The 72,089-nt window shown below is 40.4% G+C and overlaps 2 protein-coding genes and 1 pseudogene across 2 annotated transcripts in view; all 3 read left to right on the top strand.

Annotated features, from left to right (window-relative positions):
• Positions 1 to 15,925, top strand: part of Ms4a13 (membrane spanning 4-domains A13) — a 16,420-nt gene extending 495 nt beyond the window's left edge. Inside the window, exons 2-6 of the mRNA XM_075974989.1 lie at positions 869 to 1,009; positions 4,129 to 4,188; positions 5,016 to 5,135; positions 10,033 to 10,128; positions 15,423 to 15,925. Coding sequence (XP_075831104.1) covers positions 869 to 1,009; positions 4,129 to 4,188; positions 5,016 to 5,135; positions 10,033 to 10,128; positions 15,423 to 15,482 — 477 coding nt within the window. The 3' untranslated portion in view covers positions 15,483 to 15,925. The remainder of the gene's footprint in view (positions 1 to 868; positions 1,010 to 4,128; positions 4,189 to 5,015; positions 5,136 to 10,032; positions 10,129 to 15,422) is intronic.
• Positions 15,926 to 26,021: 10,096 nt separating this feature from the next.
• LOC142850668 (membrane-spanning 4-domains subfamily A member 12-like) lies at positions 26,022 to 38,802 on the top strand (annotated as a pseudogene).
• A 3,387-nt stretch (positions 38,803 to 42,189) lies between these two features.
• On the top strand, positions 42,190 to 59,829 carry LOC142850667 (uncharacterized). The gene is made up of 8 exons (XM_075974597.1): positions 42,190 to 42,373; positions 48,081 to 48,247; positions 48,636 to 48,723; positions 49,716 to 49,792; positions 51,273 to 51,422; positions 52,455 to 52,511; positions 55,072 to 55,188; positions 59,719 to 59,829. The coding sequence occupies exons 1-8, from the start codon at positions 42,190 to 42,192 to the stop codon at positions 59,827 to 59,829; spliced, it is 951 nt and encodes a 316-aa protein (XP_075830712.1).
• Positions 59,830 to 72,089: the final 12,260 nt, after the last annotated feature.

Raw genomic sequence — 72,089 nt, 5'->3', positions numbered from 1 at the left:
GGATGCATTTAAATAACTACGCAGCAAAAACTTTTTGCAAAGCATGCTGGTTGTCTTCTGTAGCTTTTGCTTAGTCTCCTGGGCCTTCATAAGCAGGGATGTGCTGAAATATGAGCACATGGGCTGAATTACCACTCCCAAGGAAAGCCAGCAGCATGAATAACTACCAGATTAAAAAGTGTGGGTGTGTTTGCAAGTTTAAAATAGATCTATCGGGGATCTCGTTATCACTGCACTTATGTTTGTACAGTAGGGTGAACACACATTTCTGTTCAGTGACAAACCTGAGAGCTTAAAGCTTACCTAGTTCTGTCAACAAACACTAAGAAGTTAGAGAAATCACACTTTAATAACTACCTAGTGGGAGAAAACTGTTCTGTAGGTTTCAGCTTTTCCTTTGAGTTTTTAGACCATGAAGACCAGCTCTCCAAACTGCTGCACAGGAGCTCTTGGCCCTGTGGTGACAGACCGCCATGAGAGCAGCGGAAAATGTCTTAATCTGCTCTCCCGATACATGTACATGCTGCCAGCCTCGCAGTTGGCTGGCTGGCTGGCTGGCTGGCTGGCTGGCTGGCTGGCTGGCTGGCTGGTTGACTGGTTAGTGGGATGGTGTGAGTGAGACCTCCTGGAATCCAGTGACAAACTCTGAATTTAAGAACCATTTTTCAATTAAAAAAAAAAACTTTAGCTTATCCCCCATGCACCAGCAGAGTTCTTCTTGGACAGACACTGTGTCTGGTACAACCAGTGAGAACCCCATAGTTAACGCATGACTAGCTTACTTCCATCTTTCATAAAGCTGTTAAAGTTTATTGAGATTGTCTTTTCCATGACATCATTCGGTACTAACAGCCGTCTCTTCCCCCAGGTTATCCAGATTATGCTTGGCGTCTATCATGTTCTGATGTGGTATTTCCTATTGCTGTTGTATATGGGACAAATTAAAGGAGTATTTGGGACTTATGAACCTCTGACTTACAAAATGGGAACTGGTTTGTGGGGACTTACTGTGAGTAGAATACATTTGTGTTGATTTTATTAATTCAGTAAATAATATTGATTAGTATTAGTAGATGGTAGGGGCCCATTTCTAAACGAGGTTTTCAGGAGAATCTTATAACTCAATGCCATTTACTGACTTGTTCAAAAATCCAATTTCTTCTATCAATAAATATGCATTGATCATTTAACCTACAAGCGCTATAAAAGAAATGTGGATATGAAAGCCAAAGAAAACCACAATATGGACTATAGCGTAACCCTAGCTGTGTCAAAGACAAAGACACTTTCTTAACCATCAAATCCATTGTAGTGGTTAATTTTTAATGTTTGCCATTACCTGCATTCTGGTGTGGTTTCTAGACAGCTGTCGGGCAGAAGGAAAGCTCGAGAGTGTGCGGGATCCCTGGAAGTCAAAGAAAGAATGCATCACAAGACATAAAGAAGATTAGGTCTATCATCCTCTGTTGGTTTGTCAGTATGATAAAGGTTGAAAACTGACTACTGGGCTTATGAATAGGGTAACCAGTCATAAACATGACAAGTAGTTTCAGTACAACGATGATATGAAATCTGATTGGATTTGGTTTAGGGAAATGGAATAAGAGCTCAGGGAATTTTTTAATTTTTTTTTTTTTTTGGTTTTTCGAGACAGGGTTTCTCTGTGGCTTTGGAGCCTGTCCTGGAACTAGCTCTGTAGACCAGGCTGGTCTCGAACTCACAGAGATCCGCCTGCCTCTGCCTCCCGAGTGCTGGGATTAAAGGCGTGCGCCACCACCGCCCGGCTCACACACACCTTTTTTGTGTGTATTTCGAGTCAGGGTCTCACTCTATAGCCTTAGCTGGCCTGGAACTATCTAAGAGCTGAGAGCATAGATAGGGTGGGGAAAGCTTTGCTAGAGCACAATGCCAGAGGGCATCCTCCACAGCAAGCAGTGGCAAGAATGAATGCGTAACCCTGAGATTTAAAAGGACCAACAAAAGCAAGAGAATAAGTTTGGAGATCAAGTAATCTTTATACAGGATTTGGGGGGGGGGGGATTCAAAGAATCATATACCCAGAGCAAGTAGAAGGACACACACATATAAATCACTGAAGATTTAGGAGAGTCTTCAGAGGGTCAAAACTTCAAATCACCTAGAAAGGAGTGAATGATGAAGCAGTCAGTGAGTGGCCTCAAGCACAGGGATGGTGGATGATGGAACTGAAACAAAAATCTAGAAGGGAAAAACAAGTGGTGGAAATAGACAATGGGACAATAACAAAAAAAAAAGAAGAAGAAGAAAACTGTTGTCCTTGTGCCGAAACAAAGATGCTCCCTCAGCTGTCTCGGAGGAGGTTAGGTGGTCAGTAAAAGAAACGGTCACCTTGAAGACATCTGCCTTTATCCAGGAGCTGCTGCATGCTGTCAAGGACAAAATCCAAACCAGCCCTGTTGATAAGCAATCCACTGCCTCACCAATAAGAAAAAGTGCACTTGGCTCATAAATATAAAGCATATGGAAGAAAGAAAAAATAAAAAATGTGAGAAAAAACAGAATTTTCAGACAAAACTCAGAGAAATTATTTGTGTTCATTGTGTTTCATTTTATATTATAAAAATAACTTTCGGGGTATAGAGAGGCAGCTCTGTCAGTGAAGTCACTGTACAAACATGAAAACCCAAGTTTCACCCCCAAGGCCATGTTTTCTTTGTGCTTTTACCATGACGCTTTGGGTACAGTGTTTTGTTTTATTTTGTTTGTCTTTTTGTTGTGGGGTATGGTTATGGCTTGTTTAGTTGCTTGCTTATTTGTTTTGAGAGGAAAACAACATCAATTTGGATAAAGAACTTGGGGGAGGAGAAGACTATAACAAAATATACTGTATGAAAAAAATAATATAATTTTTAAAAGTATGGAACATGACTGCTACTTTTCAAAAAAACTAACTTTTGCTAAAGTCACTAAAATAGAAGAGACAAAGGTCGGAGAGATGGTTCAGTCATTTAGAGCACTTACTGCTCCTACAGGGGACCAAGGTTTGGTCCCCGCACCCACACCAGGGGACTCACAACTTCTTGCAGCTTCAGCTCCACTTTTGAGCTCCGCAGGAACTGGAAGCACACACATATATAATCATAAGAAAAAATAAGTAAGACTGAAGACAGACAAAGACTATTTCAGGGAAGTTGTATAGCCTGCTTTTAAATAGCACAGTGGTGCTTTATACTTCCTGGAAAATAGAAATCCTAAAAGGAAATAGTGGAATGTCTTCTCAAATAATTTTTATAAAAAGCAAGGTGGTTGGGAAGATGACTCAGCAAATAAGAGTGCATGCTTCATGATGCATGCAATCATGAAGACCTGAGTTCAAATCTCCAACATCCACATAAAAAGCCAAGCATGGCTGCACATCCAGCAACAGAGGCAATGAGGGGCAGAGACGGCCAAATTCCAAGCGCTCAGTGGTCAGCCAGCCTAGCTGAAACAGCAAACTTCCAGTTCACTGAGAAACCCTGTTTCGAAGCAACAAGATGGGGAAAAATAAAGGAGGACACGTATGTATGATTAGATGTTTGTACCTGCACACTCACGTGCACGTTACACACATGCACCTGACATGCATGCATACATAAGTAGATAAACAAAGTGAAAGCCTGGGGATCCTGTGGCCTTAAAGGTGACTATTGCCTCTCAGGGAAGAGACTGTTTTTACAGTCATGATGTCTAATGGATATATGAACCACTTCTCCACATCCGGATGGACATTATAGTCCCAGGTATCTCACTAGGAACAAAAGAAGTTGGAGTAACACCTAAATAGGTTATAGAAGAGATATCATATAACCTAACATGGCCCCTGGTTCAGGAAGTCTTAAGAGGACTTGCTATATACTACAACCTAAATCCTGCCCATTGTCCCCTGCTGGTACCTGTTGTGACCTCCTGTTACTTTCAATATCTGTCATCTTTTGAAACCATGATTATCTCATAATGGAAGCTTGTCCCAACCCTGTCTACTAAAACTTCTCTCTTTGCTGCTATTAGTATTCTGAAAATCTTGTTCTGAAAGATAGTTGTTTTAAAGTATACTTAAATTACAGAGCATTATCAATGAGTATTTATCAATACATGTTTTGTCTCTAGTTTATCATTTCAGGAGCCTTCACAGTAAAAACAGCAAAGCATCAAAATAATAAATATTTGGTAAGTTGAAATGTTTGGGATATGTCTATTATGGACTTTCACAAAACAGAGAAAGTGTTTAAAAGAAAATTAGTGTTGGGGCTGGAGAGATGGCTCCGCAGTTAAGAGCACTGGCTGCTCTTACAGAAGTCCAGAGTTCCGTTCCCAGTGCCCATGTTGACTTGCAATTTCCAGTAGCTCCAACTCCAAGAGATCTGGCTCCCTCTGCTGGACTCTGGAGGCAACTGCACTCACAGGCATACACACATGCATGTGCACACACATGCATGCACTCACACACAAATATACACAAATCTTTAAAATAAAGAAAAATAGCCTCTAAACAATAAAGAAATCTATTACCCTTATAAAATAAGTGAGACTAATTACTTAATGTAGACCAGATGTATTAGTAAACAATCATGGTTGTTAACTTCGCTAAAACATGTAAATTTAAATAATAATTTTGTTTGGATATTTTACCCTTAACTTTGCATGAATACTGTGACAAAAATTATTTACAGGATCTAAAGTCTGTGATTTTAAAGTCTGTTATTACTGTGATTTACTACTTCATTGTCTGTTGTACTCACTTTGGGAAAACGGTTGTACCTTGTATGAAAGTACGGAGTTTTCAAAAAAAAAAAAAACCTGTCCATGGTGTAGGTGGAAAATGTTTAGAAATAAAAATATTAGAATTTTATAAATCAATTCATCTAATCTTAAATGTTTATACATCAAGAAATCTGGGACTAGATAGATGGCTTGTGAGTTAAGAGCACTTGCCACAAAAACAATGCAAAGTACTTCTCCTGACTGTTGCACGTTTCCTCCTTGTCTCCTTCCAGCTCCTCTGCGCCCTGTCCCTGAACATACTCTGCATAATGGTTACGATCATTGCAGCCAGCCTGACCATCGTGGAATTGGCTCATTTTCGGTCTGTGTCATACAGGAATTATGGACAAGCAGTGAGTAACTGACTTCATAGAAACACTTTCTTTTTATGTTTGGAATGGTATTTGAGAGTTCCCTACCATATACTTTGATCATATCACCACCCCCATTTCTCTAGCCCGCTTTCATCTCTGTGTTCTATTTATTTCAATAACCAGAGAAGCCTATTTTGTGCCGCCCGACCATCCCCTGGAGTGTGATTTATCTAGCTAGGGCTCTACCCTTAAGAAAACTGATTCTCTTTGCCCAGAAGCTGTCAGCTGTCAATAACTCCTCAGTTAGGGATGGAGACTCCTGAGTTGCCTCTCCCCAGCCTCTTCCATGCTGGAATGTTGACTGGTTTGCTCTTGTGTGGATTTTGTGCAGGAAAGGACAGGTGCTGTGAGCTTCTGAGTCCAGAAGACACAAGGACACTATTTCATACTGGTCCTCTGTGATTTATGGCTCTTAACAAGCTCTTTGCCTGCTCTTCTAAGGTGATCCCTGAGCAGCACGTGTGTGTGCACGTGTGTGTGTGTGTGTGTGCATGTGTGTGTGTGTGCATGTGTGTGTGTGTGTGCGCGCACACGTGTGTGTGTGCGCGTGTGTGTGTGTGCACGTGTGTGTGCTGCATGTGTGTGTGTGTGTGCGCGCGCACACGTGTGTGTGTGCATGTGTGTGTGTGCATGTGTGTGCGTGCTGCATGTATATATGCAAAGGCCAGAGAATAACTTCAGGTGTCATTGCCCATGCACTGTCTGTCTTTGACCTTGTGATGGTGCCATTAGCCCCAATCTCCCCAAGTAGGCTAGGTTAACTGGCCAGTGAGCCACAGACATCAACCTGTCTCTGTCTCCCCAGCACAGAGTGTGCACCCTCAATCCCTCCCCCCCCCCGCAACATCCCCACATCTCTCTCGGGTTCTGGAAGTGGAAATTGAGCTCAATTTCTGTGCCTACAAGGCAAGCACTTTGTTGACTGAGCCATCTTCCAGTCTCTCCACAGACAACATCTTAATGCAAAAAGGGTGCATTCCTGGACCACTAAGCCATTCAACAAACCACGAAGAGAGCTTTGTTGTTGCTCTAATATGTTTAAACAGTGAATACCTAGTCATTTCCAGTCTCACGTATGACTTTCATAACAGCCTGCTTTTGCATATTATGCAGATTTTGTTTTAGCTCTCACTACTAAATGTAAGTCAGCATCAGTCTTGTTTCTTTGTACCCAGACATAATTACATAGACGTGCAACACATCATACTATAGTAATGTGAACAGCCTTGTTGACAATACAAGAGATTTCCTTGAGTTGTGCTGACTTGGTATTCTATTTCTTTACACCTTAAGGAAGTATTATTATGGTATAATTTAATTCTGTTTGGATATGGAGATGCTAAATTGATTAGGGTCATGGACACTTTATTTTTATTATTCCCATGAAATGCAAATTAAATTCCCCTAACTAATTTTTTTTAGAAATACTTGTTCATTTGTTGGACACCTTCTATATGATTGCTTTTAGAATGCAAAAGGTCAGCAGAAACTATCCTATCCCTAGAAGCAAACATGGAGAGAAGACCTAGGGGAAGCCCAGCCTTCATTCCAAGGGGTCTCTCCCTGCAAGACTCAGGAAGGAGCCCAGATGATGTAATGTAGATCTCAAGATGGTGAACTTCTCCATCCCACACATATGCAAACATCAGAGAAATTCAAAGAGAGGGATATCCACTCAAAAAAATGCTGTAAGAACATTTCTTAACATAGTACCTCCCATGATCAGTTTAAATGGTGGACTCAGATTGAGGTTATTTGGTGAGACAAATACAGTTTTACTTTTGCTGCTTCCTCAAATTGCCTAGTAAATAAAATCAGGAGCTCTGAAATTAAGCTGTCTGCATTGAAGACATTGATATACAGTTCATGGGATCATTCCCCCAGTAAGTCATAGCTCTTTTCCAAGGCTTGGTTTCCTCATCGAACCAGAAATGAAGAAATTAGTACCACCACCAAGTGGCTCAACAATGCCAAAGTCCCTGTGTTCAATGCACATTCATCATAAATAGTACATTGCCATATGGTCAGCTCACTATGGAAGGCATGGCAATCATATGAGATGATTTACACGGTGTTCCAAAGAAAGCCACATAACCTACATCCTGAAAACCATGTTGGAATTGATGAGAGGTGAACTTTGTAGGAACAGGTGTCTAACTGTGTAGGCAAAGTGGAAGATACAGCACAGTTGAAGACCACAATGGGTGGAACCAGCTCACAGAAAGCTTCCTGAACAGGGAAACCCAGATTCTGTAGGATGTGCAGGGATGAGGAAGGATGAGAGGGGACATAGAGGGCCTGTTAGAGTTGATGCTGCTAGATGTTGCACATCTGGGAAAGCTCTCAGACTAGAACAAATAGCAATGGGCTTCCCAATTGATGGATCTGAGCTAAAGTCAATAAAGTCAACCCTTATCAGAAAAAAATCAGAATCACAAATATTAGTATTGGAAAAGAAGTATTCCCACACTTAAGCTAGCATGTTGGTGTCTGACTGCCACCAAAGCACTGTAGTAAGCAAGGCCGCAAGATCAAGAGTTTCAGGTCCTCCTGAGATGCATGGAAAGTTCTAGGCCAGCCTGGGCTACATAAAACCCTGTCTCAAAAGGAAAAACTATTTATCATGGCTAAAAAGATGGCTCAGTGGTTAAGAGCACCCCAAGTTTGGTTCCCAGCATCTATGTTGGGTGACTACAACCAGGATATTATGAGCTTCCCTTCAGCTCCAAGGAATCTGAAGTCCTCCTCTGATCTCAGAAGGAACCTGAACATGTGTTTACACACACACACACACACACACACACACACACACACACACAAATAAAAATAAATCTTTTAAAACATATTTTAATTAAAATAGAATTTGAATATTTCCCTCTTTCCCTTTTCTCCCTCCTACCCCTGACTCCCCAACTCCCTCTCAATTTGATGGCCTCTTTTTCTTTGATTATTACTGTTACATGGAGATAAAGAGAGCACAAATATATAAATACAACCTAATGAGTCCATGTTTTGTTATTTGTGTATATATTATTTCATGGCTAGCCATTTTGTATTGGATAACTAATATAGGGGCTCATCTCTGAAAGATGCTAATTCTCTTTATCTCTCTCTCTCAACCATAATTAGCTGTCTGTTCTTTGTCTTGGGGTGGGAACCTGTGAGATTTCATCTTTCTATATTAGCATGTCTATTGTCATTGCTACTCTTCAGGTCTTGTTTAGGCAGCCATTTCTGGGAGACACACTGTATTACCAGGATTCCTGGCCCTCTGGCCCTTACAAATCTTTCCACTCCCTCTTCCTCGGCCTCAGGTACAGAACTTGTGTTTTAGATGTACCCACTGGCATTGAATTTCCCATGATTCATTGATCTCTGCATTGTAGCCAGCTCCATTTGCTATAAAGAGAAGCGCTTTGATGAAGGGTTATGGTTACACTTAGGGTGGGCATGAGGATGAATTTTAGAATGTAAGGGACTCTGCTGGCCTAGTAACGCGATGGCAGTAGCTTCTCTTGTAAAATCCACAATCTCATTAGTCCTGGCCAAGCTGACCAGGGTTCAGGTGCCAGGCACCATTTCCATGCTGTTAAATAGGCTTAAGGCCAATGAGAGAGCTGGTGGTGCCAACATGTAAGTGCCACTATTGCGCCTTTAAGGATGTCTTGCCATGTTGGTCACCATTGTTGTTCATAGTTATCACGGCTGGACAAGAAAATTCATAGTGTTTTCACCCACTCCCGTGGCAGCTCACATAGGACTTTCTGGTGCTAGACTACAAGAAGAAGGCTTTCAGGTTAGCCTAACTTAAATAACCTGAGTCCTCATGTGTGACCTTATGAGTGCTAAATGTGTGGTACCCTAATGGAGGTAAGCGACAGAGGCTCACCTCCAACCTCTGAGGGGCAACCAGGGGCTGGGAGCTGGGAAGATAACCTGGTGCTTAAAGGGCTGCTGTGCAAGTCTATGGATAAGAGGTCGGATCCCTAGAACCCACAGGAAGGCCAGGCAGGCCTAGTGGTAATTCCTACCTGTAATTCCAGCCTGAGAAGGCAGAGTCAAGGAATGCCCAGAGTAAACTGGCTAGCAAAACCAGCCATAGCAGACTTGTGAGTTTGATTGAAAGGCCCTGCCTCATTTAATAAGGTGGAAAAACCATCAACAGTGTTTCCTAACTTCGGTCTCAGAAGAGCACCCACACATATGCATGTACACATAATACACACACAAGCACCCACACATACGCACATTTGCATAATATACACACACAACACACACAAGCACCCACACATACGCACATTTGCATAATATACACACACAACACACACAAGCACCCACACATATGCACGTTTGCATAATATACACACACAACACACACACACAAGAAAATAGAGCAAAAACTAATTAATTTTTTTTTAAGCTGGGCTTTCCTTACAACCTGATGACCTAAATTCAATCCTGGAACCCATAGTGGAAGGAGTGAAACTAACTCCTGGAAGTTGTCCTCTGACCTCCAGATGAGCACTGTGCCATGCATGGACCCATAGACATACACATGGGCACAAATAATAATAATAACACCAGATTAACTGAAAAGTTTAGACAGTAGATGCACCGTGAGACTAGACAGTTGCTTGAAGAGTGACCGCAAAGCCAAGTGAGAATGGTGAAGGGCAGAGCGGCAGCCACTGGGCTGGGAAGAAGGAAAAGATGACAAATGAAGCTGACAGCTGACAGCTAGACAAGCCCGGGGAAATCAAGCAGGGGAAATCAAGCCCCATGTTGCTCCTTCCCTTAACTCTTACTCTAGGGACCGCCTGGGGAGGGGCACGCTCTACAGATAATGATACCTCACCTCCCCGTTTCCTGGTTACAGAAGCTGGGGAGGGAAGTGTCCCGTGTTTTGTTGTTCTCCTACCCCCTGGAATTCGGGATCGCCCTCACGTACTCAATCTGCAGCTGTTCACATTTGGTAAGTGTTTCTTCGGGGAATTCAGGGGCTATCAGCTTCTAGTAAGCAAATGTAAGAAGTGGCATTCTACAACTGTCTGGAACTAATATCAATGTAATGTATGAGGTTTCCTTTACCTTTTGTTTTCTTTTGCCATAAAATATGGGTGTAAAACAAGATGACAAGAGTAATATATGAAACTGTAAATTTAAAAATTAAAAACATATATATACATATACACACACATATATATACATACACATACATACACACACCATATATATATATATATATATATATATATATATATATATGCTGATTCTTCCCTTAACATTGTTAACACATTCAGATCAAACACACACACAAAGCTACAGAACACACGTTGCCTCCCCAGTAGGACGTAGAGAGAGGTGAATGCTGATGCTCAGCTGGCTAGCTTGCTTCCTTACATAGGATCCAGGACCTCAGCCAGCAGCACGCTGCCAGCCACATTCAGGGTGGATCTTTCCTCTGCTGACCCTCTCTGAAAACACCAGTTTCACAAAAATGTCGAACAGTGTGCCTCCTAGATGATTCTAAATTCCATCATTGCAAATTAGGATTAACCATCGCATTTCCATGTCTCCAGCCCTTACGTTCAATTGTAAAGAACTTTACCTTGGTAAGCAAGACTCGAAGGACTGCGGTATCCTTACTGCTTGAGAGCTGATTTTACTTGAGGTATAATATGGAAAGTTTCCTCAGGGAGGGTTAATGAAGCAGCAGAGAGCACAGCAGCAGACAGGCAGGTAAGACCAGGACACTCGTCCTAGCTAAGACCACAGGAGACCATATTACTGCCGGAATACGAAATTGACAGGAACTCAATAGAGACATTCAGAGAAGAGAGAAACCGCTGTGGACTGTGCTGAACTGTGCTGATAGCCTGGTCATTCCTGTATCTGAAAGAATGAAAACATGTTCATGGCTTTGCATGCGCTAGGAAACTAGAGTTACCCACCTGGGCTCATTAAAAAAATAAATAATAATAATAATAAACCCTCCAAAAATAAGGGGAAAGCTGGAGTATACATAAATGACCCAAACTTTGCAAAAATTTCTCAAGTGCACTAAGAAGCCTTTATTGACTGAAGATGTGTCTTATTTTTCTACTTCTACCACAGCAAAGCAGCAAAGATTATGTGGTTTAAACATGAAAGTGTATTTTCTCACAGATCTCGTCCGGAAGTTCAAGACCAAAGTGGTGCAGGATTAGTGACCTCCACAGCCCCTCCCTTTCTCGTTACTTTCAGTATCTTCCCGTGGCCTCCCCTTGGATGAGTCTGTGTCTTGATCTTTTCTACATACACCAGTCCTGTAAAACAACAGCCCAGCCAAATGACACTTTTATAGTTCCATTGCCCCTTTAAAGATCTTATTTCAAAGATTTTCACATTCTAATTTGCCAGTGGTCAGGATTTTGAATTACATGTTTTAAGGACTATAATTCAGACCACAACAAAGCGTTTTTAGTATCACCTCTGTCTAATGACAAGCTGAGCTATTGTTCTAGCCCTGGGGAGTAGACTAGAAAATCTGCCTACAAAGAAGAACTAGAAATCGGAAAACAATGAAAATGTGCAGATATATCAGAGGCAAGCTCCAAAGGAAACAGACTCCATGTAATTAGCATAAACAAATCTCTAGAAAGAAAGCAGCATCCACCATTCACAGGGAAAGATGAAACTATTTAAATCAGTGGTTCTCAGCCTGTGGATCTTGGCCCTTCCACAGGACTGTCTAAGGCCATCAATACCAGAAAACACGGGTATTTCCATTGTGATTCAAACAGTATCAAAATTACAATTATGAGGTACCAATAAAAATAATTTTATGGTTGGGGTCACCACAACATGAGGAACTGTATTAGGTCACAGCATAGGAAGACTGAGCACCACTGATTTAAATTGTCTAACTTTTAACTAAAGTATATAACAATTATCTAAGATGCCCAGTTTCAAAAACTACAGAAATACAGGGAAAAACTACCACATGGGTGGTAGTTTGGATGAAAATAGCCCCCATAGGCTCATAGGGAGTGGCACTATTAGGTGTAGCCTTGTTAGAGTAGGTGTGGCCTTGTTGGAGTAGATATGGGCTTGTTGGACAAAGTGTGTCACTGGGGATGGGCTTTGAGGTTTCAAATGCTCAGGCCAGGCCCAGTGGTACTCTCTTTTCCTTTGACTTCTGATCCTGATGTAGAACTCTCAGCACCTTCTCCAGTACCTCATCTGTGTGTGTGCCATCCTTCCTTCCATGATGATAATAAACTAAACCAAGCCATCCCCAATTATATGTTTTCCTTTATAAGTGTTGTTGTGGTCACGGTGTCTCTTCACAGCAATAGAAATTCTAAGACAACATAAAACTTGAAAAGAACTCTCACGACCTGTAGTCTTGGTGGGAGGAAAGAACAAAGGTGAAAAAGACAAAAACTTCAAAAAGCTAAAATAACATGAGTGACAGCAGTGACTCATTAAATAAGGTGATCAGACAAGGGGCCTTAGCTTGTCTTAGCCTGACTGCCCTTGGACAGTGAGTGTCTGGGTTCTTGACTGGAGGACCCAACTCTCTGGACCCTAGTCCCTGGAGACACATCTCATTTCCCACCCCCACCTAGTGAAGCCTCGGAGACCTGGGAGCAGCCTTCCCTCCCCCACAACTATCCTCTACCGCATCTCTGAGCACCTGGCTCTGACTGCCCTTGGAGAGGTGAGTGTCTGGGTTCACAGGTGAATGGTTCTACTCTACAAGACCTATCACAAGGAGGCACATCCCATGCCCCACCCCAGCCACTAAACCCCAGAGTCTGCAGAGCAGTCTCCCCATACCTACAACCATCCCCCACTACACCTAAGACCACTGGAGCCTTGGCCCTGACTGCACCAAGAGTCATATCAGCGACTCACAGAGGTATGGCCCTGCCTACACCAGGAGTTAGAGTGACCACATAAGCCAGAGGCCCCACCTACACCAAATGAAGGAAGAGATGGGTAGGCAATCATGGAAGAGTACATTCAACAACCTCAAAAACAATATGGCAACACCTGAACCTAGGGGTTCTACAAAAGGAAGACCCGAACATCCTAACCAAGAAGCAGCAGAAGAAAATGACCTTAAATAAAACGTTATGAAGAAGATAGAGATCCTTAAAGATGAAATGAGGAAAAGAAACAGAGGAAAAGACAAACAAAAAATGGAAGACATCAATAAATCTCTTACAGAAAACAACGAAAAAAATCAAACAGGTGAAGCAAACAGTTCAAGACTTGAAAACTAAAATAGAGTCAATTAAAAAAAAAACACCCACACACAAAAAGAGGAAATTCTGGAAATGGAAAAATCTGGGTAAACAAACAGGAACTACAGATACAAGCATAACCAATAGATTACAAGAGATGGAAGAGAGAATCTCAGGAGTTGACAATACAGTAGAGTAAATAGGGAATCAATCTATCTCAAGACCCAGCTATATCACCCTTGGACATAAACCCAAAGGATGCAGACCCATATCACAAGTACATTTGCACAACTATGTTCATAGCAGCATTATTCATAATAGCCAGAACTTAGATGCCCCTCAACTGAAGAATGGATAAAGAGAATGTGGTACATTTACACAATGTAATACTACTCAGTGGTTAAAAAAAAAAAAAACCAATGACATCTTGAAAGTTGTATGCAAATGGTAGAACTTGAAAAAAAAAAACATTATGAGTGAGGTAACTCAGATCCAGAAAGACAAACATGGTATGTACTGAGTCATAAGTTGATATTAGATGTAAAGCAAAGAATAACCAGTCTATAGTCCATGACCCCAGAGAAGCTGAGTAACAAGGAGAACCCTAAGAGAGAAATACATGAATTTCCCCAGGGATGGGAAAATAGACAAGAGCTCCTGAGAAAAATTGGGAGCATGGGAGTGGGGGGAGAAGGGAGGGCAGAAGAAAAGAGGGAGGGGAAAAGGGGTAGGAAAAAGGAGAATATAAGGGAATGGGACAGTCAAGATAAGGGAAGGACAGAGCGAGAGAGCAAGGAAAGCGATATATTGATTGAGGGAGCCATCATGGGGCGAGTGTGAAACCTGGCACCAGGGAAATTTTCAGGAATTCACAAGGATGACCCCAGCTAAGACCATAAGCAATAGTGGAGAAGATGCCTGAATTGGCCTTCCTTGTAATCAGATTGGTGACTACCTTAATTGCCATCATAGAACCTTCATCGAACAACTGATGGAAGCAGATGCAGAGATCCACAGCTAAGCACTGAGCATCCAGAGGCCAGTTGAAGAGAGGGAGGAGTGATAACATGAGCAAAGGGGTGAAGACCATGATGTGGAAACCCACAGAAACACCTGACCTGAGCTAGTGGGAGTCAACTGACTCTGGGCTGACAGAGGGGGAACCTGCATAGGACCAAACTAGGCCCTCTGAATGTGGGTGACAGATGTGTGGTTGGGGCAGACTAGGACCACTGGTAGTGGGACCAGGATTTATCCCTAGTGCTTGAACTGACTTTTTGGAGCCCATACTTTGATTAGCCTAAATATAGAGGAAAGGGCCTTGGTCCTGCCTCAAAGTGATGTGTCAGACTTTGTTGACTTCGCATAGGAAGCCTTACCCTCTCTGAGGAGTGAATGGGGTGGGGGTAGGGAGTAGGTGGGAGGAGCAGAAGGGAAGGGAGAGAGTGGGAGTGGGCTAAGTATGTAAAATGAGTAAGATCGTTTTAAAAATAAATTAATTAATTTATTTAAAAAGATGATTAGACAAAAACAGAATTTATAAAAGTGTAATCATGCATTAACAGAAATGTAGGTAAGTACACTTGTATCCGTCCACAATGTCAGAATCTATTGCCTAACAATAAATTCACAAGGAATGGTGATTTCATTAACAGCACTAGGTGCTTTTACAGATGTCCCAGGTTCAATTCCCAGTACCCACATGGCAGCTCACAATCATCTGTAACTCCTGTTCCAGGGATCTAACACCCTCTTCCAGCCTCCTCAGGCATCAGGCATGCAAGTGGTAAACAAACACACATGCAGGCAAAACAACCACACGCGTAAGAAAATATCAGAAAGTATGTCAAAAGTTATAATACAGAGCCTTTAAAAGAAGGTAGATTGGATTGAGAAGGAGACAGAAAAAGAACAAATGGCACTCTGGAGTAAGTACCAATGCAGCCTGTATTCTTATTATTATATTTATTCTCTACCGCTCACATGATTCGAAACACTGGATGTCATCTGAAAGTAGCTGCTTTTTCTTTTCCAGGGACGAGGACAAGAGGATAGTTTAGAAAGTGTTACTGAAGTCATGGAGAGCACATTCTGAATGCTGGCGACATAAACAACGTTCCCGACTGCACACACCTGATGTATGTGCCCAGGATATTTCTATATATCAAGGCTGCTGCGCAATGCATGCATTTTGTGCAAAAGGAAATTCTCAACAGGTTAAACGTTACCCCTTGCTATTTAAGGAATGTCTACACACATATCTGCTAGGTTCCAGAGGGGAACACTTTTCCTATGTAAACGGGAGACTATCACAAGGAAGTGTTTGCTAGCTAGCCACTCTGAAAAGCCATTAGCTCTCCACAGCAGATCTTCTGCGGTAGATCATAGAAATTGCCTGTAGCCTGTTGAGTGCAGGCTAGGAAAGTTGGAGCATAGTCTGTAACTCAGAGGAAAACTTGAATTTCTGTCCCTGCGAGTGAAAAGCACATTCCACGTTCTGCATTCTTCTCCTCAAGCTAGCTTCCACCTCCACAAAGCAGGGATCCAAAGCTCATCAAGTCAGTGCCTTTATTGTCCCATGGCTTTCCCTGTCCTCATTAAAGTTCCTTTCCACCCTGTATGTCCCTGCTGCCTTTTTTCCCTCTTATTTCCCTGCTTCCTTCTCATTATTTGAGTCGAGGTTCAATCCATGGCAAAGCAAACTGCTTTCCATGTTAAGGTCCATCTCTCAGGAAGCTATTCTGTGTGTAGTTTTCCTGTTCTTCTAATGTGAGCATGGCATCAGAGAAGTTTCCTCAGCAATGCAAGCAATGCTAAGCTAAAGAAAACAGGTATTTTCACACCCACAGTGGACCGTTTGTTTCCTCCTTTGTCTCACAAGGCGTTACACTGATTGTTCTCCATGACAGTCAATTAAGATTTCTTGAGCCTACAAATTTCAGTGCGTAGCTCATTTCTGAATGTCTTCTGTGTGCAATGAAAGTATTAAGCCCTGGGGAGTCAGAGATTGGTGAGGCATCGTGTGGCCATTCTTATTTTAGGAGAGGAACAAGCAGCTGAGAAATCACAACCGTGAGGGATTCTCATATTAAGAGGCATATGAAAAATGATAGTATGGCAGAGTAGAGAGTGCTCTTTCTGGTGTAAAGATGTTGATATTTTGTGAAAACTCCAAACAGGAGATTAATATTGGGTGGGGGCTTGAAAGGTGAAGGTGGACATTTCAAATGAAAGAATTAGGGTGGCTATTTTTCTACAGAAGACGAGAAGGAAGAAAAGAGGAGAGAAAGGGGGGAAGTGGGAAGAGAAAGAAGAAGAGAGAAAAGAAGCAAGAGGAGGAAATGGTATAGAGGAAAGAAGAGGGAAGAAGAGGAGAAAGAAAGAAAGAAAGAAAGAAAGAAAGAAAGAAAGAAAGAAAGAAAGAAAGGAAGGAAGGAAGGAAGGAAGGAAGGAAGGAGGAAGAGGAGGAGAAAGAAGAGGAGGACGAATAGCAAATAGGGCCTGAGAAGGTCATACATGACTAGAATACAGTTTGATCATGTTACCCCTTGATCTTTTCTGACTCCAACTCTTCCAGGATTGTCTCCCTTACATCCCTCTCTCAAATTCATATCCTCTGTTTTTAAAAATGTATAAGCTACTGAGTTCAGTTAGTGTAGCCCAGATGTTCCTGAGTGTAGAGCTGACCACTGGAGCATGAGCAGCCTACCAGTGTCCCCATCCCTCAATAAGACTCTCTCTCTCCCCAGACAGATGTTGGCTACCTGTATCTCCTCAGGTAGGAGCAGAGCCTGGGACCCTTTCAGCCATTCATTCTGAAACAGGCTTGGGTTTGTGAGTCTTCTGCAGGTTCTGGGTGCAACACAGCTGTCATGTGTAAAAGCCACTGCTTTGCAGCAATCCTCCTGATCCTGTGTTGTCAAGGGAAAGTCCAGGAGGCGTCAACCCTACACAAAGAACTACAAGCAGCTAAGAAATACCAAGAGTGAAGCCGGGTGATGGTGGCCCACGCCTTTAATCCCAGCACTCGGGAGGCAGAGGCAGGCGGATCTCTGTGAGTTCGAGACCAGCCTGGTCTACAGAGCTAGTTCCAGGACAGGAACCAAAGCCACAGAGAAACCCTGTCTCGAAAAACCAAAAAAAAAAAAAAAAAAAAAAAAAAAAAAGAAATGCCAAGAGTGGAGAAAATGGCCTTCCCTAGGGAAGAGCACAAAAATTTGCTGTCTAGACACACAAATTCTACTTCCAAAAACAATAAGAATATCTGGCGTAAACAACCACTGGTCATTAATATCACTTAATATTAATGGTCTCAATTCACCTATAAAAAGGCACAGGCTAAGAGATTGGATACGAAAACAGGATCCAACATTCTGCTGTTTGCAAGAAACACATCTCAACCACAAAGACAGGCATCTACTCAGAGTAAAGGGCTGGGAAAAGATCTTTCAAGCAAATGGTCCTAAGAAAAAAGCAGGTGTGGCCATATTAATTTCTAACAAAACTGACTTCAAACTAAAATCAATCCGAAGAGATCGAGATGGACACTTTATACTCATAACAGGAACAATTTGTCAGGATGAAGTCTCAATCCTGAATATTTACGCCCCTAATATAAAAGCACCCACATATGTAAAAGAAATATTACTAAAACTCAAGGCAGACATCAAACCACACACACTAGTAGTAGGAGACTTCAATACACCTCTCTCAGCAATGGACAGGTCAATCAGACAGAAACCTAATAGAGAAGTAAGAGAACTACTGGAGGTAATGAAGCAAATGGACTTAACAGACATCTATAGAACATTCCACCCAAATAGGAAAGAATATACCTTCTTCTCTGCAGCCCATGGAACCTTCTCGAAAATTGACCACATACTCGGAAACAAAGGAAACCTCCACAGATACAAAAAAATATCAGTGTCCACCTGTGTCTTATCAGATCACCACGGATTAAAGTTAGAATTCAACAACAATCCTACCTCCAGAAAGCCGACAAACTCATGGAAACTGAACAGTCAACTACTGAACCACACCTGGGTCAAGGAAGAAATCAAGAAAGAAATTAAAGTCTTCCTTGAATTTAATGAAAATAAAGGGACAACATACTCAAACCTATGGGACACTATGAAATCAGTGCTAAGAGGAAAGTTCATAGCACTAAGTGCCCACTTAAAGAAAACAGAGAAAGCATACATCGGAGACTTAACAGCACACCTGAAAGCTTTAGAAAAAAAAGAAGCAGATGCGCCCAGGAGGAGTAGAAGACTGGAAATAATCAAACTGAGGGCAGAAATCAACAAAATAGAAACGCAGAAAACAGTCCAAAGAATCAATGAAACAAAAAGTTGGTTCTTGGAGAAAATCAACAAGATCGACAAACCCCTATCCAAACTAATTAAACGACAGAGAGAGAACACGCAAATAAATAAGATCAGAAATGAAAAGGGGGACATAACCACAGACACAGAGGAAATTCAGAGACTCATTAGATCTTACTACAAAAGCCTGTATGCCACAAAACTAGAAAATGCAAAAGAAATGGACATTTTTTTAGATAAGTACCACATACCAAAGCTAAACCAAGACCAGGTGAACGATCTAAATAGACCTGTTAGTCGCGAAGAGCTAGAAACCGTTATCAAAAATCTACCTTCCAAAAAAAGCCCAGGACCAGATGGTTTCAATGCAGAATTCTACCAGAACTTCCAAGAAGAGCTAATACCTATACTCCTTAATGTATTTCACAATATAGAAACAGAAGAGTCATTGCCAAATTCCTTTTATGAAGCTACAGTTACCCTGATACCAAAACCACACAAAGACCCAACCAAGAAAGAAAATTACAGGCCGATCTCACTCATGAATATCGATGCAAAAATTCTCAATAAAATACTGGCAAACCGAATCCAAGAACACATTAGAAAAATTATCCATTATGATCAAGTAGGCTTCATCCCAGAGATGCAGGGCTGGTTCAACATACGCAAATCTATCAATGTAATCCACCATATAAATAAACTGAAAGAAAAAAACCATATGATCATTTCATTAGATGCTGAAAAAGCATTTGACAAAATTCAACACCCCTTTATGATAAAAGTCTTGGAGAGATTAGGGATACAAGGGTCATACCTAAATATAATAAAAGCTATTTACAGCAAGCCGTCAGCTAACATTAAATTAAATGGAGAAAAACTCAAAGCCATCCCACTAAAATCAGGAACACGACAAGGCTGTCCACTCTCTCCATACCTCTTCAATATAGTGCTTGAAGTTCTAGCAATAGCAATAAGACAACATAAAGGGATCAAGGGGATTCGTATCGGAAAAGAAGAAGTTAAGCTCTCGTTATTTGCAGATGATATGATAGTATACATAAGCGACCCCAAAAACTCTACCAAAGAACTCCTACAGCTGATAAACACCTTTAGTAATGTGGCAGGATACAAGATCAACTCCAAAAAATCAGTGGCCTTCCTATACACTAAGGATAAGGAAACAGAGAGGGAAATTAAAGAAGCATCACCTTTCACGATAGCCACAAATAGCATAAAATATCTTGGGGTAACTCTGACCAAGGATGTGAAAGATCTATTTGACAAGAACTTTAAGTCTTTGAAGAAAGAAATTGAAGAGGACACCAGAAAATGGAAAGATCTTCCTTGCTCCTGGATTGGGAGAATCAACATAGTAAAAATGGCAATTCTACCAAAAGCAATCTATAGATTCAATGCAATCCCCATCAAAATCCCATCAAAATTCTTCACAGATCTGGAGAAGACAATAATCAACTTTATATGGAAAAACAAAAAACCCAGGATAGCCAAAACAATCTTATACAACAAAGGATCGTCTGGAGGCATTACCATCCCTGACTTCAAACTCTACTACAGAGCTACAGTATTGAAAACAGCTTGGTATTGGCATAAAAACAGAGAAGTCGACCAATGGAATCGAATAGAAGACCCTGACATTAACCCACAAACCTATGAACACCTGATTTTCGATAAAGGAGCTAAAAGTATACAATGGAAAAAAGAGAGCATCTTCAACAAATTGTGCTGGCAAAACTGGATGTCAACCTGTAGAAGAATGAAAATAGATCCATATCTATCACCATGCACAAAACTCAAGTCCAAATGGATTAAAGACCTCAATATCAGTCCGAACACACTGAACCTGATAGAAGAGAAAGTGGGAAGTACTCTACAACACATGGGCACAGGAGACCACTTCTTACGTATAACCCCAGCAGCACAGACATTAAGGACCTCATTGAATAAATGGGACCTCCTGAGACTGAGAAGCTTCTGTAAAGCAAAGGACACTGTCACTAAGACACAAAGGCAACCCACCAACTGGGAGAAGATCTTCACCAACCCCGCAACTGACAAAGGTCTGATCTCCAAAATATATAAAGAACTCAAGAAACTAGACCGTAAAAGGCTAATCAACCCAATTATAAAATGGGGCATTGAGCTGAACAGAGAATTCTCAACAGAAGAACTTCAAATGGCCAAAAGACACTTAAGGTCATGCTCAACTTCCTTAGCGATCAGGGAAATGCAAATCAAGACAACTTTAAGATACCATCTTACACCTGTCAGAATGGCTAAAATCAAAAATACCAATGATAGCCTTTGTTGGAGAGGTTGTGGAGAAAGGGGTACACTCATCCATTGCTGGTGGGAATGCAAACTTGTGCAACCACTTTGGAAGGCAGTATGGCGGTTTCTCAGGAAATTCGGGATCAACTTACCCCTGGACCCAGCAATACCACTCTTGGGAATATACCCAAGAAAGGCCTTATCATACAACAAAAGTATATGCTCTACAATGTTCATAGCAGCATTGTTTGTGATAGCCAGAACCTGGAAACAACCTAGATGCCCTTCAATGGAAGAATGGATGAAGAAAGTATGGAATTTATACATATTAGAGTACTACTCAGCAATAAAAAACAAGGACTTCATGAATTTTGCATACAAATGGATGGAAATAGAAAACACTATCCTGAGTGAGGTAAGCCAGACCCAAAAAGAGGAACATGGGATGTACTCACTCATATTTGGTTTCTAGCCATAAACCAAGGACATTGAGCTTATAATTAGTGATCCTAGAGAAGCTAAATAAGGAGAACCCAAAGAAAAACATATAGGCATCCTCCTGAATATTAACCTTCAGCAAGCGATGAAAGGAGACAGAGACAGAGACCCAAATTGGAGCACAGGACTGAAATCTCAAGGTCCAAATCAGGAGCAGAAGGAGAGAGAGCACGAGCATGGAACTCAGGACCGCGAGGGGTGCACCCACACACTGAGACAATGGGGATGTTCTATTGGGAACTCACCAAGGCCAGCTGGCCTGGGTCTGGAAAAGCCTGGGATAAAACCAGACTCTCTGAACATAGCGGACAATGAGGACTACTGAGAACTCAAGAACAATGGCAATGGGTTTCTGATCCTACTGCACGCACTGGCTTTGTGGGAGCCTAGGCAGTTTGGATGCTCAACTTACTAGACCTGGATGGAGGTGGGGGTTCCTTGGACTTCCCACAGGACAGGGAACCCTGATTGCTTTTTGGGCTGGGGGGAGACTTAATTGGGGGAGGGGGAGGGAAATGGGAGGCGGTGGCGGGGAAGAGACAGAAATCTTTAATAAATAAATAAATTTTAAAAAAAAGTAATTAATTTTGTAACATTAAACCATTCTCTTAAATCAAAAAAAAAAATTGCTGTCTAATACCAAATGGTCAGTCCTCAAGGCATATATACAAGTGACAGTGCACACACTGAGCAGGTCATATTTAGGAACACACACACACAGGTAGGAACGTGTGTGTGTGTGTGTGTGTGTGTGTGTGTGTAATAACAATTAATTTAAATTAATTCAAGAGGCCTTGAATTTGAAATACAACAAGGAAGGTTTTGAGACAGTAAACATAAAGGGAAATGATGTAATTATATTATAAAAGGAAGAATTAAAAAATACAATAAAGAAATTGAGGGGAAAAAAAACACTAGAAAGCTTGGAAAACCTGAAAGAAAGAAGTGGTTTTCAAGACCATGGAAGATAGAGAGCAGCCTTGTCCCTTATCTATTGGTACATGTATATTTTTAATTTATCCTAGTTGTCACACAAAGAGTAAATAGAAAGATGTGTTTAATTTTGATAACGCAATCGGTCTAACTTAATAAATCAAATATATCTAAGAATCGTCAATGACATACTTTGTAGTCCTTTAATCATATGGAGTCTTCGGAATTATGTGTGCATTATGTACTTAAAACACATGAATGCAAGACAACCTCATGGCAAAAGATTCATAACCCACATATAGCTATTAGTTTGTGAAACTCTGTGGGTCTAGAAGCTGCCATAGAATTCACAGAACCTGCACCCTCCATTCTCATAGCCAGGAACTCCTGGTTCCACAAAATGAGCAGGCTTTTAGCACAGGACTTCCCCAGGCAAACTCAGTGATGGACCAAGAGGATGAAGTGTCCCATGAGAAAGGTGTGACCTTACAAGGATCTGTGCTGACAAAGGGTATATTTCAGAGGTCACAGTCGGAAGTCTTGCTGCCCCATTGTTATCTCAACAGGCTTCACAGGCAGTCCACACCAGCACCTACTCATTGTTAGTTTCTACTCAAAACACTATTGCCTTTCTGTCCTTAAAAGCAGAGGTCCAGATATCTGTATGCATTATCTCACAATTATCACCTCTTGTTTTTCCTTGACTCCACTCTAGGCCCCCATCTGTCCTCTGAGGCCAGATTTTGCAATGACAGCAGTCAACTCCATATTGCAAAATCTAGCAACCCAATGTACAACCCTCAGAAGATTGAGGCGTCATTTCATACTTTTCCTAAGATTCAATCGAGCATCTGCAGGAGCCTCTTCCTGTCAACTCCTTAACTCCTAAACTGGGTTCTATTTGTCTGGCCCCCTAACATTAAAATGTATCATCTCTAAGTAGGATTAATCCCAGCACTCAGGAGGCAGGATCGTCTCTCATCCCAACCGCCCCACAAGGTGAACTCCAAAGGGAAGGGATATTCTATATTGTCTCCACTTCTTACTCCCCATTCACATTTATTCTCAACAGAACTTTGTTCCACGAATTACATACTATACAAAATACCTGATACTGGAAGCCTCAACAAACTGTCTGTGCAAAATAGTCCTTTAATTAGCAGGCAGGCAAAGCACCTTTGCTTTTGAGACTCAACATAATCCAAGTAAGCTGGACAAATGACCTTCATTTGTTTATTCACTTCTACTGAGTGCCAGTTATAGCACCCTTACACTAAATGTTCAGTGATTGGGGACCCATAGCATAAATGATCCTTGGCATCATAAACATGACTATCAAGTTAGGATTCTCTAAAACGTATTATTTAGGACTCAATTACAACAGTCGCCTTTTTTCGTAGTTGGTTTATTTTTGTTTGGTTGATAGTTTTATATGTTTATATGATGGATTTTAGTCATTTTTCATACACACACACACACACACACACCATCCCTCTCATCTCCCTCTGGATCTCTTCTCAACATGCTCTTCTTTATGGGTGTTGCGCATTGAGTTTAGTTAGAGTTTCCTGTCCCGGGGCAGGTGACAGATTGGTGCAATCTAGTTTCTGAACCTGGGAAGTACACAGAACAATTGTGACCTCGACTTTGCAGAAAGACAAAGGACCACAGAAGATATATTGGCCCAAGCAACACCAGATCTGTGGTTCCAACAGCACTCTTCCTTCTAGAGTCAAGAATCTAGACTTTGAGGACACTCAAAATAGAAGGACTTGCTTCTGTCAATCTACTAGAAAACAGTGGGAGTCATTTGCTTGGTGGGAACGTCTTTGGAGCAGGGAACCAACCTGCAGTTGGGCTCAGACATTCATCAGTTTAATGGCTAGAGTGTGTTCACCACAGGTCAGTAAAGGGTGTCTGCACCAGAATCTCTCCTTCTGGCCCCATTGCCTAACCCCATCTGTACCTGCGGGCCTGAAGGCTGGGTGGAACCTCCGCGGGCCTGCAGAACTAGTGTCTGCGTGGCCCTCCTCGCGTGGCACCCTTCACGGTTGCTCTGGGACACAACCGCTGCAACGTTGGATCTACAAGAGGTAATGAGGTACACATGGAGGTGGCAGCACCCCAGAGGCAGGAGCTGCCCACAGAAATCCCAGAGCAAGAAGATCTAGACCAAAAGGAAACTCCCGAAGGATTGCCTTCTTCTCCTGTTGTGATCATACGGAGTAGGGAATCCATGGCCCAACAACAGAGCAAGTTAATGACTGGCTCTGAACTCGACTTTCCGGTGAGTTTCAGTTCCGTACTAACTTCCGTTTCTCAGCAGTATACCCTACAGGGGACTCTTGCTGCAGAGAGAGCCTTTGACGGAGTTTATTATATTTTTTTTCAAGTCATCACCTCGTAACGGGTAAGTTTTTAACTCAAGCATCTTCTAAAATGCTTTTTGATATGCCTTTGTGTACTTCCTTATTGACGAAGGCCAATGGGCCGTTACTACGGCAAATGAAACCTCCAGATTTTGTGGCTTATATGAGGAGAAGAAAACGTACAAATGCAAGATCTTAAAGCAATGCTGAATTCTAGATACGACTGTGCACAGCAATTGAAAAAAAAAAGGAAGAAAGATTGGTCAGACATTAGAGACGGGGAAGGGGTAGGGAGTAAGGGTGGGGAAGAAAATTGTCAAAGCCACGTCTAACTAGAAAGCCACACCAAAAATGTATCAATCTTTTGGCTGAAAAAAAAACCAAAAATTATCGCTTATTGGTTTGAGCAACATATGAGTATATATACAATGTATAGGCATTCAGACTTCCAATAGGTAAAACCTAATAATACCATGGCTTCTAGCTTTTAATATCTTCTCAATCAAACTCTGCCAGATCATCAGGGAAAGTTTACCCTGTGCCCCCAAAGTGGCTTGGATATGCACCTTTGTTCAGACCAGCTAGAATCAAAAGAATACTTTTCATGGGTATTAAATACAGAAGCTGAGCAGAGTTGTGACTCCTACAAAATAGGAACCTTTGACCTCTCTATCAGTGTTGGAAATGATGAGTTACCCTTATCTTGCCTACCAAAACCCCCTCCATTGTTGCGTTCACTATCTTAAGAAACCTACCTACTCTCTATAGTATTCTATTTTCCAGCCTTCTCTGCAGCTAGTGTAAGTGTGTGACCCAGATCCTTCCAGTCTGGCACCCCTGAGACAAACTTGAACTTACATGAAGAGTAAAAGGGCTAAATCAAAGCCACCAGGAGCCTGGACTTTCTGATGCTACAACAAGCGCATATGAGTGGGTGCTAGAGGGACTGATGGGATTGGAACAGCTATCATTTGGTACTTATCCATAGTCTAACTTCTTGAGAGAGGAATATTTTGTCAAGATCCTACTAGTCTGGGGCAAAAGTGTCTGTCAGGGAACAATCAAGTATCTTTTAAAAAGTGAATGGCAACTGTGGAATTAATTTCCCCCCCCCCAGGCTTAGGAACCTTACCCAAGAGAAAAATAATAGTCACTAACTGATTTAACTTATATTGATTTTTGTCCACATTTTTCACAGGATAAATCCTCAGATCCCTCTTCATGAATATGCTACAGAATCCTCTATAGATAAAGCAGGAACTGACACTGTTGGGGGTAAGAACAAAATGCTGCTCTAGTGAGCATGCCAACTGTGAGCAGGTTGCCCTCCTTAACACAGGAGACCTGAACCACCTCTGTATCCACCATGGACTCTTCAAATGGAGGCAAATCTGTTACAATGGTTTCTGAAGGTGACATAACACCGAAACATAGACTGAGTCTGGACATGGAGAAAAAACATTCTTCTTTTTAACTATCTATCAATTATTACAATCGTAATCTGATGGCATGTCCTAGATGAGATGAGCAAATTGTCAGTACACCCAGAAGAAGCTGCAGATGACACAGCTCTATGAACAGTGGTTGGTTACAAAGGTGCTGTGCTGTCCACACCATCTCACAGACACCCTTCGCCCAGGCAGTCCCATCCACTACATACTTTGGCTGAGCAATTTGGCATCATCCACTCGTACTACTGAATGACAGAGCCAGATTGAGAGTTATACACAAAACATTAAAAATTAGATTAGAAAAGTCCAAAAAAAAAAAACAAAACACGCACACACATAAACATACATTTGGGCACAGGGGATCTAGAAATAATTTAAGCAAAGGACCAAGATACACGATGAATCGTGTTTCTATACAATAATAATGACCATGAAGATATCGATCCCCAAAGAAAAAATACAAATATTAAAGAAACCATATATAGAACTTATAATTTGAAAAGTTCAAATTAGGTTACATCAATGAAAAGACACATTTATGAGTTGGAAAGCTCAAAATAGTAAACTGTTAGTTCTTCCTAAATTGGCGTATGGGTTTGGCAAACACTAGTTGATTTTTAAGATAATGTCTGCCTATAGTCATCAAGATTATGTTTTTTAAATAAGAAAAACAGAGACAAACAGAACAGAACACAAAGTCCAAAACTAAACTCCACAGAGTCAGCCAAATGATTTGGGGAATAGGAATTGTTTATTTGTGTTTTGGAAAGATATCTATGCAGCATAGGGGGCATCAAACTACTAACCCTGCTTCTTCAAGCAAACCAAGCCATTGCCAGTGTAAATCAGCATGGTTGGTCAGTTGGGTTTTTCATAAAAGAACTCAAAGGAAAGTTTCTCAGAGGAATAATGAACAGTGATCAAGTGAAAATAGGAACAAGGAGCCTTAATAGACTCCCAACTTTTTGCGAAATTAGATGAATATTTAAAAAGCTATGAGATCCAGATGAGTGATCACCAGAAATAACAAGCCTCAATGGAAAAGTTACAGGAAGGGTAGACCTTGAGACATCTCTGTACTAACAGAATAGGTCTGTGACTTGATTACTGTTGATAAAACATGACAACATGGCCTAGAACTATACACCAAACATCGTATCACAATGTGTGTCCTCTTCGTAAGTTGTGAAAGCTGTCACTGTCGTGGTAGAACACCACCTTCCTGCTTCATTCTGGCATTGGTCTTGAGGAAAGTTCCTTTCTAAGAGATAGCTGGAACTCAAAGAATGGTGTCTTTTCCTTTCAGACTGTACAATTAATGAATAGCCTGATTGTGCTGAGCCTGGGATACTTCTGGACATACCTGTACATTTCTCAAAGTATTGTATTTGGATTTGGAAGTGGATATATTCCTGTCGTTAGAAATTCAGGATACTCACTTTGGGCCTCTTTACTTGTGAGTAACATCATCTCTATAGTAACTACTAATGCATTCCTTAGACATCATGGATTCTGATCCAAACAATGTTTCCCTAGGAAACGATCCCCACGTCTGCCTATGACTACCTGAAAAAGGACAATAGCAATATGTTTATTTTAAAATCTTTAGTTTATTACCTACAATACTTTTTCATAATCATATTCTACATTGTTAAAGAAACGAGATACATTATGAAAAACCAGTTTCTTAGCTGTAATATTAATTAATAAGAGTCTGCATAGTAAGAGGGATATTTGATACATTTAAAGCCATGATAAGAAACACAAATCCACAGTGACAGCTGATCTGAGCTCATGAAAACTCACAGACTCTAGACCGAATGCTGGGGAATCTGCATTGGACTGAACTGGGCCCTCTGCATGTGGCCAACAACTGTGTAGCTTGATCTGTTTGAAGGGCCCCTGGTGCATGGGCTGGCTTTTTGGAACCCATTCCCTCTGATGGGATACCTTGCTCAGCCTTGATGCAGGGTGGAGGGGCTTGGTCCTGCCTCAACTTGATATACCAGGCTTTGTTGACTCTCCATGGGAGATCTTACTCTTTCTGAGGAGTGGATAAAGGTGAGTTGGAATGGGGAGCAAGAGTAGGGGAGGGACGGGGAACTGTGGTTGGTAGGTAAAATGAATAATTTTTTAAAAGACTAAAAACAATAGAAATAAATAAACAGAAGTTACAAATATGGAAGACAAAATCTGTTTGAGTCAAACTAACTATACAAGCGAAATATATGCTATAGCCATTTCAAGATGCCCCTAAATCCCATTTCTATCACAACCATAACATTAGTGAATAGGACCTTCAAAGCTTTCATCTCCATAAATACAAATCTTGAATTATTTCTTGAGTTGTTTTCTTAGTAGTCCCCACTAAGGAACCAAGCTGGTATCCCTCATGTTGCAGAATTCTAGAATTATCTTGAAGCTTATATTTTTACATAGTGACTGGTTAATAACAAATGTGGTGTTTGCTTCCAGTTTAGCCTATCAGGAAGTTTTTCAATAGCATTGCAGAAGAGGCCTTCAAATCACATGGTAAGTCAGAAGACTCTGGAAAGTATCCATTATCAATAAGAGTATTAAATTTCCAAAGACTAAATAAAAACTTTAAAAAATAAAACAAAGCCAGTGAGGAATCAGCATGGCCTCTGCGTGACTGGCTATCTACCAAGAAGCTGGGGGGGGGAAGTATTTGAAGTATGATAAACATAACATGAATCCAAAGAAAGGTGAAGTGGTTAATGTCATCTCAGACAAAAAAAGTACAGAAATAGTACTATTGTCATACACGAATACTCAAGTATTCATGATGATAAAGGCCACTATTTTTTAAGACTTAACAAACCTAAACTTCAAACTATAAGAAGCAAGGGCCAGGGTTATGGCTCACTGTCTGTGCAAGCAAAAGGACTTGAGTTCAGATCCCCAGAATCCACGTCAATGCTGCACACACTAGCAGACATCTGGAATCTGAGTGATTCACAACAAGATAGGAGTAGAGGCAATAGAATCCCCAGACACGCTCAGAATGGCCAGCCTGACATATGCAATTACAAACAACAAAAAGAGACTCTGTCTCAAAGAAGATGAGGACAGACACCTAAAGTTTTCTTCTAACCTCCGTATTTGTACAATGCCAAACACGGTCCTCCCCCTGATACACACACATTTATACCTGAATACTGACCATACATGTACGTATGCAGAAACTGATAGAATTGTGCAGAAGATTATTTGTAATGACATAGAATTTACCCTCACAATGAAACAGATTAAAAACAGTGCAATGTAACATGTAAACGTAATTTTAGAGAGATGTATTTCAAATTATTTGGACAAAAATCTGAAAAGGGGATTTCCTCAGCTTTGTAAGGCTATATGCAAAAGGCAAATCTATTTACCTACTTAGCAGCATGAGACTGAATGATTTCCTCTGAGATCTATGTCTTGGTTAGATTTTATTGTCAATTTGACAGAGCCTGGAGTAACCAGGAAGATGAAACCTCAGAAGAAGAAGTCCATCAGATTAGCCCATGGCCATGTCTCTGGTGCCTTTTCTTGATTGCTAATTGATGTAAGAGCCTGCTGTGGGTGCTGCCATCCCTAGGCAATTTGACCTGGGCTGTATAAGAAAGCTGGCTGAGCAAGCCAGAGGGAGCAAGCCAGTAAGCAGTGTTCCTCCATGGTTCCTGCCTCAATGTCTCCACTTTGAATTCTGTTTTTGGCTTCTCTCTAGGATGACCTGTGAGAAGATATAACTCGACAAGTGTTCCTGTTGGTTGTTTTCAGATAACTTTGGCCAGAAGAACCCAATGTGTAAAACCCCTTCTCCAAAAGGACCTTAAAATACAGTTGCTTACAAAACCTCTTTTTCCAATGAACATGGTGATCCAGGAACCATCTAAAATATCAGCATGTGTTTCAACTTTAAGGGGGGGAAATACATTAAATTACAAATAACCAAGCAATAATGTTGGACTTTTAAAAAAACGTAAACTAACATTGTTTTATTTCCTTTTGTCTAGTGATGTTTTCTTATACTTTGAATTTCATAATGCAATTTTATACATGCAATTAGACAAATAATTTTAAACAGTGTATTTTAATCATATCTACACTCCGTTATCTCCCTCTGACTCCTCCTGGGACACCACTCTCAATCAATCAGCCTCCCAACTTCAAGTCATCATTTATTATTATTATTGTTCTTATTATTGTTATTATTGTATTATTATTTTATTAATCACCCTGAGACCAATTCGTACTGATCATGTAAAGTAATCCCGTGAGGTATGGGTAATCTGCTAGAAGTCACATCTCCAAAGAAAAGTGACTCTCACTCCCTCAGCAGCCACCAACTGTCAATAGTTCCTCAGCTATGGTTGAAATCTTGGGAGCCCTTCTCCCAACTTGAGAATTCTGGCTGGCTTTTTCTTGTGTAGTTCTTATACAGGCAACCACAGCTGTTCTAAGTTGGTAAAAGCAACAACCGTGTCACATCTAGACGATAGCAATTCTCTTTCTCCTAATCCGGTAGCTCTTATATTCTTTCTTCTCCCTTTTACAATATGTCCCCTAAGTGCCCTAGGAAGGAAGAGGTTCACAGAGGTAACTCATCTACGACTGAGCGCTCACAACCATTTATCTCAATATCTTCACCAGTTATGAGCCTCTGCATTAACCATGACCCACTACAAAAAAACCTCTCTGACCAAGAGTGAAGTCAGCACTAAGCTATGGGCATAACAATGAATATTTAGAAGGCAGCTTGACAACACAAACATTTAATAAAGGAAAATCAGTAGGCTCCCTCTATGGCCTGTGATATCTCAGATATGACGATGTTTACAGTACCAAATGTGGAATCCATCGTGTGGAATAGGCCTCAAAACCAATCAGAAAGCAGTTGGCTCCTCCCATACTAGTCATGCCACTGTTGCACCAGTGAGCATAACGTGCCTGGCAGGTTGGTATTATAGCATGAAGGCCCAGCGCTAAGTAAGCCCACTGATATCTTTGCTCCATTAATACACAGTGTGTAACACCGTTAGTACTATGAAAGCTAGCCTTTAGGGAGTCAGCTTCCTGGGAAGTTTGAGGTAAAATTCTTCATAGACTTTACTGGTTTGCTTTCTACAAAGGAGACTTTTCCCTAGAGAATAAATGAACTGACATCAATGAACAACATATACAGTTTACATGAAGGGTTTTGTTCTTTGAGATAGGTTTCAGGATCTAGTGATTCAAACTGTCATGCTTGCTATTAACTAGGAAGAAATTATTGTGAATACGGAAGAGAAATAGGTATAATAGTTATTCTTCTTAATAGCAATATTAAATATCTCCTGACATATGTAGATAAAACACAATTATTCAGCAACATTATAAAGCATGAATAGTCTGAAGTATGTAGGTTGACAAACATGCATACATGCGGCCTGGGTGATGACCTCCAACCATGTGTAACTCTGTACATCATCAAGAAAATCTCTTCACATTGAGCTAGATAGAACCTGTATGCCCAAGAAAATCCCCAAAATTTTGCTTTCCTGATGTCCAAGAAAGATAGAAATCTCCTAGAGTATTAGCTCTCTGGCAATGTAAAGCCGGGCAGTATTGTGAATTTGTCAATATCATGGGTATATTTTATATTCGATTTACAATTAATATGCACTTGATTTTCTTCCATAGTTTGAAAAATATCTAATGCACTTCTTTTCTGTCCCTTTATCTACTAACTCAGCAGAGAATAAACATCGAGTCCGTTACCAGTAGAGAATAAGTACCTACCTGCACATTATATCAAAAGTTTTATTATCCCCCAAATTGTTTGGTCCTACTAGGAGCCTAACCAATCTATAGTTCTAACAACCTTTTTGGTGCTCTCACTATCCCAGAAAGATTAGAATTTCTATACTTCTGTAAGAACACAATTGCAGAGAGGACTATGAAATAGCTTTCAATGACTGGACAATACTTTTTTAATATGTTCTAGCTGTTCTGGACTATGACAATGAATGTCTCAAGCATCTACGCAACACTAATAGGTGTGGTTTTAATAACATTTGAACTGACAGTCACTTCAGCATTAAAGTCTTCTTGGTGGGAATACGTAAGTACTGAATTTCTAAGAGAATGTCTTCATAATTTTAGAATTAAGCCTTCAGTGAGGATCAAAATAGCCAAATATCAGTCAAATTACCAGAAGGCCTCTCATAAGTTTACTCTCAGGCATATGTGCCTATTATTAGTGTGATATAACCTACATGTTACAGTTCAAAGCCTGCATGATCAAAAAAATCTTATAAATATTAATACAGATATTTTATAGATGAAGCATTATAGTCAATCCTGATTCTTCCTGGTTGTATGAGACATTTATGATTGGCACCTCGTTCTTCCTAGGTATTCACACCTTAAAGTCCAGTTTTCCCAAGGGTTTAAAAGATCAAATTTGCTAGAGTAAGACTTTCTTCTTCCAAGAATGAAATGACATCCATATGGACTTATATTAGCCATATGGTCAATGAACATGCTGTAGTTGAGAGCCTTCATCCAGGAACTGATGGAAACAGATTCAAAGATCCACAACCAAGCATTAGACCAAGTTTGGGAAATCCTGCTGAAGAGAGGGAGAAAGGATTGTAGGAGCCAGTGAGTCAAGGGCATCACAAGTAAACCCACAGAAACAACTAACCAGTCTCATAGGAACACACAGAGTCTAAACCAACAAACAGGATGTCTGCATGGGACAAATCTACACACTTTACATACATATGACAGTTGTGTAACTTGATCTATTTGTGGTACTCCTAACATTGGGAGCAAGAGCTGTCCCTAATGCTTTGGCTGGCTCTTGGAAACCTATTCCTCATCCTGGATTGCCTTGCCCAACCTAAATACAAGTGACGGTGCCTTGCATTACAGCAACTTGATGTGGGAGGCCTGTCCCTTTCTGAACAAAAGTAGAAGAGAGGTAGATTGAGGGGTAGGAAGATTTGGTGAAGAGAATAGGAAGATAAGAGAGAGAGGAAATGTGATCAGGGTATAAAATAAATTAATTTTAAAAATAAGAAAGTGTTGCAGTCTGCAGACTGAAGCTTATCTCGACAATGGATGTAATTTGGAAGGCTCATATACTCTGCTCTATGTGCAATATTCCATGAGGACATTGTGTTTCTGCATCTGCTAGATGGTCCATGCAAAACTATTTAAGGCTGTTTATGTTTGTGTATCTGTGGTCCTGTGCAGGTGGCACTATGAACTTAGGCACACTTAGCCATTTAGGTTTGTTGGTGTGAAGAGAAAGGATGATGAAGACAGAGAAAGAAGGAAGAGATTCTTAGCCAATTTTGTAAGAATTTGAAGCCATGGTGTTGAACCTTGTCTGTGGACTACTATCCTTCTAGTCTATGCCCAGAGCTTAACAAAAGGAACCAAAACAGCTGGGCTTTCAACCAATCCCTGGAAGCCATAACTTTTCAATTGATGCCATTAGATGTTACTTGTATCTAACTTCCCAACCTAATTAAGAAAGTGCTCCTTACTTCAACATACAAGAGTTATGGTTAATAGACTAGTTCCAAACTATATATATGTTTGTAATTCATCATTCCATTTTTCTTATTTCTATGTATTATTGAGAAAACATTACAATAAATAAATACAGATATAGATAAAGGCCTATGAAACTCTGATGCAATAAAGAATGAATGTTTAGCTATTTGATTAAGGTCATGGGTCTAGACACCTGAAGAGCACTTATGCTGATCAAAGCTAAATTCCAAGTAACTTCACCACAGTAAATAGAGTTTTAACCAAAACAAGTCAGTGGCACATGAGAGGATCACTTTATTTATGTAAGGAATGCATTTCCCCTTTAGCATCATTTACTAAATGATAGGGAAAGTGTACTTATATATACTTCCTCTTTAAATAAGTCCTATTACATCTCAAAAAAATGTATCTCAATTTTATCTTCTCCAGAGGCTCATTATCCTTAAGAAAATATACTCGTTCTACCCACAACAACAAAAAGAATATACAATGATTCCCATTATTCTCTTGGCAGAAATGTATCAATTCACCATCCTCAATAGCTATCAATTATCATATAATCAAATATATGCATGAATTTTCAACTATTGAGGAAATGAGATACAGGAAACTGGTTATCTTCTCATGTTTTTCTCCTTCCTACAACATAGCTATACCTCTGTGAGTTTTATAACATTGAAAAGTAGAGTTTAGAAAGCATTCTAGTTTGCTTTCTGCTGCTGTAATAAGACACTAACCAAAATCAACTTACAAGAGGACAAAGTTGATTTCAGCGCACACTTTCAGGTCACAGTCCATCACTGAGAGCAGTCAGGGAAGAAGCTCAAGCAGGAACTGGCACTATAAAACTGTTGGGGAATATTGCTTACCGACTCACTCTCGGACTCTCTGTCTTGCTCCGTGTTAGCTTTCTTACTCAACCTACACTCCCCTGCCTGGGGATGATGAGATCCACAGTGGTTTGGACCCTGCCACATCAGTCATCAACCAAAACAATTCCTCACAGTCACGACTTCCCTTATCAGATATCTGGAGGTTATATCTAGCTGACAATAAAAGATGACAAGCATGGGAACTTTCCTCCTTTGCTAGTTCATGAAATTAGTATTGAGTTCTGTTGTTAGTTCTTCTTTCAAGTTCTGGGAGAATTCTATGGTTAATCCTGGGTGTTTCTTAGGAGATATTTTATTGCCTCTGTAGTCTCGTTTCTGGAGATGTTTCAACTCTTTCATTCATTATGGTTTAATTTTGATAGATATGTTGAATGTGTCTAGACATTCCTCCATTACTTGAGGTCTTGCAAGCTTGTGAAATATAGGTTCTTACAACATGTCTTTCTGAATTTCAAATTTTGTTGGAAAGTGTTATAATGTCTCTCTTTTTATTTCTGATTTATTACATATTCTCTATCTTTCCTTTGCTTAATTCAACCACAAGTTTATCAATCATTTTATTTTCAAGAACCAATTCTTCATTATATTGACTCTTTGTATTGGTTTTTGTTTGTTTTATTTCCTTAATTTTATTTTCTGCTTCCTGATTTTGGTTATTCCTACCTACTGTTTTGGAATTTGCTGTGTTCTTGCTCCTTCCAAGGCTTCAAGGTGAATTATTGGATTGTTAACTTGAAATGCCTTTTTGATGTAGGCACCAAGTGCTGTAAACTTTCCTTTCAGGTTGTCATCAGCATGGCCCATTGATTTTCATCTGTCGTATTTTTATTTTCAGTCAGTTCTAGGAATGGTTTTTACTTTCTTCTTGGTCTCTTCAGTAACACAATTATTCAATAATATGCAGTTTAAGCTCCTGAGTTGATATACTTCTAATAGGGTATTTTTTGGAATTTTTGGTTTTTTATTTTGGCTTGGTTTTGATTGGTTTTTCAATATAGAATAGCTGTGTAGCTTTGGAGCCTGTCCTGGAACTTGCTCTGTAGACCAGACTGACCTCGAACTCACAGAGATTCAACAACCTCTACCTCCCAAGTGTTGGGATTAAAGGCATAGCTCTTCCTGTAGTATTTTGTTTTCTGTTGATATCTAGTTTTATCCCCTTGTGGTCAGATAGAACTCAGAATTTAATTTCAATTTTCTTATGTTTGTTTAAACTTGTTTTGTGTCTTAATATGTGATAGATTTTGGATAAAGTTCTATAGGCTGCTTAGAAAAAGAATGTATATTTAGTGTTTGAATAAGAGGTCCATAACTGTTAGGTTTAACATCTCACCAGCCCCGAGGCACAAGAATCATTGCAGAAGAATTAGAATTTGAGAGCTGAAGGATGGCTGGGAATGCTGCAATGCCATCTTCTGGGAATGATATGGCTGTCATTATAGAGAACTCTGTGCTTACCTGCACAAAATCTCTACAACATCAAGCCAGCTAAAATTCTGGCATAGACATGGTAGATGAACAGCAGACCACAGTCCTTTCTAAGGAGCTATTGGAAGCAGATAATTGCTGTGGGAAGAATCATACTTCTATAAGGATATCGCCACTAGTCCACTAGATGGCTCTACACATATGCATATATAGGCTATAAAAAAGACATGAAATTGGGAGGGGAAACTGGGGTTAAATCAAGAGTTGGAGGGAAAAATGGGAGTAGATAATATTGTATTTCATTGTATACCTATATAAAATTCTCAAAAAAATTACTAAGTAAAGACTGTATTTTTCTTTTGGGGTACAGAGAAGTGGTAAGATGCTTACAAGATATCTCTTCCTGTTCACTGTCTTGGAGATGTTTATGGCATGCACAGTAACTGAGTGGGCCTACAAAGCAAGCCAAACAGAAGATAAAAATGGTGAGTCTATCATTTCTCCTTCAGTGAACAGAAGCTACTAACTTCTGTGATATATCCTGTTCAAATTACTTAGAAAGAATTAAGCATCAGTAATGTCATCTCTAACCTGTGGCTAGTGTAGGTGAATACATTTTTGTAAAACTATTTGGCACTAAACAGCTCTTTCTATCACTGAAGCTAAATAAATTACTCCACATGAAGAGAGTAGGGCTGAGAATGTTGCTCGGCAGTAGAGAACTTACGTAGCGTTAGTGAGACTCTGATCACCAGAAGAAACACATAAAAAGAAGTCAGGTGGGTAACCTGGGGTAGAGTGCAGTGACAGAGACACTGGGGCTGGCTTTTATACTCAGCTCTGCTTGATTAGACAACCGTAGTCCCACCATCCAGCCGCACAAACACTATCACCAAAGCCACCATTTGATTCTTAGTCCATAAATATGCCTTGTTCTGTGGACCATCTAAATCTGTAAATGGAATTCCTTAAGTAATCTCTGTTTGAAATTAATGTGAGAAAATTAAAAAGGGAGAAGGCATTATCAGATGAATTCTTCTAGGATTTTCCACTTTATCTTGCCTCAGAAGCTATCTTTCAGGGTACTTATATCTCAATACCTATTTGTGTTTCAATAAATTTTCCTTAGCTAATGTAGTGAGATATGGAATTGAAATTCATCAAAGAAGAATAACACTAATAAACTTTAAAATTATATGGCTGGAACTAGAGCGATGGCTCAATAGTTAAGAGCAGTTGATGCTCTTGCAAAGGACCAAGGTTTGATTCCCAAAACCCACATGTTGACTTAAAACCATCCATAATTCCAGCCGCAGGGAATCCAACAACTCTGCTCTGACTTCTGTGGGCACCAGAAACATACATGGTGCATGGGTATGCATTCAAGCAAAACACCCATATACATATATAAATCTTTTTAAAGGTATACGTGACTCTACTTAAAAAGAAAACACAGAATTCTTTGACTAAAGGGATGAGAGAAAAAGAATAAATTGAAATAGTTTTTTACTCATACTAATAAAATATAAATGGAGTGAAGCAGAATATATAGGAGAGGCAAAAGTGAGGAAGAGAAATAAGTAACAGGAGGTAAAAGAGAGAAAAATTATTTAAAACTAAGATTTAAAAAAAAACATCATTTGGTGTGGTAAGTATATCTCAGGCGAATTCATTGTTAGCTTGTTTAAGGCTCTGGATTCCAGGGCCAACACAAAATAAGAAACAAAAAGGCAGTTCATGATCTTATTAAGAGTCCCAGTGATAAGACTATTCCCTATTTGATCTCAATAAAGTGCTACTGAAATTGTATAATTCTTTAAATTACATGACATTAATGAGCGATTTCCTGCCATCTGCCTTACCACAGGTTCATAAAAGAAAACGAACATTTTCCTAGAAGTATCATGGCCTCAGTCAAGGAGGAACGTTCAACGATGAATGAGAACTTCATTTAGTTCCGGAGACATCTCTGAAATGGAATTTAATTGTCTGCCTCAGTAATTCCTCTCCTCCATTTCAATAATAAAAAAATGACAGCAATGACTATGTTTTTCTTTACATGTGAAAAGTCAAGCATGAATTGATTTCACTGTTGTAAATTAATCCAGGATTGAATCTGGTCAGCCGGCGTTAAAAGATTCTTCTGAGACCAAGGAATCTGATGAATGGGCACGAATTTTCTAGCATGGACTGTACAGCTAATGTTGATGAGGTGAAGTATGCTGACTCAAAGCCGTTTTGTATTGAAAAGATAGACAAGCCAATTCATCATCAGTGGGGCAGACTAGACTAGCTCTAACACCAAACATCTGTCTAACCAGCTATTGTTGAATGATCCAAAATTTATCTGTAGTGTATAATATAGATAGACTATTAGATATACCTTTATATAAGTGAGACTACTTGATGTCCACAGAAATCTTTACTAGAAAGTCCATTTTCTGCAATATTTTATTCTTTTTCCCACAGCTTTTCTCTTTTATGAATTTTAGATCAACTGCCTTTCCACAATATTCTACTGAGTCTCTGAAAACCTTTTGTGCTGGTTATCTTACAGTTTCTGTGACCAAATGCCTGAAGAAAACAGCTTCTAAAAAAAAGAAAAGTTTATTTGGGCTCCCACTTTCAGAGACTGCGGTTCACGCTCGGCTGGATCTAGTTCTTTGGGGGTTTTGACAAATCAGCACCATGATGAGGAGATTGGGGCAGAGCAAAGCTGCTTACTTCATAGAAACCAGAGAAGAGGAGAGGGGGAGGGGATAGAGAGGGAGGATAAAGGGAGAGGGGGAGGAAGAGGAGAGAAGAATGTGGAGAGGAAGAGGAAAGGGAGAAAAGAAAAGGAGGGAGATGAGGAGGGGATAAAGAGAAAGGAAGGAGAAAGGGGGAACGAAGAAGATAGAGGAATGGAAAAAGAGAGGGGGAAAGGGAGATAGAGGAGAGAAAATAATATGGAAATTGAGGGAGGGAGGAGAGAGAGAGGAAGAGAGAAGAAGAGGAGAGGGAGGGGAAAGGAGGGAGTAAAGAGACTGAGTGAGTGAGGAGACCATTGGGGGGGAAGAGGGAAGGAAAGCAAGAGGGAGGGGAGAAAAAAGGAGAAGGAGAGAGAAAGTAGGGAGAGGAAGAGAGAGAACAACAACAGCCAGAGAGTCACCGCCTCACAATCACCACAGATTGGAACCAAGTCATTAGCTTGTGGACCCCTGAAGAACACTTGAAACCTAAACAAGCCTCTTCCCTCCTTCCTTCTCTTTTGAACCCCATAACTTGCTCCCATTTCCCTGTCTTCATAAACAAATGATCCATGATGCAAAAGATACATATTTTATATGCAAGTGCCCCTACAAAAGTCTGTGGCATTTTATTATATCTGTAATTCACGTAGATCATACACACACATACATGCACACACACACACACACACACACACACACACACACCTTTTTCCTCCTAGTAGTATGATTTTAAAATCCACCTATGTTGCTATTTATATATCAGTTGACTTTAAATGCTGCCTGATAGCCTGTAGCATCTATGACAGCACATTCATACATTCCTTCTTCCAGGAATGGGCAGGTAGGTTACATTTTTCTCCCCTTGAATAATTTCTTTGGGACATGCATTCTTCACCAGGGTATTTGATGTACATATGTATACCCAACACACACACACAAACACACACACACAAACACACACACACACACACACACACCGATTTCTTAAGCAGAACAAGAAGCGCCACCATTTATGGCATTTCTCCATTACCGGCTACTTGATGTTGCACACTTTTATCTGCAATGTACTCTGTATTCTCTTGGTCTCCTAAGGGCTCCCAGATTCTGATACCTAGCAGTGTGGCTTCCAATACTCAAAAGCCTTTTTCTTTTTGCCATTGCTGAGAAATGGAGTTCACGTGAGCAGTAAGTACTCGTCTACCCTGTGCTCCTGGTGAGCTGGAAACCACAGTTCTGAGAGAGAGCGGGGAAACACAGATGTAACAAGAAGAAATACAGAATGAGGAATTAGATTCGAATATGTGGAGGAAAGGAATAATAGCTGAAATGAAGTTCGTAACCCATGCAAGGAAATGAGCTTCGTTACAGAGAAATGCAGACACTAGCAAATAGAACTCTGGACTCTTAGTGAGCAAGAAAGTACTGAATCGTGTATGAATACATACACTGGGGAGAGATGACAGAAGAACGGAAAGGCCTTTGGTTTGCCTGTCAAACAAATAGAAAACCATCTAAAGGGGGGAGTGAGAAGATGGCTCGATAGATAAAGTGCTTGCCACACAAGCATGGGTACCTCTTTTTGAATCCTCAGTGCCCACGGAAAGCCAGATGTGGTAGCAAACACATCTATCGTACCCCCTCTCACGTGAGGAGACCGGGTGACAAAGACAAGAGCATTCCCAGAACCCAACTGCTAATTGTTCGGTTATTTGCAACTGAGGTTGTGTTGTGGTTTGAATGTGAAATGTCCCCTAATGGCTCATATGTTTGAGGTTTCACAGCCTGGCCACATTTCTTGTTCTCCTGACTTCCAGATGGAACTCAGGCTTCTGCTACCATGCCATCGTTACCACGACGGATTCTATCCTGTTTTCGTATCCAATCTCTTAGCCTGTGCCTTTTTATAGGTGAATTGATACCATTAATATTAAGTGATATTAATGACCAGTGGTTGTTTACTCCAGTTATTCTTGTTTTTGGTAGTAGAGTTTGTGTGTCTTCCTTCTTTGAGTTGTGCTGGTGAAGGGTCGCTAGATGCCTCAGTTATTGTAGGCAGTGTTGGCAATGTTGGATTCCTGGGTTGCGATTTTCCTTCTATTTGTTTCTGTGGGACTGGATTTGTGGCTACGTATTGTTTAAATTTGTTCTTATCCTGGAATGTCTTGTTTTTTCCATTGATAGTGAACAATAGCTTGGCTGGGTATAGTAGTTTGGGTTTGCATCCATGGTCTCTTAGCTTCTGCAGTACTTCTATCCAGGACCTTCTGGATTTCATGGTTTCCATAGAGAAGTCAGGTATAAGTCTGATCGGTTTACCTTTATAAGTTACTTGGCCTTTTTCCTTTGCAGCTCTTAATATTCTTTCTTTAACCTGTATATTTTGTGTTCTGATTATTATATGGCGAGGGGATGTTTTTCTTTGATCCAGTCTGTTTGGTGTTCTGTATGCTTCTTGAATATTCAAAGGAATATCTTTCTTTATGTTGGGAAAGTTTTCTTCCATAATTTTGTTAAAAATATTTTCTGGGCCTTTGAGCTATGACTCTTCTCCTTCTTCTATTCCTATTATTCTTAGGTTTGGTCTTTTTATTGTGTCCCAGATTTCCTGAATGTTTTGTGATGAGAATTTTTGGCTTTGCTGTTTTCTTTGATCAGTGCGTTTATTTTCTCTATGGTGTCCTCAGAATCTGAGATTCTTTCTTCTATTTCTTGTATTCTATTGATTATGCTTGTTTCTGTAGGCTCTGCTCATTGACCTAGATTTTCCATATCTAGCTGGTCCTCAGTTTGTGTTTTCTTCCTTGCTTCCATTTCAGTTTTCAATTCTTGAACTGTTTCCATTACCTGTTTGATCATTTTTTTCTTGGTTTCCCAGGGTATCATGTATGTATTTACTCATTTCTTCAAACTTTTGGTTATACTTCTCATCCATTTTTATAAGGGCATTTTTCACATGTTGTTTAAGGGACTCTATTGCTTTCATAAAGTCAATTTTTTCCACTTCTTCTGTGTTAGGGTGTTGAAGTCCTTCTGTTGTAAGATCATTGGGTTCTGGTGGTTTCATGTTGTTTTTCAGATTATTGGGTGAATTCTTGCCTTGGCGCCTGCCCATCTCCTCCTATCGATGCTATCTAATGGGTCTTTTAAAACCGGATCAGGTTTCCCTGCTGGCCAGGGGCTCCTCTTACAAAATGCCCTCGCTCTGTTTCCTGGCTCCTGCCGGGGGCCAAGATCACTCTCACCCCTCAGAAGTGTTTTCAGGAACAGGACCCAGCTCCTCCTTTGCCAGGGACCTCGCCAACCAAAGGCCTACCTCTTTGATTTAATTGTAATGGGGCGATCTCCTATTGGTGTTGCACGCAGATCCCTGCCACCTGCATCTGCTGCCACGCAGGTCCCCGCCACCTGCAGCCTGCGTCGTCTGCCGCCAGGCTGGTCCCCGCTGGCTGTGGAGGCCGTCCGCTGTCCACCTGCGCCATCCGCCTGCGCCGTCCACCCCAGAGATGGTTCTCCTGGTGCCCAGATCAGATCTCCGTGCTGGTTGGGTAGCTCATGAACAAAGCGCCTACCTTGCTTGCTGCAGGCAGCCTATTGAAACAAAAGAATTCCTGCCCGCCCGGCTGCCCTCCGGATTCCATCCCAGCGCCCAGACAGGCTGAGCTGGGTGCTGTTATGTGCCCAAAGACCTAAAGTCTTTCTTGAATTCAACGAAAATAAAGACACAACATACCTAAGCCTATGGGACGCTATGAAAGCAGTGCTAAGAGGAAAGTTTATAGGACTAAGTGTCCACATTAGAAGAATGGAGAAAGCTCACATTAGAGACTTAACACCACACCTGAAAGCTCTAGAAAAAAAAGCAGATTGACCAAGGAGGAGTAGAAGACTGGAAATAATCAAAATGAGGGCTGAAATCAACAAAATAGAAACACAGAAAACAATCCAAAGAATCAATTAAACAAAGAGCTGGTTCATTGGAAAATCAACAAAATTGACAAACCCCGATCAAAACTAATCAAAAGGCAGAGAGAGAACAAGCAAATTAACAAAATCAGAAATGAAAAGTGGGATATAACAACAGACACTGAAGAAATTCAGAGAATCATTAGGTCTTACTACAAAAGCCAGTGTGCCACAAAGTTGGAAAATGTAAAAGAAATAATCTTGTTTTTAAATAAATACCATATAACACAATTAAATCAAGACCAGGTGAACAATTTAAATAGACCTATAAGTCGTGAGGAAATAGAAGCTATCATAAAAAAAAAAACCTCCCAACCATAAAAGCCCAGGACCAGATGGTGTTAATGCAGAATTTTACCAGAAAATCCAAGAAGAGCTGATACCTATACTCCTTAATGTGTGTCATATATTAGAAACAGAAGAGTCATTGCTAAACTCTTTTTATGAAGCTGCAGTTACCCTGATACCAAAACCTCACAAAGACTCAACCAAAAAAGAGAATTACAGACCAATCTCACTCATGAACATCGATGCAAAAATTCTCAGTAAAGTACTGGCAAACTGAATCAAAGAACACATCAAAAAAATTATCCATTACGATCAAGTAGGTTTTATCCCAGAGATGCAGGGCTGGTTCAACATACGAAAATCTATCTATGTAAATCCATCATATAAATAAACTGAAAGAAAAAAACCATATGATCATTTTATTAGATGCTGAAAAAGCATTTGACAAAATTCAACACCCCTTTATGATAAAGGTTGGGGATACAAGGATCATACCTAAATATAATAAATGCAATATACAGCAAACCAACAGCTAATATCAAATTAAATGGAAAGAAACTCAAAGTCATTCCACTAAAATCGGGAACAAGACAAGGCTGTCCACTCTCACCATATCTCTTCAACATAGTGCTACAAGTTTTAGCAATAGCAATAAGACAACATGAGGTTATCAAGGGGATTCAAATCAGAAATGAAGAAGTCAAACTTTCATTGTTTGCAGATGATACGATAGTGTGTACATCAGTGACCCCAAAAACTCTACCAAAGAACTCCTCCAGATGATAAATACCTTCAGTGATGTGGCAGGACACAAGATCAACTAAAAAATCAGTTGCCCTCCTATACACAAAGGATAGATAAGCAGAGAGGGAAATCAGAGAAACTTCATCTTTCACAATAGCCACAAATAGCATAAAGTATCTTGGGGTAACTCTAATCAAGGAAGTAAAAGATCTATTTGACAAGAATTTTAAGGCTTTGAAGAAGAAGTTGAAGAGGGCACCAGAAAATGGAAGGATCTCCCACGCTCTTGGATGGGTAGGATCAACATAGTAAAAATAACAATTCTACCAAAGGCAATCTATAAATTCAATGAAATCCCCATCAAAATCCCAACAAAATTCTTCACAGACCTTGAGAGAACAACAATCAACTTTATATGAAAAAAAAAACAGAATAGCCTAAACAATCCTATATAATAAAGGAACTTTCAGAGGCATTACCATCCCTGACTTCAAACTCTATTACGGAGCTATAGTAATGAAAACAGCTTTATATTGGCATAAAAACAGAGATATCAACCAATGGAATTGAGTCAAAGACCTGGATATTAACCCATAAACCTATGAACACCTGATTTTCAACAACGGAGCTAAAAGTATACAATGAAAGAAAGAAAGCATCTTCAACAAATGGTGCTGGCAGAACTGGATATTAACCTGTAGAAGAATGAAAATAGATCCATATCTATCACCATGCACAAAACTCAAGTCCAAATGGATTAATAACCTCAATATATATCCAACCACACCGAACCTGATATAAGAGAAAGTGGGAAGTAGACTGCAACACATGAGCACAGGAGACCACCTCCTACATAGAACCCCAGTAGCACAGACAACAAGAGCAACAGTGAATAAATGGGACCTCCTGAAACTGAGAAGTTTCTGTAAAACAAAGGACATTGTCATTAAGAAAAAAAAAGGCATCCTACTGAATGGGAGAAGATCTTCACCAACTCAGCATCAAAGATCTGATCTTCAAAATATATAAAGAACTCAAGAAACTGGACATGAAAAGTCTAAGTAATCCAATTTAAAAATGGGATATTGAACTGAACAGAGAATTCTCATCACACGAAGTTTAAATGGTCAAAAGACACTTAAGGTCATGTTCAATCTCCTTAGTGGTCAGGGAAATGCAAATCAAAACGACTTCGAGATACCATCTTACACCTATCAGAATGGCTAAAATCTAAAACACCAATGATAGCCTATGCTGGAGAGGATGTGGAGTAAGGGGAACACTCATTCATTGCTGGTGGGAATGCAAACTTGTGCAACCACTTTGGAAATCAGTGTGGCAGTTTCTCAGGAAATTGAGAATCAATCTACCTCAGGATCCAGCCATACCACACTTGGGAATATACCCAAGATATGCCCAATCATACTACAAAAGCATTTGTTCAACTATGTTCATAGCAGCATTATTTGTAATAGCCAGAACCTGGAAACAACCTAGATGCCCCTCAATGAAAGAATGGATAAAGAAAGTGTGGGATATATATGCATTAGAGTACTACACAGCGATAAAAAAGTGACATTTTGAATTTTGCATGCAAATGGATTGAAATAGGAAACACTATCCTGAGTGAGGTAACCCAGACCCAAAATGATGAATATGGTATGTACTCACTCATTAGTGGACTCTAGCCATAAACAAAGGACATTAAGCCTATAGTTCACAAGCCTAGAGAAGCCTAACAACAAGGTGAACACAAACAAAAACAAATATAGATCCTCCTGGAAATTGGAAGCAAACAAGATTGCCAGGAAAAAGTAGGGAACATGGGGGTGGGGGGTAAGGATGGGAATGGGGGAAGGGGAGAGGAGGAAAGAGAAGGAAGAAAGGAAAGACTGAAGAGAGCTTGGGGGAGTGGGAGGGTGGAGATGGAGGAAGGGTGGATATAGGAGCAGGGAAGAAGATATCTACATTAAGGGAGCCATTTTTGTATTGGCAAGAGACTTGGCTCTAGAGGGGATCTCACGTGTCCACAGGGTTGTCCCCAGCTAGGTCCTTGAGCAGCAGGGAAAAGGGTGCCTGAACTGTCCTTGCCCCATTATCACACTGATGATTATCTCAAATATCACCATAGAATCTTCATCTGGAGAAGAATGGAGATAGAGACAGAGACCATCATCAGGGCAAAGGACTGAGCTCTCAAGGTCCAGGTGAAGAGCAGAAGGAGGGAGAATATGAGTAAGGAAGTCTGGACTGAGAGGGGTTGGTCCACCCACTGAAACAGTGTGCCTGTTCTAATGGGAGCTCATCAAATCCAGCTGGACTGGGACTGAATGAGCATGTGATCAAACTGGACTCTCTGATTGTGGCTGACAATGGGGGCTGTCTGAGAAGCCATTGACAAAGGCACTAGGACTTGTTCCTTCTGCATGTACTGGATTTTTGGGACCCTAGTCTACTAGGATGCTAAGCTTCCTAAGCCTGGATGTGGCAGGGAGGGCCTTGGGCTTCCCACAGGGCAGGGTTCCCTGCCCTCACTTAAGGAGGGAGGGGAGGGAGGAGGGTAAGTGGGGGAGCAGGAGGGGAATATGAGGAGGGGAGGAAGTGCAAATTTTTGAATGGAAAAAAATAAAAAATTGAAAAAAAAAAGAATTCACAGAAACTGTACTCTCCATTCTTATACGCAAGAGCTCCTGGTTCCACAAAATGAGCAGGCTTTTAGCACAGGAGTTCCCCAGGCAAACTCAGTGATTGGCCAATAGGATGAAGTGTCTCATGAGAAAGGTGAGACCGCACAAGGGTCTGTGCTGACTAAAGGTATATTCCAGAGGTCACAGTCGGAAGTCTTGCTGCCCCATTGTTATCTCAACTGGCTTTCGGTTTCCATCCCTTCACAGACACTCCCCACCAGCACCTACGCATTGTTAGTTTCTACTCAAAACACTATTGCCTTTCTGTCCTTAAAAGCAGAGGTCCAGAAGTCAGTATATCTCCCAATTATTACCTCTTGTTTTCCTTGACTCCACTCTAGGCCCCCATCTGTCCTCTGAGGCCAGATTTTGCAATGACAGCAGTCAACTCCATATTGCAAAATCTAGCAACCCAATGTACAACCCTCAGAAGATTAAGGCGCCATTTCATACTTTTCCTAAGATTCAATCGAGCATCTGCAGGGACCTCTTCCTGTCAACTCCCTAACTCCTAAACTGGGTTCTATTTGTCTGGCCTCCTAACATTAAAATGGATCATCTCTCAGTAGGATTAATCCCAGCACTCAGGAGGCAGGATCATCTCTCATCCCACCCTCCCCACAAGGTAAACGCCAGAGGGAAGGGATATTCTGTATTATCTCCACTTCTTACTCCCCATTCACATTTATTCTCAACAGAACTTTTTTCCACGAATTACATACTATACAAAACACCTGATACTGGACGCCTCAACAAATTGCCTGTGCAAAACACTCCTTAAGTTAGCAGGCAGGCAAACCACCTTTGCCTTTGAGACTCAACATGATCCAAGTGAGCAGGACGAATGACCTTCATTTGTTTATTCACTTCTACTGAGTGCTAGTTTTAGCACCATTACACTAAATCTTCAGTGATTGGGGACCCATAGCATAAATGATCCTTGGCATCATAAACATGACTATCAAGTTAGGATTCTCTAAAACGTATTATTTAGGACTCAATTACAACAGTCGCCTTTTTTCGTAGTTGGTTTATTTTTGTTTGGTTGATAGTTTTATAAGTTTATATGACAGATTTTAGTCATTTTTCATTCACACGCGCGCGCGCACACGCACACCATCCCTCTCATCTCCCTCTGGATCTCTTCTCAACATGCTCTTCTTTATGGGTGTTGCTCATTGAGTTTAGTGAGAGATTCCTGTCCCGGGGCGGGTGACAGATTGGTGCAATCTAGTTTCTGAACCTGGGAAGTACACAGAACAATCGTGACCTCGACTTTGCAGAAAGACAAAGGACCACAGAAGATATATTGGCCCAAGCACCACCAGATCTGTGGTTCCAACAGCACTCTTCCTTCTAGAGTCAAGACACTCAAAATAGAAGGACTTGCTTCTGTCAATCTACTAGAAAACAGTGGGAGTCATTTGCTTGGTGGGAACGTCTTTGGAGCAGGGAACCAACATGTAGTTGGGCTCAGACATTCTTCAGTTTAATGGGTAGAGTGTGTTCACCACGGGTGAGTAATGGGTGTCTGCACTAGACTCTCGCCAGCTGGCCCCATTGCCTAACCCCATCGGTACCTGCGGGCCTGAAGGCTGGGTGGAACCTCCGCGGGCCTGCAGAACTAGTGTCTGCGTGGCTCTCCTCGCGTGGCGCCCTTCACGGTTGCTCTGGGACACAACCGCTGCAACGTTGGATCCACAAGAGGTAATGGGGGACACATGGAGGTGGCAGCACCCCAGAGGCAGGTGCTGCCCGCAGAAATCCCAGAGCAGGAAGATCTAGACCTAAAGGAAACCCCGGAAAGATTGCTCCCTTCTATCCTTAGGATCATACTGAGTAGGGAATCCATGACTCATCAACAGAGCACATTAATGACTGGCTTAGGACTCGACTTTCCGGTGAGTTTCAGTTCCACACCAGCTTCCTTTTCCTCCCCAGTATAACCCTACGGGGGACTCTTGCTGCGGAGAGAGCCTTTGACGGAGTTTGTTACATTATTTGAAAGTCGTCACCTCGAAACGGGTAAGTTTTTAACTCAAGCATCTTCTAAAATGCTTTTTGATATGCCTTTGTGTATTTTTTCCTGTCGAAGGCCAATGGGCCGTTACTACGGCAAATGAAACCTCCAGACTTTGAGGCTTATATGAGGAGAAGAAAACGTGCAAATACAAGATCTGAAAGCAATGCTGAATTCTAGATATGACTGTGCACAGCAATTGAAAAAAGGGGGAAAGATTGGTCAGACATTAGAGACGGGAAAGGGGTAGGGAGTAAGGATGGGGAAGAAAATTGTCAAAGCCACGTCTAACTAGAAAGCCACAAACAAAATGTATCAATCTTTTGCTTGAAAAAAAATTAAAAATTATCGCTTATTGGTTTGAGGAACATATGAGAATTTATACAATGTATAGGCATTCAGACTTCCAATGGGTAAAACCTAATAATACCATGGCTTCTAGCTTTTAATATCTTCTCAGTCAAACTCTGCCAGATCATCAGGGAAAGTTTACCCTGTGCCCCCACTAAGTGGCTTGGATATGCACCTTTGTTCAGACCAGCTAGAATCAAAAGAATACTTTTCATGGGTATTAAATACAGAAGCTGAGCAGAGTTGTGACTCCTACAAAATAGGAACCTTTGACCTCTCTATCAGTGTTGGAAATGATGAGTTACACTTATCTTGCCTACCAAAACCCCCTCTATTGTTGCGTTCACTATCTTAAGAAACCTACCTACTCTCTATAGTATTCTATTTTCCAGCCTTCTCTGCAGCTAGTGTAAGTGTGTGACCCAGATCCTTCCAGTCTGGCACCCCTGAGACAAACTTGAACTTCCATGACACCAATAAAGAATAATAGGCTAAATCAAAGCCACCAGGAGCCTGGACTTTCTGATGCTACAACAAGGGCATATGAGTGGGTGCTAGAGGGACTGATGGGATTGGAGCGGCTATCATTTGGTACTTATCCATAGTCTAACTTCTTGAGAGAGGAATATTAGTTTTGTCAAGATGCAAAAGCGTCTGTCAGGGAACAATCAAGTATCTTTTAAAAAGTGAATGGCAACTGTGGAATTAATTCCCCCCCCCCCAGGCTTAGGAACCTTACCCAAGAGAAAAATAATAGTCACTAACTGATTTAATTTATATTGATTTTTGTCCACATTTTCACAGGAGATATCTTCATATCCCTCTTGGTGAATATGCCACACAATCGTCTGTGGGTAAAGCAGGAACTGACATTGTTGGGGGTAAGAACAAAATGCTGCTCTAGTGAGCATGCCAACTGTGAGCAGGTTGCCCTCCTTAACACAGGAGACCTGAACCACCTCTGTATACACCATGAACTCTTCAAATGGAGGCAAATCAGTTACAATGGTTTCTGAAGGTGACATAACACCGAAACATAGACTGAGTCTGGACATAGAGAAAAAATATTCTTCTTTTTAACCATCTATCAATTATTACAATCGTAAACTGATGGCATGTTCTAGATGAGATGAGCAAATTGTCAGTACACCCAGAAGAAGCTGCAGACGACACAGCTCTATGAACAGTGGTTGGTTACAAAGGTGCTGCGCTGTCCACACCATCTCACAGACACCCTTCGCCCAGGCAGTCCCATCCACTACATTCTTTGGCTGAGCAATTTGGCATCATCCACTCGTACTACTGAATGACAGAGCCAGATTGAGAGTTATACACAAAACATTAAAAATTAGATTAGAAAAGTCCAAAAAAAAAACAAAACACGCACACACATAAACATACATTTGGGCACAGGGGATCTAGAAATAATTTAAGCAAAGGACCAAGATACACGATGAATCGTGTTTCTATACAATAATAATGACCATGAAGATATCGATCCCCAAAGAAAAAATACAAATATTAAAGAAACCATATATAGAACTTATAATTTGAAAAGTTCAAATTAGGTTACATCAATGAAAAGACACATTTATGAGTTGGAAAGCTCAAAATAGTAAACTGTTAGTTCTTCCTAAATTGGCGTATGGGTTTGGCAAACACTAGTTGATTTTTAAGATAATGTCTGCCTATAGTCATCAAGATTATGTTTTTTAAATAAGAAAAACAGAGACAAACAGAACAGAACACAAAGTCCAAAACTAAACTCCACAGAGTCAGCCAAATGATTTGGGGAATAGGAATTGTTTATTTGTGTTTTGGAAAGATATCTATGCAGCATAGGGGGCATCAAACTACTAACCCTGCTTCTTCAAGCAAACCAAGCCATTGCCAGTGTAAATCAGCATGGTTGGTCAGTTGGGTTTTTCATAAAAGAACTCAAAGGAAAGTTTCTCAGAGGAATAATGAACAGTGATCAAGTGAAAATAGGAACAAGGAGCCTTAATAGACTCCCAACTTTTTGCGAAATTAGATGAATATTTAAAAAGCTATGAGATCCAGATGAGTGATCACCAGAAATAACAAGCCTCAATGGAAAAGTTACAGGAAGGGTAGACCTTGAGACATCTCTGTGCTAACAGAATAGGTCTGTGACTTGATTACTGTTGATAAAACATGACAACATGGCCTAGAACTATACACAGAACACCGTATCACAATGTGTGTCCTCTTCCTAAGTTCTGACAGCTGTCACTGTCGTGGTAGAACACCACCTTCCTGCTTCATTCTGGCATTGGTCTTGAGGAAAGTTCCTTTCTAAGAAATAGCTGGAACTCTAAAAATGGTGTCTTTTCTTTTCAGACTGTACAATTAATGACCAGCCTGATAGTGCAGAGCCTGGGATACTTTTGGACATACCTGTATTTTTCTCAAAATATTGCATTTGTAATGGACAGTGAATATATTCCTATCATTGGAACTTCAGGATACTCACTTTGGGCCTCTTTGCTTGTGAGTAACATCATCACTATAGTAACTACTAATAATGTATTCCTTAGATGTCATGGATTCTGATCCAAACAATGTGGCCTAGAGGATACACAATCCCTGTTCCTTAGAAAACCATCCCCACGTCTATCTTAAAAGAACAATAGCAATATGTTTTTTAAAATCTTTATTTACTATGAAAATATTTTTTCATAACCATATTCTGCATTGTTAAAGAAACATGTGATACATTATGAAAAAACTAGTTTCTTAGCTGTAATATTAGCTAATAAGAGTTTGCATAGTAAGAGGGATATTTGATACATTTAAAGCCATGATAAGAAACACAAATCCACAGTGACAGCTGATCTGAGCTCATGAAAACTCACGGACTCTAGACCGAATGCTGGGGAATCTGCATTGGACTGAACTGGGCCCTCTGCATGTGGCCAACAACTGTGTAGCTTGATCTGTTTGAAGGGCCCCTGGTGCATGGGCTGGCTTTTTGGAGCCCATTCCCTCTGATGGGATACCTGCTCAGCCTTGATGCAGGATGAAGAGGCTTGGTCCTGCCTCAACTCGATATGCCAGGCTTTGTTGACTCTCCATGGGAGACCTTACTCTTTCTGAGGAGTAGATGAATGTGAGTTGGAATTGGGGAGCAAGAGTAGGGGAGGGATGGGGAACTGTGGTTGGTAGGTAAAATGAATAATTTTTTAAAAGACTAAAATAATAGAAATAAATAAACACAAGGAGCAAATATGGAAGACAAAATCTGTTTGAGTCAAACCAGCTATACAAGCAAAATAAATGCTATAGCCATTTCAAGATGCCCCTGAATCCCATTTCTATCACAACCATAACATTAGTGAATAGGACCTTCAAAGCTTTCATCTCCATAAATACAAATCTTGAATTATTTCTTGAGTTTTTTCTTAGTAGTCCCCACTAAGGAACCAAGCTGGTATCCCTCATGTTGCAGAATCCTAGAATTATCTTGAAGCTTATATTTTTACATAGTGACTGGGTAATAACAAATGTGGTGTTTGCTTCCAGTTTAGCCTATCAGGAAGTTTTTCAATAGCATTGCAGAAGAGGCCTTCAAATCACATGGTAAGTCAGAAGACTCTGGAAAGTTTCCATTATCAATAAGAGTATTAAGTTTCCAAAGACTAAATAAAAATTTTAAAAAATAAAACAAAGCCAGTGAGGAATCAGCATGGCCTCTACGTGACTGGCTATCTACCAAGAAGCTGGGGGGGGGCAGTATTTGAAGTATGATAAACATAACATGAATCCAAAGAAAGGTGAAGTGGTTAATGTCATCTCAGACAAAAAAAGTACAGAAATAGTACTATTGTCATACACAAATACTCAAGTATTCATGATGAAATAGGCCCCTATTTCTTAAGACTTAACAAACCTAAACATCAAACTATAAGAAGCAAGGCCCAGGGTTATGGCTCACTGTCTATGCAAGAAAAAGAACTTGAGTTCAGATTTCCAGAATCCACATCAATGCTGTGCACACTAGCAGACATCTGGAATTTGAGTGATTCACAACAAGATGAGAGTAGAGGCAATAGAATTCCCAGACACGCTCAGAATGGCCAGCCTGACATATGCAATTAAAAACAACAAAAAGAGACTCTGTCTCAAAGAAGATGAGGACAGACACCTAACATGGTTTTATTTCCTTTTGTCTAGTGATATTTTCTTATACTTTAAATTTCATAATACAATTTTATACATGCAATTATACAAATGATTTTATACAGTGTAATTTAATCATATCTACCCTCCATTACCTCCCTCTGACTCCTCCTGGAATGCCCCACTCAATATATCTGCTTCCTAACATCATGTCATCATTAATTATTATTATTATTATTATATTAATCACCCTGAGACCAATTCGTACTGATCATGTGAAGTAATCCTGTGAGGTATGGGCAATCTGCCAGAAGTCACATCTCCAAAGAAAAGTGACTCTCACTCCCTCAGCAGCCACCAACTGTCAATAGTTCCTCAGCTATGGGTGAAATCTTGGGAGCTCTTCTCCCAATTTGAGAATGCTGACTGGCTTTTTCTTGTATAGTTCTTATACAGGCAACCACAGCTGTTGATAAAAAAAAAAGCAAAAACAGTGTCACATCTAGATGATAGCAATTTTCTTTCTCCTTATCCTGTAGCTTTTATATTCTTTCTTCTCCCTTTTACAATATGTCCCCTAAGTGCCCTAGGAAGGAAGAGGTTCACAGAGGTAACTCATCTACGACTGAGTGCTCACAACCATTTATCTCAATATCTTCACCAGTTATGAGCCTCTGCATTAACCATGACCCACTACAAAAAAACCTCTCTGACCAAGAGTGAAGTCAGCACTAAGATATGGGCATAACCATGAATATTTAGAAGGCAGCTTGACAACACAAACATTTAATAAAGGAAAATCAGTAGGCTCCCTCTATGGCCTGTGATATCTCCAGATATGATGATGTTTACAGTACCAAATGTGGAATCCATCGTGTGGAATAGGCCTCAAAACCAATCAGAAAGCAGTTGGCTCCTCCCATACTAGTCATGCCACTGTTGCACCAGTGAGCATAACGTGCCTGGCAGGTTGGTATTATAGCATGAAGGCCCAGCGCTAAGTAAGCCCACTGATATCTTTGCTCCATTAATACATAGTGTGTAACACCGTTAGTACTATGAAAGCTAGCCTTTAGGGAGTCAGCTTCCTGGGAAGTTTGAGGTAAAATTCTTAATAGACTTCACTGGTTTGCTTTCTACAGAGGAGACTTTTCCTAGAGAATAAATGAACTGACATCAATGAACAACATATAACAGTTTACATGAAGGGTTTTGTTCTTTGAGATAGGTTTCAGGATCTAGTGATTCAAATTGTCATGCTTGCTATCTAACTTTATTTACTAGGAAGAAATTATTGTGAGTATGGACAAGGAAATAGGTATAATAGTTACTCTTCTTAATAGCAATATTAAATACTATATCTCCTCCATGGCATTATATGTCAATAAAACACAATTACTCAGCAACATTATAAACCATGAATAGTCTGAAGTATGTAGGTTGACAAACATGCATACATGCGGCCTGGGTGATGACCTCCAACCATGTGTAACTCTGTACATCATCAAGATAATCTCTTCACATTGAGCTAGATAGAACCTGTATGCCCAAGAAAATCCCCCAAATTTTGCTTTCCTGATGTCCAAGAAAGATAGAAATCTCCTAGAGTATTAGCTCTCTGGCAATGTAAAGCCGTGCAGTATTGTGAATTTGTCAATATCATGGGTATATTTTATTTTCGATTTACAATTAATATGCACTTGATTTTCTTCCATAGTTTGAAGAAAAACATCTAATGCACTTCTTTTCTGTCCCTTTATCTACTAACTCAGCAGAGAACAAACATTGAGTCCATTACCAGTAGAGAATAAGTACCTGCACATCATATCAAAAGTTTTATTATCCCCCAAATTGTTTGGTCCTACTAGGAGCCTAACCAATCTATAGTTCTAACAACCTTTTCGGTGCTCTCACTATGCCAGAAAGATTAGAATTTCTATAGTTCTGTAAGAACACACTTGCAGAGAGGACTATGGAATAGCTTCCAATGACTGGACAATACTTTTTTAATCTGTTCTAGCTGATCTGGACTATGACAATGAACATCTTAAGCGTATTTGCAACACTAATAGGTGTGTTTTTAATAATACTTGAACTGATGATGACTTCAGGTATACAATCTTCTTTGTGGCAATACGTAAGTACTGGGTTTCTAAGAGAATGTCTTCATAATTTTAGAATTAAGCCTTCAGTGAGGATCAAAATAGCCAAATATCAGTCAAATTACCAGAAGGCCTCTCATAAGTTTACTCTCAGGCATAAGTGCCTATTTTTAGTGTGATATAACCTACATGTTACAGTTCAAAGCCTGCATGATCAAATAAAATCTCACAAATATTAACACAGATATTTTATAGATGAAGCATTATAGTCAATCCTGATTCTTCCTGATTGCTATGAGACATTTATGAGTGGCAGCTTGTTCTTCCTATGTACCTTAAGACAAGTTTATCCTAGGGTTTAAAAGATCAAATTTGCTAGAATAAGACTTTCTTCTTCCAAGAATGAAATGACATCCATATGGACTTATATTAGCCATATGTTCATGGTCAATGAACATGCTGTAGTTGAGAGCCTTCATCCAGGAACTGATGGAAACCGATTCAAAGATCTACAACCAAGCATTAGACCAAGTTTGGGAAATCCTGCTGAAGAGAGGGAGGAAGGATTGTAGGAGCCAGTGAGTCAAGGGCATCACAAGAAAACCCACAAAAACAACTAACCAGTCTCATAGAAACACACAGAATCTAAACCAATAAACAGGAAGTGTGCATGGACAAACTTACGCCCTCTACATACATATGACAGTTGTGTAACTTGATCTATTTGTGGTACTCCTAACAATGGGAGCAAGTGCTGTCCCTAATGCTTTGGCTGGCTCTTGGAAACCTATTCCTCATCCTGAATTGCCTTGCCCAACCTAAATACAAGTGGAGGTGCCTTGCATTACAGCAACTTGATTTGGGAGGCCTGTCCCTTTCTGAACAAAAACAGAAGAGAGGTAGATTGAGGGGTAGGGAGATTTGGTGAAGAGAATAGGAAGATAAGATAGAGGGGAAATGTGGTCAGGGTATAAAATAATTTTAAAAATAAGAAAGTGTTGCAGTCTACAGACTGAAGCTTATCTCGACAATGGATGTAATTTGGAAGGCTCATATACTCTGCTCTATGTGCACTATGCCATGAGGACATTGTGTTTCTGCATCTGCTAGAGGGTCCATGCAGAACTATTTAAGGCTGTTTATGTTTGTATATCTGTGGTCCTGTGCAGGTGGCACTATGAACTTAGGCACACTTAGCCATTTAGGTTTGTTGGTGTGAAGAGAAAGGATGATGAAGACAGAGAAAGAAGGAAGAGATATGAGCAAATTTTCTAATAATTTGAAGCCATGGTGTTGAATTCTTGTCTGTGGAATACTATCCTTCTAGTCTATGCCCAGAGCTTAACAAAAGGAACCAAAACAGCTGGGCTCTAAACCAATCCCTAGAAACCATAACTTTAAATTGATACCATTAGATGTTACTTATATCTAGCTTCCTAACCTTATTAAGAAAGCGCTCTTTACTTCAACATACAAGAGTTATGGTTAATAGACTAGTTCCAAACTATATATATGTTTGTAATTCATCATTCCATTTTTCTTATTTCTATGTATTATTGAGAAAACATTACAATAAATAAATACAGATATAGATAAAAGCCTATGTATCTCTAATTCAATAAAGAATGAATGTTTAGCTATTTGATTAATGTCATGGGTCTAGTCACCTGAAGAGCATTTATGCTGATCAAAGCTAAATTCCAAGTCACTCACCAGAGTAAATAGAGTTAACAAAAATCAAGTGAGTGACACATGAGAGGATCACTTTATTGATGTAAGAAGTACATTTCTTTAGCATAATTTACTAGATGATAGGGAAAAGTGTAATTGTATATACTTTCTTTTTAAAGAAGTCCTATTACACCAAACCTCAAAAGAAAATATATCCCAATTTTATCTTACCTGAGGCTCATTATCCTTAAGAAAATATACTTGTTCTACCCACAACAACAAAAAGAATATACAATGATTCTCATTATTCTCTTGGCAGAAATGTATCAATTCACCATCCTCAATAGCTATCAATTATCATATAATCAAATATATGCATGAATTTTCAACTATTGAGGGAATGGGATACAGGAAACTGGTTATCCTTTCATTTTTTTCTCCTTCCTACAACATAGCTATACCTCTGTGAGTTTTATAACATTGAAAAGTAGAGTTTAGAAAGCATTCTAGTTTGCTTTCTGCTGCTGTAATAAGACACTAACCAAAATCAACTTATGAGAGGACAAAGTTGATTTCAGCGCACACTTTCAGGTCACAATCCATCACTGAGAGCAGTCAGGGAAGAAGCTCAAGCAGGAACTGGCACTATAAAACTGTTGGGGAATATTGCTTACCGACTCACTCTCGGACTCTCTGTCTTGCTCCGTGTTAGCTTTCTTACTCAACCTACACTCCCCTGCCTGGGGATGATGAGATCCACAGTTGTTTGGACCCTGCCACATCAGTCATCAACCAAAACAATTCCTCACAGACATGGCCTCCTTTATCAGATATCTGGAGGTTATATTTAGCTGACAATAAAAGCTGACAAGCATGGAAACTTTCCTCCTTTGCTAGTTCATGAAATTAGTATTGAGTTCTGTTGTTAGTTCTTCTTTCGAGTTCTGGGATAATTCTATGGTTAATCCTGGGTGTTTCTTAGGAGATATTTTATTGCCTCTTTAGTCTCGTTTCTGGAGATGTTTCAACTCTTTCATTCATTATGGTTTAATTTTGATAGATATGTTGAATGTGTCTAGACATTCCTCCATTACTTGAGGTCTTGCAAGCTTGTGAAATATAGGTTCTTACAACATGTCTTTCTGGATTCCAAATTTTGTTGGAAAGTGTTATAATGTCTCTCTTTTTATTTCTGATTTATTACATATTCTCTGTAGAAGGAGCTGTGGGCAGGCCTGCTTTTCGTCCCGCCCGGTTCCCGTATGGCTAGCATAGCCCCGGAAATAACAACACACAAACTGTATTCATTTAAACACTGCTTGGCCCATTAGTCCCAGCCTCTTATTGGCTAATTCTCACATCTTGCGTTAACCCATATTTAGTAATCTGTTTAGCACCGCCGGGAAAGATCTTAACCTGCGTCCATCTCGGAGAGGAGAGCTATGGTGTCTGCCTCACTGCTTTCTTCCTCCCAGCATTCTGTTCTGTTTACTCTGCCTACCTAATTTTCTGTCCTATCAAAGGGTCAAGGCAGTTTCTTTATTAACCAATAAAAGTAACATATAGACAGATGACCCTCCTCCATCAATTCTCTATCTTTCCTTTATTTAATTCAGCTAAGAGTTTATCAATCATTTTATTTTGAAGAACCAACTCTTCATTATATTGATTCTTTGTATTGGTTTTTGTTTATTTGTTTTATTTCCTTAATTTTATTTCCTTGTTTCCTGATTTTGGTTATTCCTACCTACTGTTTTGGAATTTGCTGCGTTCTTGCTCCTTCCAAGGCTTCAAGGTGAATTATTGAATTGTTAATTTGAAATGCTTTTTTGATGGAGGCACCAAGTGCTGTAAACTTTCCTTTCAGGTTGTCATCAGCATGGCCCATTAATTTTTGTCTATCATATTTTTATTTTCAGTCAGTTCTAGGAATGGTTTTTACTTCCTTCTTGGTCTATTCAGTAACACAATTATTCAACAATATGCAGTTTAAGCTCCATGAGTTGATATACTTCTTACCAGTTTTTTTTTTTTTTGGAGTTTTTGGTTTTTATTTTGGCTTGGTTTTGATTGGTTTTTCAATATAGGGTAGCTGTGTAGCTTTGGCGCCTGTCCTGGAACTTGCCCTGTGGATCAGGCTGGATTCAAACTCACAGAGATTCACCAACCTTGCCTCCTGAGTGTTGGGATTAAAGGCGTAGCTCTTCCTGTAGTGTTTTGTTTTCTGTTGATATCTAGTTTTATCCCCTTGTGGTCAGATAGAACTCAGAATTTAATTTCAATTTTTTTATGTTTGTTTAAACTTGTTTTGTGTCTTAATATGTGATAGATTTTGGATAAAGTTCTATAGGCTGCTTAGAAAATGAATGTATATTTAGTGTTTGAATAAGAGGTTCCATAACTGTTAGGTTTAACATCTCACCAGCCCCGAGGCACAAGAATCGTTGCAGAAGAATTAGAATTTGAGAGCTGAAGGATGGCTAGGAATGCTGCAATGCCATCTTCTGGGAATGATATGGCTGTCATTATAGAGAACTCTGTGCTTACCTGCACAAAATCTCTACAACATCAAGCCAGCTAAAATTCTGGCATAGACATGGTAGATGAACAGCAGACCACAGTCCTTTCTAAGGAGCTATTGGAAGCAGATAATTGCTGTGGGAAGAATCATACTTCTATAAGGATTTGGCCACTAGTCCACTAGATGGCTCTACACATATGCATATATAGGCTATAAAAAAGACATGAAATTGGGAGGGCAAACTGGGGGTTGAACCAAGAGTTGGAGGGAAAAATGGGAGTAGATAATATTGTATTTCATTGTATACCTATATAAAATTCTCAAAAATAATGAAATTACTAAGTAAAGACTGTATTTTTCTTTTGGGGTACAGAAAAGTGGTAGGATGCTTACAGGATATCTCTTCCTGTTCACTGTCTTGGAGATGTTTATGGCATGCATAGTAACTGAGTGGACCTACAGAGCAAGACAAACAGAAGATTAAAATGGTGAGTCTATCATTTCTCCTTCGGTGAACAGAAGCTACTAACTTCTGTGATATATCCTGTTTAAATTACTTAGAAAGAATTAAGCATCAGTAATGTCATCTCTAACCTGTGGCTAGTGGTAGGTCAGTACATTTTTGTAAAACTATTTGGCACTAAACAGCTCTTTCTATCACTGAAGCTAAATAAATTACTCCACATGAAGAGAGTAGGGCTGAGAATGTTGCTCGGCAGTAGAGAACTTACGTAGCGTTAGTGAGACTCTGATCACCAGAAGAAACACATAAAAAGAAGTCAGGTGGGTAACCTGGGGTAGAGTGCAGTGACAGAGACACTGGGGATGGCTTTTATACTCAGCTCTGCTTGATTAGACAACCGTAGTCCCACCATCCAGCCGCACAAACACTATCACCAAAGCCACCATTTGATTCTTAGTCCATAAATATGCCTTGTTCTGTGGACCATCTAAATCTGTAAATGGAATTCCTTAAGTAATCTCTGTTTGAAATTAATGTGAGAATATTAAAAAGGGAGAAGGCATTATCAGATGAATTCTTCTAGGATTTTCCACTTTATCTTGCCTCAGAAGCTACCTCTCAGGGTACCTATATCTCAATATCTATTTGTGTTTCAATAAATTTTCCTTAGCGAATGTAGTGAGATATGGAATTGAAATTCGTCAAAAAAGAATAACACTAATAAACTTTAAAATTATATGGCTGGAACTAGAGCGATGGCTCAATAGTTAAGAGCAGTTGATGCTCTTGCAACGGACCAAGGTTTGATTCCCAAAACCCACATGTTGACTTAAAACCATCCATAATTCCAGCCGCAGGGAATCCAAAACCTCTGCTCTGGCTTCTGTGGGTACCAGAAACATGTATGGTGCATGGGTATGCATTCAAGCAAAACACCCATATACATATATAAATCTTTTTAAAGGTATATATGACTCTTCTTAAAAGGAAAACACAGAATTCTCTGAACAAAGGGATGAGAGAAAAAGAATAAATTGAAATAGTTTTTTACTCATGCTAATAAAATATAAATGGAGAGAAGCAGAATATATAGGAGAGGCAAAGGGGAGGAAGGGAAATAAATAACAGGAGGAAAATAAGAGAAAAATTATTTACAACTAATATTTTTAAAAAAAAGAAAAAAACATGATTTGGTCTGGGATGTATATCTCAGGTGAATCCATTGCTGCAATGTTTAAGGCTCTGGATTCCAGGGCCAACACAAAAGAAGAAACAAAAACGCAGTTCATGATCTTATTAAGAGTCTCAGTGATAAGACTATTCCCTATTAGATCTCTTTAAAGTGCTGCTGAACTTATATAATTATCTTAGATGACATTAATGAGCGATTTCCTGCCATCTGTCTTACCACAGGTTCATAGAAGAAAACGAACCTTTTCCTAGAAGTATCATGGCCTCAGTCAAGGAGGAAAGTTCAACGATGAATGAGAACTTCATTTAGTTCCGGAGACATCTCTGAAATGGAATTTAATTGTCTGCCTCAGTAATTCCTCTCCTCCATTTCAATAATAAAAAAAATGACAGCAATGACTATGTTTTTCTTTACATGTGAAAAGTCAAGCATGAATTGATTTCACTGTTGTAAATTAATCCAGGATTGAATCTGGTCAGCCGGAGTTAAAAGATTCTTCTGAGACCAAGGAATCTGATGAATGGGCACGAATTTTCTAGCATGGACTCTACACCTAATGTTGATGAGGTGAAGTAATGCTGACTCAAAGCCGTTTTGTATTGAAAAGATAGACAAGCCAATTCATCATCAGTGGGGCAGACTAGACTAGCTCTAACACCAAACATCTGTCTAACCAGCTATTGTTAAATGATCCAAAATTTATCTGTAGTGTATAATATAGATAGATTATTAGATATACCTTTATATAAGTGAGACTACTTGATGTCCATGGAAAAATAGAAAGTCCGTTCTGCAATATTTTATTCTTTTTCCCACAGCTTTTCTCTTTGACGTATTATACTTAAATTTTATGAATTTTAGATCAATTGCCTTTCCACAATATTCTACTGAGTCTCTGAAAACCTTTTGTGCTGGTTATCTTTCTGTTTCTGTGACCAAATGCCTGAGGAAAACAGCTTCTAAAAAAAAAGAAAAGTTTATTTGGGCTCCTGCTTTCAGAGACTGCGGTTCACGCTTGACTGGATCTAGTTCTTTGGGGGTTTTGACAAATCAGCACCATGATGAGGAGATTGGGGCAGAGAAAAGCTGCTTACTTCATAGAAGCCAGAGGGAGGGGAAGAGGGAGAGAGACACGGAGGGGATGGAGAGGGAGGAGGAGAGAAGGGGGGACAGGGGTGAGGAAGAGGAGAGAGAAATGTGGAGAAGAGGAATGGGAGAGAGGAAAACAAGGGGGAGGGATGAAGAAGGAGGAAGGAGAAAAGGTGGGAGAGAAGAAGAAAAAGAAAGGGAAGAAGAGAGAGGGAAAGGAAAGGGGGAAGGAGGGGGAGAGAGAAATATGGAGAGAGAGGGAAGAAGGGGAGAGATGAATATGGAAAGGAATAGGGAAGGGGAGAAAGGAGAGGGAGAGAGAGGAAGGGTAGAGAGAGAGGGAGAAAGAGGAAGGAGAGAGAGAGGGAGGGAAGGGACAGAGTAAAGAAACTAAGTGAGGGAAGAGACCATGAAGAGAGGGAAAGAGGGAAGGGGAGCGAGAGGGAGGGGAGAAAAAAGGAGGGGGAGAGAGGGAGGGGAGAGAAAGAAAGGGAGAGGAACAGAGAGAACAACAACAACCAGAGAGTCACCACCTCACAATCACCACAGATTGGAACCAAGTCATTAGCTTGTGGACCCCTGAAGAACACTTGAAACCTAAACCAAGCCTCTTCCCTCCTTCCTTGTCTTTTGAACCGCATAACTTGCTCCCATTTCCCTGTCTTCATAAACAACTGATCCATGATGCAAAAGATACATATTTTATATCAAGTGCCCCTATGAATATCTGTGGCATTTAATTATATCTGTAATTCACATAGATCATACACGCATACACACATTTGCGCATACACATGCACGCACATGCACACCTTTTTCCTCCTAGTAGTATGATTTTAAAAGCCACTCATGTTGCTATTTATATATCAGTTGACTTTAAATGCTGCCTGATAGCCTGTGGCATCTATGACAGCACATTCATACATTCCTTCTTCCAGGAATGGGCAGGTGGGTTACATTTTTCTCCCCTTGAATAATTTCTTTGGGACATGCATTCTTCACCAGGGTACCCGATGTGCATATGTATACCCAACACACACACACACACCATTTTCTTAAGCAGAACGAGAAGCACCACCATTTATGGCATTTCTCCGTTGCCGGCTACCTGATGTTGCACACTTTTATCTACAATATACTCTGTATTCTCTTGGTCTCTTAAGGACCCCCAGATTCTGATACCTAACAGTGTTGCTTCCAATTGTCAAAAGCCTTTTTATTTTTGCCATTGCTGAGAAATGGAGTTCACGTGAGCAGTAAGTACTCGTCTACCCTTTGCTCCTGGTGAACTGGAAACCACAGTTCTGAGAGAGAGTGGGAAACACAGATGTAACAAGAAGAAATACAGAATGAGGAATGAGATTCGAATATGTGGAGGATAAAGGAATAATAACTGAAATGAAGTTCATAACCCATGCAAGGAAATGAGCTTCATTACAGAGAAATGCAGACACTAGCAAATAGAACTCTGGATTCTTAGTGAGCAAGAAAGTACTGAATCGTGTATGAATACATACACTGGGAAGAGATGACGGAAGAACGGAAAGGCCTTTGGTTTGCCTGTCAAACAAATAGAAAACCATCTAAAGGGGGGAGTGAGAAGATGGCTCGATAGATAAAGTGCTTGCCACACAAGCATGGGTACCTCTTTTTTTTTTATGCTTATGTGTTTTTTTTATTGAGAAAATAAAAAAAACAAGTTTCCACCTCCTCCCAGCCTCCCATTTCCCTTCCCCTCCTCCCACCCTTCTCCCCCTCCTCCCACCCTTCTCCCCCTTCCCCCCAATCCTTTCCCCCTCCTTCTCTAGTCCAAAGAGCAGTCAGGGTTCCCTGCCCTGTGGTTAAGTCCTAGGTCCTCCCCGCTTGGTCCATATCTAGGAAGGTGAACATCCAAACTGGGTAGGCTCCCACAAAGCCAGCACATTACGTAGGATCAAAACCCCTTGCCATTGTCTTTGGCGTCTCATCAGCTTTCATTGTTCGCCATGTTCAGAGAGTCCAGTTTTATCCCATGCTTTTTCAGTCACAGTCCAGCTGGCCTTGGTGAGCTCCCAATAGATATGATCATCTCATTAGATGCTGAAAAAGCATTTGACAAAATTCAACATCCCTTTATGATAAAAGTCTTGGAGAGATTAGGGATACAAGGGTCATACCTAAATATAATAAAAGCTATATACAGCAAGCCGACAGCTAACATCAAATTAAATGGAGAGAAACTCAAAGCCATCCCATTAAACTCAGGAACACGACAAGGCTGTCCACTCTCGCCATACCTCTTCAATATAGTGCTTGAAGTTCTAGCAATAGCAATAAGACAACATAAGGGGATCAAGGGGATTCGAATTGGAAAGGAAGAAGTTAAACTTTCATTATTTGAAGATGATATGATAGTGTACATAAGCGACCCCCAAAACTCCACCAAAGAACTTTTACAGCTGATAAACAGCTTTAGTAATGTGGCAGGATACAAGATCAACTCCAAAAAATCAGTCGCCCTCTTATACACAAATGATATGGAAGCAGAGAGGGAAATCAGAGAAGCTTCATCTTTCACGATAGCCACAAACAGCATAAAATATCTTGGGGTAACTCTAACCAAGGAAGTGAAAGATCTATTTGACAAGAACTTTAAGGCATTGAAGAAAGAAACTGAGGAGTATACCAGAAAATGGAAGGACCTCCCTTGCTCTTGGATTGGGAGGATCAACATAGTAAAAATGGCAATTCTACCAAAGGCAATTCATAAATTCAATGCAATCCCCATCAAGGTCCCATCAAAATTCTTCACAGACCTTGAGAGGACAATAATCAACTTTATATGGAAAAACAAAAAACCCAGGATAGCCAAAACAATCCTATACAATAAAGGATTGTCTGGAGGCATTACCATCCCTGACTTCAAACTCTATTACAGAGCTACAGTGATGAAAACAGTGTGGTACTGGCATAAAAACAGAGAAGTCGACCAATGGAATCGTATAGAAGACCCGAATTTTAACCCACAAACCTATGAACACCTCATTTTTGATAAAGGAGGCAAAAGTATACAATGGAAGAAAGAAAGCATCTTCAACAAATGGTGCTGGCATAACTGGACGTCAACCTGTAGAAGAATGAAAATAGACCCCTATCTATCACCATGCACAAAACTCAAGTCCAAATGGATTAAAGACCTCACTATCAGTGAGAACACATTGAACCTGATAGAAGAGAAAGTGGGAAGTACCCTACATCAGATGGGCACAGGAGATCGCTTCCTATGTGTAACCCCAACAGCTCAGACATTAAGGGCAACATTGAATAAATGGGACCTACTAAAACTGAGAAGCTTCTGTAAAGCAAAGGACACTGTCACCAAGACAAAAAGGCAACCTACTGACTGGGAGAAGATCTTCACCAACCCCACAACAGACAAAGGTCTGATCTCCAAAATATATAGAGAACTCAGGAAACTAGACTTTAAAATGCTAATTAACCCAATTAAAAAATGGGCCACTGATCTGAACAGAGAATTCTCAGCAGAGGAAGTTCAAATGGCCAAAAGACACTTAAGGTCATGCTCAACCTCCTTAGCGATCAGGGAAATGCAAATCAAAACAACTTTGAGATATCATCTTACACCTGTCAGAATGGCTAAAATAAAAAACTCCAATGATAGCCTTTGCTGGAGAGGCTGTGGAGGAAGGGGTACCCTCATCCATTGCTGGTGGGAATGCAATCTTGTGCAACCACTTTGGAAATCAGTGTTTCGATTTCTCAGGAAATTTGGGATCAACCTACCCCTGGACCCAGCAATACCACTCCTGGGAATATACCCAAGAGATGCCCTATCATATGACAAGAGCATTTGTTCAACTATGTTCATAGCAGTATTATTTGTAATAGCCAGAACCTGGAAACAACCTAGATGCCCTTCAATAGAAGAATGGATGAAGAAAGTGTGGAATATCTACACATTAGAGTACTATGCTGTGGTAAAAAACAATGACTTTTCGAATTTTGCATGCAAATGGATGGAAATAGAAAACACTATCCTGAGTGAGGTAACCCAGACCCAAAAAGATGAATATGGGATGTACTCACTCATAATTGGTTTCTAGCCATAAATAAGGGACACGGAGCCTACAATTGGTGATCCTAAAGAAGCTAAGTAAGAAGAACCTTCATCTGGTGATGGATGGAGATAGAGACAGAGACCCACACTGGAGCACTGGACTGAGCTCCCAAGGTCCCAATGAGGAGCAGAAGGAGGGAGAACAAGAGCAAAGAAGTCGAAACCATGAGGGGTGCACCCACCCACTGAGACAGTGGAGCTGATCTAATGGGTACCTCTTTTTGAATCCTCAGTGCCCACGGAAAGCCAGATGTGGTAGCAAACACATCTATCGTACCCCCTCTCATGTGAGGAGACTGGGTGACAAAGACAAGAGCATTCCCAGAACCCAACTGCTAATTGTTCGGTTATTTGCAACTGAGGTTGTGTTGTGGTTTGAATGTGAAATGTCCCCCAATGGCTCATATGTTTGACGTTTCACAGCCTGGCGACATTTCTTGTTCTCCTGACTTCCAGATGGAACTCAGGCTTCTGCTACCATGCCATCGTTACCGCGACGGATTCTATCCTTCGGAATTGTAAGTTAAAACAAAAGTTTCTTTTGTGAGGGACCTTTCTCACAGCAAACAAAACGAAACTAAAATAGGCTGTTCTGAATAATAATGGATAATGCGACTATTTATGGACAAGTTTTTATGGAGTTATGTTTTTTTTCTTTTTTTTTATTGATAAAAGGAGAATAAAAAAAAACAAATTTCCACCTCCTCCCAGCCTCCCACTCTTCTCCCCCTCCTCCCACTCTTCTCCCCCTCCTCCCACTCTTCTCCCCCTCCTCCCACTCTTCTCCCCCTCCCTCCACTCTTCTCCCCCTCCCTCCACTCCTCTCCCCCTCCCTCTCCAGTCCTAAGAGCAGTCAGGGTTCCCTGCCCTGTGGTAAATCCTAGGTCCCCATCACCCCTTACCCCCATCCCACCCCACCCCCAAGATCCCAATTTTCTCCCCGGCAATTTTGTCTACACTCATAATTGGTTTCTAGCCATAAATAGGGGTCACGGAGTCTACAATAGGTGAACCTAAAGAAGCTAAGTAAGAAGGTGAACCCAAGGAAAAACATAGTTATCCTCTTGGCTAAGGGAAGTAAACAAAATTGGAGTTATGTCTTAAATTTTATGTAGATACAGACCAAAGAGCCTAATCACTAATGATACAGGGAAAACATAGGCAGCCCTTAGAAGAGCGTCTACTATTTCTACTCTACTTATTCCAAAGTATCTGCCCAATTTACCAGCAAGGTTTTTGGGTTCCAAGCTCTCGGAATATTCACCGACTCTTGTTTCTGTTTGTCTTCTTCCTGTTGTATTCACCCTCGTGGGTGTGAAATGCTTTCTTGATGTGGGGCATTAGAATGGCTTACATTTGCATGTAGCTAATCAGGAATGGAGTCCAACATCTTTACATGTGATTATTGGCCATTGGAAGTCGTCTCTGAAGATATAGACTCTTCTGTCAATGCTTAATAAGGTGACATCATTGTCCTCATTACAGCTTGTACAGGCTGAAATCCCTTCTGAGATGTATGTGGAAACTCTGAGATTTCAGCCCTGATTCTTATAAATGTTTGCTTCCATAAAAGAGCCATAGGGTTTCCTTTACATTTTTATTACTTTGTAATATGCAAAATATAGGGTTTTACTATAACATTTCATACATGCATTTCATTGTGATTTGTCCATGCTCGTTCCCAGATTATTCTTCCTCGTTATGTCATTGAAGTCAGTTTGCATGATTTTATTTTAAAAATTGCTCAACCATGAAATTGCTCTATGGTTTGGAGGCCTCTTATGTGTTGTGACCTATTTGTTTGGTTTGTAGCAGAGAGAAACTTGCAGCAATCTTCTACATCAAGGACTGCCCAGGATAGGAGCTGGAGAACTGCCATAAAAGCGCCGCCGCCCACACACACACCATACATTAATTCAAGCCAAACAAAAAGTCCATCACAGAAGAGGGAAAGTGAGAACAAAGTCAAGCCCCTAACCAAGAAGCTATTTGCAATTTATACTTGCTGCAAGGCGAAATCAGTTTTCTCCAATGTAGTGACAAGGTGTGTGATTCTTCAAAGGGCCGACTCAGACCAGCACTGGGCTACCACCACTCAATAGTAAAACAGCGGCTCCCCTACTCCAACCGGCTGTTCTATGCACAGGAACAAAGACAGAATAAAATGCTGGCATTGGCGGGAAAGCTGTGAGTTTGGCAGCTGCTACCTTTATCTTCAGATGACCTGCGGGATTAGCAGGGCTGCTGCGTGCCACTGTCCCCGGTGCCCACGTGGGCCTCTCGCGCAGTGCCCTTGGTAACCACGCTCTTGTCCACAACCGCAGCTTTCGATCCTCGCGAGTGGGGGATGAAGGGGTACCACCCAGTCAGCAGTGCCCACCGGGCTCCGCTCTGCTGGCTGCGAGGCTACAACCCCCCGCATAGAGGGTGCTGCCCCCCTGACCGCGCCACTCAGGGCATGATGTGAGTGTGGGAGCCTTGGCTCAGCTGCCATTAAGACTCAGACGGGGATCCCACTGAGGCCAAGGGTTCTGAGGCCCTTGCCCCAACTCTCTCGTCCTGAGTTATCCCATCTCTAGGAATGTTTTTCTGGTAACAATAGTTGAGTTGAGACATCCAAGCTCATCTATGCATTTGGGCGAGATTCAGACGAGTAGGCGGCTTCTCCGGCTTCACCTGGGAGAATCTTCTAAGTAAGTGAACGTCAGTGGAAAGGTTGCCCGTGGTGGGTGCGCACCATCACAAACCAAGACACCCAGGCTATGTGACCCACAGATTTGAGTTCTGGGTTGAAACTGTTACATATCCTAACCTTTTCAACAACCCTAAAGTGTCCTTTTCCACCTGGGAGTCTGCATTGTCAGGGTCCCTAACGTGATCTCTCCTCCCTCAGACACATATATTCCTGTAGCCTGGATTTTAAACATTACCATTTCATACACACCATTCAAATTTGATGAAAGTTACTGAGTTTCAGCTTGTTCTTAAGAAAAATAGCAAACCCCATAGTGGCTCCATCCCCTCCACCCTCTCTCAGGACAGAACCTCCTCCAGTTCCTCTCTTTGTTAATATTATTAAGCCAGTGAATGGCTTGGGCCCATGTGATCAGACCCGCCACCTCAGATACCCTGAACCAAAACCCAGTCCTACTGGGTTGTTACAAACATCAGGAGCCAAAAAACCTTAGACACAGACACGTAAAAAATACGACATCTTGGTGGACAAGAAACTGATCAGAAATGGCAAGAGTATGATTTAGCCATTATGTAAGTTTTTATTACTATGTAACCTTCCCTCTTAGAAGTACTTTTGCTGCTCATGGAAATAATGTATTCCCACTGTCATTTGCCCTGAAATACCTTTTTACTTTTTTAATTGCTATTTATTAATTTAACATATTTACATGGATTTATAAGAATTTAAATTTTCCTTATTTTATAGTGACTGGTGACAAGGACGTTTCAATCTTAATTACTCTTATTTGCACTGTATTTTAAATGTTTGTCACCTATCACACACATTTTGAAATGTGTATTTTATTAGTATTAAAGCCCACAGAAACCACTAGCCTGACTCACAGGAATACACAGAGTCTGAACTAACAACCAGGGAGCCTGCATGGGACCAATCTAGGCTCTCTGCATATATGTGACAGCTATGTAGCTTGATCTATTTGTAAAAAAGGGTAAGAAATAAAAATGTCCCCATGTACCCATAAGCTCAGTGCTATGAGGGACAGCGATGGTCTGCAGGAGCTTTCTGGTCACCAGCCTAGCTCCAGCTGAGTAAGAGACCCTCCCTCAGAGGACTTCAGGGTGGAGTTAGCAGGACAGCTAACATCCTGCTCTGACCTCTGCCCCCACATGGAGCACATACATTCACCACACACACACAAACCACACACATGTGTGCAAATCACAAAAATGGGGTCCTGTGTTCATTTAGAGTCACGAAAGCTTTTAGTTTTCCCTATACATCATTGCCTATTCACCCCCTTTTCCCCACCAATATGTTGACGCCCCTAGTTATAATAATTATAAATATGTGAATAACCTCATAAACCTTTGGTATAATGTGTAGAATCACCATCAAGATTTTGCATCAATTAAGTAATTGCAGGCCAACTATGATCAATGCTATTCAGTGGAATATTTTGATAATTTGTCACACTTTTTATCTATTTATTTATTTATTATATTATCACCCTTAAATCAGTGGTTGCTCAATCCTCACTCTTATAACTGTGAAATATATTAAACCTATCATGAGGGCCAACTCTGTTGTCTCTTATACTGGAAACAACTTCTAGTGAACCACATATTGTTCTTACAACATCTATCCTTTCATGTTTAAACACATGAATACTTATATCTTTGTATATTTATTTGTACTTCAAGAATGGATGAAGACTTACAGGAACAAAATATGCATAGACATATTTCACTTCCCCACCAAACAGGTTAAAACAATGAAAAAATGAGCTTTGTGCTAATATGTTCACATCTTGGAGGTATGATAGTCACTTCAAGTGATGCTTGAAATCTTCTCTTTTCTGACTCATAATGAACTTACAACCACCCAGAGACAAGCTCAGTAACTTGAATGAGAATGGCCCCCATTGCTTCATATTTGAATAGTTTGAATACTTGGTTCTAGTTGTTGGAACGGTTTGGGAAGGATTAGGAGATATGGCCTTGTTGGAGATGTGTCACTAGAGGTGGGCTCTGAGGTTCCAAAGACTCCTGCCATCCACAGTTAGCTCTTTCTTCCTTGTGGTTTTGTTACAGATGTGAGCTCCAAGATACTGCTCTAGCACTATGTCTGCTTGCGCACGCGCGCACACACACATACATACATATATATATATATATATATATATATATATATATATATATATATAAATTTAACTATCTTGGTCTGTATAATGTTACTTGCATGTATCCTTTCAGGGCTGACCAATTGGTACTAGATAACAATTGGTGTGCTCTTCCCTGGGAAGACTATTTCATTCTCAGCATTCCTTAATTGCCTGAGTCCTTTGCGTAGGGTTAAGGTCTTGTGGCCTTTTCTCCATCCACATTTTCTTTATCCATTCTTCAGTTGAGGGGCATCTAGGTTGATTCCAGATTGTGGCTGTTACAAATAATGCTACTATGAACATAGTTGAACAAATGTCCTTGTAGTATAATTGAGCATCCTTTGGTTACATCCCCCAGAGTGGTATTGCTAGATCCTGAGGTAGGTTGATTCCTGATTTTCTGAGATATCACCATACTGATTTTCAGAGTGGTTGTACAAGTTTGCATTCCTACTAGCAATGGAGGAGTGTTCCCCTTGCTCCACATCATCTCCAGTATAAGCTATCAATGGTGTTTTTATCTTAGTCATTCTGACTGGTGTAAGATGGTATCTCATATTGTTTTTATTGAGCTATATATTTTTCTCCACTGTCCTCCCTTTCTTTTTCCTCCCCTTTTACCCTCTCCCATAGTCCCCATGCTCCCAATTTACTCAGGAGATCTTGCCTTTTTCTACTTCCCATGTAGATTAGATTCATGTATGTCTCTCTTAGGGTCCTCATTGTTGTCTAGGTTCTCTGGGACTGTGAACTATAAATTGGGTTTTTTTTATTTATGTCTAAAAGCCACTTATGAGTGAGTACATATGATATTTGTTTTTCTGGATCTGAGTTACCTCACTCAATATGATGTTTTCTAGATCCATCCATTTGCCTGCAGATTTCAAGATGTCATTGTTTTTTCTGCTGTGTAGTACTCTATTGTGTAAATGTACTACATTTTCCTTATCTAGTCTTCGGTTGAGGGGCATTTAGGTTGTTTCAGGATCTGGCTATGACAAACAATGCTGCTATGAACATAGTT

Source organism: Microtus pennsylvanicus, chromosome 5, assembly GCF_037038515.1.
Source record: "Microtus pennsylvanicus isolate mMicPen1 chromosome 5, mMicPen1.hap1, whole genome shotgun sequence".
NCBI lineage: Eukaryota > Metazoa > Chordata > Mammalia > Rodentia > Cricetidae > Microtus > Microtus pennsylvanicus.
Note: the sequence above shows the minus strand (reverse complement) of the source record. Positions and strands in the feature narration are given on the sequence as shown.

Bases quoted from the DNA above. Each gene is read 5' to 3' on its own strand.
- LOC142850667 (XM_075974597.1), top strand. From the start codon at position 42,190: ATGGGGCGATCTCCTATTGGTGTTGCACGCAGATCCCTGCCACCTGCA. The intron at 48,248-48,635 runs GTAATGGGGGAC...TTCCTGTCGAAG, and splicing joins CAACGTTGGATCCACAAGAG to GCCAATGGGCCGTTACTACG. The intron at 49,793-51,272 runs GTAAGAACAAAA...TTTTCTTTTCAG, and splicing joins AGGAACTGACATTGTTGGGG to ACTGTACAATTAATGACCAG.